This window comes from Eleutherodactylus coqui, chromosome 10 (genome assembly GCF_035609145.1).
Source record: "Eleutherodactylus coqui strain aEleCoq1 chromosome 10, aEleCoq1.hap1, whole genome shotgun sequence".
In the NCBI taxonomy this organism is placed as follows: Eukaryota; Metazoa; Chordata; class Amphibia; order Anura; family Eleutherodactylidae; genus Eleutherodactylus; species Eleutherodactylus coqui.
In genome coordinates, this window is record NC_089846.1 from 143,620,814 (window position 1) to 143,690,568 (window position 69,755).

General features: G+C 47.3%; 1 protein-coding gene across 4 annotated transcripts; it reads left to right on the forward strand.

Moving 5' to 3' along the window:
• Positions 1-23,890: 23,890 nt before the first annotated feature.
• Positions 23,891-50,209, forward strand: LOC136581031 (cytochrome P450 2G1-like). Of its 4 annotated transcripts, none has more exons than XM_066582019.1 (9): positions 23,891-24,117; positions 26,713-26,875; positions 41,260-41,412; positions 43,058-43,218; positions 45,488-45,664; positions 47,762-47,903; positions 48,309-48,496; positions 48,903-49,044; positions 50,008-50,209. In XM_066582019.1, the coding sequence occupies exons 1-9, from the start codon at positions 23,938-23,940 to the stop codon at positions 50,187-50,189; spliced, it is 1,488 nt and encodes a 495-aa protein (XP_066438116.1). In that variant the 5' UTR covers positions 23,891-23,937; the 3' UTR covers positions 50,190-50,209. The 4 variants fall into 4 exon arrangements, with proteins under 4 accessions (XP_066438116.1, XP_066438118.1, XP_066438117.1 ...); XM_066582021.1 differs by having other exon boundaries at positions 48,441-48,496; XM_066582020.1 differs by having other exon boundaries at positions 47,822-47,903.
• Positions 50,210-69,755: the final 19,546 nt, after the last annotated feature.

Sequence of the window (69,755 nt, forward strand, 5' to 3'; positions counted from 1 at the left end):
GCATAGAATTGAATAATCGAGTTGGGACCCATTAGCTTTTCCTTTTTATGACATAATCAATGCTCCTGCCAAATTTCACGTTTCTATGACATTGGGAAGTGAGAGATTTAGATTATATACGTAAAATTTTGACGCCAATTCTTTTGCGCATAGAATTGAACAATCGAGTTGGGACCTATTAACTTTTCCTATTTATGACATAATCAATGCTCGTGCCAAATTTCCCGCTTCTATGACATTGGGAAGTGAGAGATTTAGATTATGTACGTAAAACTTGGACGCCAATTCTTTTGTGCATAGAATTGAACAATCGAGTTTGGACCTATTAACTTTTCCTTTTTATGACATAATCAATGCTCCTGCCAAATTTCACGTTTCTATGACATTGGGAAGTGAGAGATTTAGATTATGTACGTAAAATTTTGACGCCAATTCTTTTGTGCATAGAATTGAACAATCGAGTTTGGACCTATTAACTTTTCCTATTTATGACATAATCAATGCTCGTGCCAAATTTCCCGTTTCTATGACATTGGGAAGTGAGTGATTTAGATTATGTACGTTAAATTTCGACGCCAATTCTTTTGCGCTAGAATTGAATAATCGAGTTGGGACCCAATTTCTTTTCCTATTTTGGAGATAATCTATGCTTGCGCCAAATTTCATGTTTCTACGACATCGGGAAGTTGGAGAACTTTTGGCCAGTCAGTCAGTCAGTCAGTCAGTCAGTCAGTCAGTCAGTCAGTGAGGGCTTTCAGCTTTATATATATATAGATGAGCATAACCAGTAAAACAAATGCATTTCGAGGAAAAACCTCTTCTTCAGTAAATGCTGGGGCATAACACGCTGGATGGCTACGTGCTGTAGGTATCCTACACTTCAGACGCCAGAAGGTACACCTGCAGCCTGGTTCTCTCCCTATAGTTTACATATTGGCCCTGCTGGCATGGCAACTTAAATACTCACCGTAGCCATCCAGCATGTTATGCTGTTATACCTCCAATGCTAAAGAAACCGACTGTTGATGCGACTGATGCTGCTAACTACCGACCCATCCCAAATCTCACCTTCATCTCCAAGTTATTAGAATGCCTGGTTTACTCCCACCTTATAAGCTATATCTCAGAAAACTCTCTTCTTGACCCCCTACAGTCCGGCTTCCACCCTACACTCCACAGAAACTGCCCTTACAAATGTGTCAAACGACCTCCTGACAGCCAAATCGAGGGGTGACTATTCCCTACTGATCCTCCTCGACCTCGCCGCAGCATTTGACAAAGTTGACCACAAACTCCTCCTCAGTATGCTTCGCTCCATCGGCCTAAAGGACACTGCTCTCTCCTGGTTCTATTCCTACCTATCTGACTGCTCATTCAGTGTCTCCTTTGCTGGCTACATCTTCTCTCCTCTTCCCCTTGCTGTTGGGGTGCCCCAGGGCTCGGTTGTCAGCCCCCTCCTCTTCTCCATTTACACAGCCCCTATTGGAAAAACCCTCAGGAAATTTGGTTTTCAGTACCATCTCTGCTGATGACACACAGTTATACACCTCTTCCCATGACATCACAGCAACATTCCTCCAGAATGCCACCGACTGTCTGCTGTCTCTAACACTATGTCCTCTCTACCTAAATCTGAACCTCGCAAAAACTGACCTACTCCTGTTTCCGCCCTTTGCTAAACGACCCTATCCTGACATCTCCGTCTCAGTGTGAGGCATCACCATAACTCCCAGACCGCACGCCCGCTGCCTTGGGGTCATATTTGATACCGATCTTTTCTTTACCCCCTACATCTAATCCCTTGCTCGAATGGATCACCAGCACCGCAGGAACATCACAAAAATCCCCCCCTTTCTCACTGTGGACACGCTAAAAACGCTCACTGTTGCACTCATTTACTCTTGGCTTGATTATTGCAACTCGCTGCTGATTGGCCTGAATTCAGCAGCCAGGCTCATCTTCCTATCCAGCCGCTACACGGATGTCTATGCCCTGTGCCAGTCATTGCACTGGCTGCCTGTCAAATATAGAATTCAATTAAAACTCACTACACTTATCCACAAAGTTCTCCAAAGCACCACACCGTCCTATATTGTTATTCCCACTGTAAAAAAAGACATAGACAAACTGGAGCAAGTTCAGAGAAGAGTTACAAAGATGGTGAGCAGTCTGCAAATCATGTTCTATAAAGACCGGTTAAAGGATCTGGGAATGTTTAGCTTGCAAAAAACAAGGCTGAGAGGAGACTTAATAGCTGCCTACAAATATTTGAAGGGCTGCTACAGTGCAGAGGGATCAGCCCTATTCTCATCTGCACAAGGAAAGACTAGAAGCCATGGGATGAAACCGAAAGGGATGAGACGGATTAGATATTAGAAAAAACTTTCTAAATCACGGGAGGTGGTTAGTGCTCCTTCAATGGTAGTCTTCAAACAAAGGCTGGACAAATATCTGTCTGGGATGATTTAGTGAATCCTGCACTGAGCGGGGGGTTGGACCCGATGACCTTGGAGGTTCCTTCCAACTCTACATTCTATGATTCTATCTCAATCCCCCACCCAGCCGGCACCTTCTGCTCTGCTAACAAAATCAGATTAAGCACCCCTTTAATTCAAATCTCTTATTAGCACCTCCAAGACTTTTACAGAGCAGCACCTGTCCTCTGGAATGCACTACCCCAAACTATCCCTGCAATTTCTGACACACATAATTTCAGGCATGCTCTAAAAATGCATCTCTTCGGGTAGACCATACCATATTTCCTAAACCAAACCACTCTGTACTCCGCTTGATAAGATGATCCCTCTCTTACTGATTGCAATCCCTGCTAGCCATAATCAACCACCCCCTGCAGTCATACCAACTCGGCCACTATATGGCTCAATTTTACCATTGCCTATGTGTATAGCATCCCTCACTCTCCACCTCACTATACCGTGCACAGCTCCAGCCCCTTTACCTTTTGTATCACCCTATTATTTGTAGTATGTAAGCTCATTGGAGCAGGACCATCACCCCAAATGTATAAATCAACGAATTACTAGATGTAACTGTGGTTTTGTTTTTCTTCCACCTATAAGTGTTCCAGAATATGTTGGCGCTATATAAATAAAGATTATTATTTTCCCCGAGCATTTACTGAGGAAAAGGTTTTTCCTTGAAACACGTTTGTTCTTCTGGTTATTCTCCTCATATAATTAAATCTTGTTATTGTACCATCATCACTAGAGATGAGCGAACGTACTCGTTCGACTATTAGCGTGTTCGGGATGCTCGTTACTCGTAACGAGTACCACGCGATGTTCGAGTTACTTTCACTTTCATCTCTGAGACGTTAGCGCGCTTTTCTGGCCAATTGAAAGACAGGGAAGGCATTACAACTTCCCCCTGCGACGTTCAAGCCCTATACCACCCCCCTGCAGTGAGTGGCTGGGGAGATCAGGTGTCACCCGAGTATAAAAATCGGCCCCTCCCACGGCTCGCCTCAGATGCGTTGTGAGATAGCTGAGGGACAGTGCTGTTGGTGCCGGAGCTGCTATAGGGAGAGTGTTAGGAGTTAGTGTAGGCTTCAAGAACCCCAACGGTCCTTCTTAGGGCCACATCTAACCGTGTGCAGTAGTGTGGAGGCTGCTTTTAGCAGTGTTGCACATTTTTTTTTTTTTGGTATATCGGCCGTGCAGAGCATTGCGCCCTGCAGTAATAGTCCAGGGACAGAAGTGGTGGTTAGGCAGGGAGAGTGTTAGGAGTTAGTGTAGGCTTCAAGAACCCCAACGGTCCTTCTTAGGGCCACATCTAACCGTGTGCAGTAGTGTGGAGGCTGCTTTTAGCAGTGTTGCACTTTTTTTTTTTTTTTTGTATATCGGCCGTGCAGAGCGTTGCGCCCTGCAGTAATACTCCAGGGACAGAATTGTGTAGGCAGGGACAGAAGACATATATTATAGATTGAATATACGCAGTGGTTAGAGATGAGCGAGCACCAAAATGCTCGGGTGCTCGTTACTCGAGACGAAATTATCGCGATGCTCGAGGGTTCGTTTCGAGTAACGAACCCCATTGAAGTCAATGGGCGACCCGAGCATTTTTGTATTTCGCCGATGCTCGCTAAGGTTTTCATGTGTGAAAATCTGGGCAATTCAAGAAAGTGATGGGAACGACACAGCAACGGATAGGGCAGGCGAGGGGCTACATGTTGGGCTGCATCTCAAGTTCACAGGTCCCACTATTAAGCCACAATACCGGCAAGAGTGGGCCCCCCCTCCCAACAACTTTTACTTCTGAAAAGCCCTCATTAGCATGGCATACCTTAGCTAAGCACCACACTACCTCCAACAAAGCACAATCACTGCCTGCATGACACTCCGCTGCCACTTCTCCTGGGTTACATGCTGCCCAACCCCCCCCCCCCCCACAGCGCACACCAAAGTGTCCCTGCGCAGCCTTCAGCTGCCCTCATGCCACACCACCCTCATGTCTATTTATAAGTGCGTCTGCCATGAGGAGGAACCGCAGGCACACACTGCAGAGGGTTGGCACGGCAAGGCAGCGACCCTCTTTAAAAGGGGCGGGGCGATAGCCCACAATGCTGTACAGAAGCAATGAGAAATATAATCCTGTGCCACCGCCATCAGGAGCTGCACACGTGGGCATAGCAATGGGGAACCTATGTGCCACACACTATTCATTCTGTCAAGGTGTCTGCATGCCCCAGTCAGACCGGGCTTTTTAATTCACAGACACAGGCAGGTACAACTCCCTATTGTGAAGTCCCTGTGGACCAACAGCATGGGTGGCTCCCTGGAACCCACCGGCGGTACATAAAAATATCCCATTGCAGTGCCCATCACAGCTGAGGTAGTAATGTCATGTTTAATGCAGGTGGGCTTCGGCCCACACTGCATGCCCCAGTCAGACTGGGGTTCCTTAGAAGTGGAAACCAGATGCATTTACAAGTCCCTGTGGACCCACAGCATGGGTGGATGCCAGGAAGCCACCGGCGGTACATAAATATATCCCATTGCATTGCCCAACACAGCTGAGGTAGTAATGTCGTGCTTAATGCAGGTGGGCTTCGGCCCACACTGCATGCCCCAGTCAGACTGGGGTTCTTTAGAAGTGGAAACAGATGCATTTATAATTCCCTGTGGACCCACAGCATGGGTGGGTGCCAGGAAGCCACCGGTGGTACATAAATATATCCCATTGCATTGCCCAACACAGCTGAGGTAGTAATGTCGTGCTTAATACAGGTGGGCTTCGGCCCACACTGCATGCCCCAGTCTGACTGTGGTTCTTTACAAGTGGACAGATGTAGGTTAAACTCCCTGTGGACCCACAGCATGGGTGGGTGCCAGGAAGCCACCGGCGGTACATAAATATATCCCATTGCATTGCCCAACACAGCTGAGGTAGTAATGTCGTGCTTAATGCAGGTGGGCTTCGGCCCACACTGCATGCCCCAGTCAGACTGGGGTTCTTTAGAAGTGGAAACAGATGCATTTATAATTCCCTGTGGACCCACAGCATGGGTGGGTGCCAGGAAGCCACCGGCGGTACATAAAAATATCCCATTGCATTGCCCAACACAGCTGAGGTAGTAATGTCGTGCTTAATGCAGGTGGGCTTTGGCCCACACTGCATGCCCCAGTCAGACTGGGGTTCCTTAGAAGTGGAAACCAGATGCATTTACAAGTCCCTGTGGACCCACAGCATGGGTGGATGCCAGGAAGCCACCGGCGGTACATAAATATATCCCATTGCATTGCCCAACACAACTGAGGTAGTAATGTCGTGCTTAATGCAGGTGGGCTTCGGCCCACACTGCATGCCCCAGTCAGACTGGGGTTCTTTAGAAGTGGAAACAGATGCATTTATAATTCCCTGTGGACCCACAGCATGGGTGGGTGCCAGGAAGCCACCGGCGGTACATAAATATATCCCATTGCATTGCCCAACACAGCTGAGGTAGTAATGTCGTGCTTAATACAGGTGGGCTTCGGCCCACACTGCATGCCCCAGTCTGACTGTGGTTCTTTACAAGTGGACAGATGTAGGTTAAACTCCCTGTGGACCCACAGCATGGGTGGGTGCCAGGAAGCCACCAGCGGTACATAAAAATATCCCATTGCATTGCCCAACACAGCTGAGGTAGTAATGTCGTGCTTAATGCAGGTGGGCTTCGGCCCACACTGCATGCCCCAGTCAGACTGGTAATATGTACCTTAACAGTAACCTCGTTGGTGGTAATGTGGTGGTGACTGCGGACCTGGTAGCGCGGTTTTATGTAGTTGGTTTTCGGAATGTGGCCAGGATTAAGTGGGCCGTGGCAGGGGGATGGTGGTGGTGCTCTCTTGTTGTGTCGTTAAAGGTGAAATTCTTGGACTGCCACCAGACGGACCAATGCAAAGGTATTTGCCAAGAATGTTTTCATTGTTGGAGGAGGAGGGGGATGTTTTGGAGGCAGTATGTGTCCTCTACACGTGTCCGTGGTTATATGCACCTTAACAGTAACAGCGTTGGTGGGAAATGGCCTCGCCGCCATCATGTCTTTGTGAAGCCTCTGTTTCCACACCCCAGTGACATACCATTAGCAGCGGTATAGGCAGAGCCCAGAATTATTAACATTTCAGCGGTAGCATTAGGGACAGGCCCCACTAACATATCACTAGCAGCAGTATAGGGGAAGCGCAGTCTTAGTTCCATTTCAGTAATAGTAGCACTCAAGACAGGCCCGAGTAACATTCCCATTGCAGCAGTTTAGGGAGATAACAGTCTCTTTCACATTTCAGTAGCTGCAGTATAGACAAGGCCCCAGTTACATTTATGTAGCTAAAGTGTAGGCCAACCCCACACACCTTTCTGTACCATGAGTGCAGGCGAAGAACATAGAAATTACTATGATTATACTGTAGGTGAGGGCCCAAAAAAATTGGTGTACCAACAGTAGTAATGTACCTCAGAAAAAATTGGCCATGCCCAACCAAGATGGCAGGTGAAACCCATTAATCGCTTTGGTTAATGTGGCTTAAGTGGTAACTAGGCCTGGAGGCAGCCCAGTTTAACGAAAAATTGGTTCAAGTTAAAGTTTCAACGCTTTTAAGAGCATTGAAACGTATAAAAATTGTTTAGAAAAATTATATGACTGAGCCTTGTGGCCCTAAGAAAAATTACCCGTTCTGCGTGATTACGTGAGGTTTCAGGAGGAGGAGCAGGAGGAGGAGGAGTAATATTATACACAGATTGATGAAGCAGAAATGTCCCCGTTTTGGATGGTGAGCGAGAACGATGCTTCCATCCGCGGGTGCAGCCTACGTATTGCTTAGGTATCGCTGCTGTCCGCTGGTGGAGAAGAGAAGTCTGGGGAAATCCAGGCTTTGTTCATCTTGATGAGTGTTAGCCTGTCGGCACTGTCGGTTGACAGGCGGGTACGCTTATCTGTGATGATTCCCCCAGCCGCACTAAACACCCTCTCTGACAAGACGCTAGCCGCAGGACAAGCAAGCACCTCCAGGGCATACAGCGCGAGTTCAGGCCACGTGTCCAGCTTCGACACCCAGTAGTTGTAGGTGGCAGAGGCGTCACGGAGGACGGTTGTGCGATCGGCTACGTACTCCCTCACCATCCTTTTACAGTGCTCCCGCCGACTCAGCCTTGACTGGGGAGCGATGACACAGTCTTGGTGGGGAGCCATAAAGCTGTCCAGGGCCTTAAAGACTGTTGCACTGCCTGTGCTGTACATGCTGCTCGATCTCCGCACCTCCCCTGCTACCTGGCCCTCGGAACTGCGCCTTCTGCCACTAGCGCTGTCGGATGGGAATTTTACCATCAGCTTGTCCGCCAGGGTCCTGTGGTATAGCAACACTCTCGAACCCCTTTCCTCTTCGGGAATGAAAGTGGAAAGGTTCTCCTTATACCGTGGGTCGAGCAGTGTGTACACCCAGTAATCCGTAGTGGCCAGAATGCGTGTAACGCGAGGGTCACGAGAAAGGCATCCTAACATGAAGTCAGCCATGTGTGCCAGGGTACCTGTACGCAACACATGGCTGTCTTCACTAGGAAGATCACTTTCAGGATCCTCCTCCTCCTCCTCAGGCCATACACGCTGAAAGGATGACAGGCAAGCAGCATGGGTACCGTCAGCAGTGGGCCAAGCTGTTTCTTCCCCCTCCTCCTCATCCTCCTCATGCTCCTCCTGAACGCGCTGAGATATAGACAGGAGGGTGCTCTGACTATCCAGCGACATACTGTCTTCCCCCGCCTCCGTTTCCGAGCGCAAAGCATCTGCCTTTATGCTTTGCAGGGAACTTCTCAAGATGCATAGCAGAGGAATGGTGACGCTAATGATTGCAGCATCGCCGCTCACCACCTGGGTAGACTCCTCAAAGTTTCCAAGGACCTGGCAGATGTCTGCCAACCAGGCCCACTCTTCTGAAAATAATTGAGGAGGCTGACTCCTACTGCGCCGCCTATGTTGGAGTTGGTATTCCACTATAGCTCTACGCTGCTCATAGAGCCTGGCCAACATGTGGAGCGTAGAGTTCCACCGTGTGGGCACGTCGCACAGCAGCCGGTGCACTGGCAGATTAAACCGATGTTGCAGGGTCCGCAGGGTGGCAGCGTGCGTGTGGGATTTGCGGAAATGTGCGCAGAGCCGGCGCACCTTTCCGAGCAGGTCTGACAAGCGTGGGTAGCTTTTCAGAAAGCGCTGAAGCACCAAATTAAAGACGTGGGCCAGGCATGGCACGTGCGTGAGGCTGCCGAGCTGCAGAGCCGCCACCAGGTTACGGCCATTGTCACACACGACCATGCCCGGTTGGAGGCTCAGCAGCGCAAGCCAGCGGTCGGTCTGCTCTGTCAGACCCTGCAGCAGTTCGTGGGCCGTGTGCCTCTTATCTCCTAAGCTGAGTAGTTTCAGCACGGCCTGCTGACGCTTGCCCACCGCTGTGCTGCCACGCCGCGCGACACCGACTGCTGGCGACGTGCTGCTGCTGCTGACACATCTTGATTGCAAGACAGAGGTTGCGTTGGAGGAGGAGGAGGAGGAGGAGGGTGCTTTAGTGGAGGAAGCATACACCGCCGCAGATACCACCATCGAGCTGGGGCCCGCAATTCTGGGGGTGGGTAGGACGTGAGCGGTCCCAGGCTCTGACTCTGTCCCAGCCTCCACTAAATTCACCCAATGTGCCGTCAGGGAGATGTAGTGGCCCTGCCCGCCTGTGCTTGTCCACGTGTCCGTTGTTAAGTGGACCTTGGCAGTAACCGCATTGGTGAGGGCGCGTACAATGTTGCGGGAGACGTGGTCGTGCAGGGCTGGGACGGCACATCGGGAAAAGTAGTGGCGACTGGGAACTGAGTAGCGCGGGGCCGCCGCCGCCATCATACTTTTGAAGGACTCCATTTCCACAACCCTATACGGCAGCATCTCAAGGCTGATAAATTTGGCTATGTGGACGGTTAACGCTTGAGCGTGCGGGTGCGTGGCGGCGTACTTGCGCTTGCGCTCCAACACTTGCGCTAGCGACGGCTGGACGGTGCGCTGAGAGACATTGGTGGATGGGGCAGAGGACAGCGGAGGTGAGGGTGTGGGTGCAGGCCAGGAGACGGTAGTGCCTGTGTCCTGAGAGGGGGGTTGGATCTCAGTGGCAGGTTGGGGCACAGGGGGAGAGGCAGCGGTGCAAACCGGAGGCGGTGAATGGCCTTCGTCCCACCTTGTGGGGTGCTTGGCCATCATATGTCTGCGCATGCTGGTGGTGGTGAGGCTGTTGGTGGTGGCTCCCCGGCTGATCTTGGCGCAACAAAGGTTGCACACCACTGTTCGTCGGTCGTCAGGCGTCTCTGTGAAAAACTGCCAGACCTTAGAGCACCTTGGCCTCTGCAGGGTGGCATGGCGCGAGGGTGTGCTTTGGGAAACAGTTGGTGGATTATTCGGTCTGGCCCTGCCTCTACCCCTGGCCACCGCACTGCCTCTTGCAACCTGCCCTGCTGCTGCCCTTGCCTCCCCCTCTGAAGACCTGTCCTGAGTAGGCGTTGCAAACAAGGTGGGGTCAGTCACCTCATCGTCCTGCTGCTCTTCCTCAGAATCCTCTGTGCGCTCCTCCCTCGGACTTACTGCCCTTACTACTACCTCACCGATAGACAACTGTGTCTCATCGTCATCGTCCTCCTCACCCACTGAAAGGTCTTGAGACAGTTGCCGGAAGTCCCCAGCCTCATCCCCCGGACCCCGGGAACTTTCCAATGGTTGGGCATCAGTGACGATAAACTCCTCTGGTGGAAGAGGAACCACTGCTGCCCAATCTGAGCAGGGGCCCGAGAACCGTTCCTGGGAGTCTTCCCGCTCCTGAGCATGTGTCATTGTAGTGGAGTGAGGAGGCTGGGAGGAAGGAGGAGCAGCAGACAGAGGATTCGGATTTGCAGCAGTGGACGGCGCAGAACTGTGGGTGGACGATAGGTTGCTCGAAGCACTTTCTGCCATCCACGACAGGACCTGCTCACACTGCTCATTTTCTAATAAAGGTCTCCCGCTTGGACCCATTAATTGTGCGATGAATGTGGGGACGCCAGAAACGTGCTTCTCTCCTAATCGCGCAGCAGTCGGCTGCGATACACCTGGATCAGGAGTTCGGCCTGTGCCCACACCCTCACTTGGCCCTCCGCGTCCTCGGCCGCGTCCACATCCTCTAGGCCTACCCCTACCCCTCAGCATGCTGTATTGCCAGTGATTTGATTTCCCAGGCAGGAAATAAATTGGCGCAAGCCTGCAGGCCAAATAGAATTTTTTCCCTTTTTTTTTAAAGGAAAGGCCCACTGCGTATATTCAATCAATAATAAATGTGTTGTGGCCCTGCAAATGTGTCACAGAACTGCAGTGTTGCAGAGTTATTAACTACAGCAGAGCGGTGATTTCCCAGGCAAGAAATAAATTGGTGCAAGCCTGCAGGCCAAATAGAATTTTTTCCCTTTTTTTTAAAGGAAAGGCCCACTGCGTATATTCAATCAATAATAAATGTGTTGTGGCCCTGCAAATGTGTCACAGAACTGCAGTGTTGCGGAGTTATTAACTACAGCAGAGTGGTGATTTCCCAGGCAGGAAATAAATTGGCGCAAGCCTGCTGCTAAACTTAGCTGGCTGCGTATGATTTTTTTTACGTTCTCCACCCAGCACACACGTACCCAGAACGCTGTGGACTGTCAGAGGCAGGCCAAATAGAATTTTTTCCCTTTTTTTAAAGGAAAGGCCCACTGCGTATATTCAATCAATAATAAATGTGTTGTGGCCCTGCAAATGTGTCACAGAACTGCAGTGTTGCAGAGTTATTAACTACAGCAGAGTGGTGATTTCCCAGGCAGGAAATAAACTGGCGCAAGCCTGCAGGCCAAATAGAATTTTTTCCCTTTTTTTTTAAAGGAAAGGCCCACTGCGTATATTCAATCAATAATAAATGTGTTGTGGCCCTGCAATGTGTCACAGAACTGCAGTGTTGCAGAGTTATTAACTACAGCAGAGCGGTGATTTCCCAGGCAGGAAATAAATTGGCGCAAGCCTGCAGGCCAAATATAATTTTTTCCCTTTTTTTTAAAGGAAAGGCCCACTGCGTATATTCAATCAATAATAAATGTGTTGTGGCCCTGCAAATGTGTCACAGAACTGCAGTGTTGCAGAGTTATTAACTACAGCAGAGCGGTGATTTCCCAGGCAGGAAATAAATTGGCGCAAGCCTGCTGTTAAACTTAGCTGGGTGCGTATGATTTTTTTTACGTTCTCCACCCAGCACACACGTACCCAGAACGCTGAGGACTGTCAGAGGCAGGCCAAATAGAATTTTTTCCCTTCTTTTTAAAGGAAAGGCCCACTGCGTATATTCAATCAATAATAAATGTGTTGTGGCCCCGCAAATGTGTCACAGAACTGCAGTGTTGCAGAGTTATTAACTACAGCAGAGCGGTGATTTCCCAGGCAGGAAATAAATTGGCGCAAGCCTGCAGGCCAAATAGAATTTTTTCCCTTTTTTTTAAAGGAAAGGCCCACTGCGTATATTCAATCGATAATAAATGTCTTCTGGCCCTGCCTACACAATTCTGTCCCTGGAGTATTACTGCAGGGCGCAATGCTCTGCACGGCCGATTTGGAAAAAAAAAAATGTGCAACACTGCTAACAGCAGCCTCCACACTACTGCACACGGTTAGATGTGGCCCTAAGAAGGACCGTTGGGGTTCTTGAAGCCTACACTAACTCCTAACGCTCTCCCTACAGCAGCTCCGGCACCAGCAGCACTGTCCCTCAGCTATCTCACAAGGCATCTGAGGCGAGCCGCGGGAGGGGCCGACTTTTATACTCGGGTGACATCTGATCTCCCCAGCCACTCTCAGCAGGGGGGTGGTATAGGGCTGGAACATCACAGGGGGAAGTTGTAATGCCTTCCCTGTCTTTCAATTGGCCAGAAAAGCGCGCTAACGTCTCAGAGAGGAAACTGAAAGTAACCCGAACATCGCGTGGTACTCGTTACGAGTAACGAGCATCCCGAACACGCTAATATTCGCCCGAGCATCAAGCTCGGACGAATACGTTCGCTCATCTCTAGCAGTGGTCCTTTTGAAAAAAATCTTGAAAAAAAATCTATTTGGCCTGCCTGTCACTGTGCTCAGTGTTCTGGGTCCGTGTCTGCTGGGGGTAGTAATTCTCCAAATAAATACGCAGCCAGCTAAGTGTTACAGCAGGCTTGCGCCAAATTATTTCCTGGCTCTGAAATCACCGATCTGTTGCAGTTAATAACAGTGCAACACTGCAGTTCCATGACACAGTTCAGGGACAGAATTGTGTAGGCAGGGACAGAAGACATATACTATTGATTGAATATACGCAGTGGTCCTTTTGAAAAAAATCTTGAAAAAAAATATATTTGGCCTGCCTGTCACTGTGCTCAGTGTTCTGGGTCTCTGCTGGGGGTAGCAGTTCTCCAAATTCATACGCAGCCAGCTAAGTGTTACAGCAGGCTTGCGGCAAATTATTTCCTGGGGTTCCGTAAACGAAGTCAGCCTCCAACCACAGGCCAATAAGCGACACATTTAATTACAGCGTTCTGTTTCTGCACTACTGCTAATACACCATGCTGAGGGGTAGGGGTAGGCCTATAAGACGTGGACGCGGGCGAGGACGTGGAGGCCCAAGTCAGGGTGTGGGCACAGGCCGAGCCAGTGTGGTGGCCAGGGGTAGAGGCAGGGCCAGACCGAATAATCCACCAACTGGTTCCCAAAGCGCCCCCTCGCGCCATGCCACCCTGCAGAGGTCAAGGTGCTCTACGGTGTGGCAGTTTTTCACAGAGACGCCTGACGACCGATGAACAGTGGTGTGCAACCTTTGTCACGCCAAGATCAGCTGGGGAGGCACCACCACCAGCATGCGCAGGCATATGATGTCCAAGCACCCCACAAGGTGGGACTATGCCCGTTCACCGCCTCCGGTTTGCACCACTGCCTCTCCCCCTGTGCCCCAACCTGCCACTAGGATCCAACCCCCCTCTGAGGACACAGGCAGTACCGTCTCCACACCCTCACCTCCGCTGTCCTCGGCCCCATCCAGCAATGTCTCTCAGCGTGGCGTCCAGACGTCGCTAGCGCCACAGTTTGAGCGCAAGCGCAAGTACCGCGCCACGCACCCGCACGCTCAAGTGTTAAACGTGCACATTGCAAAATTGATCAGCCTAGAGATGCTGCCGTATAGGCTTGTGGAAACGGAGGCTTTCAAAAGCATGATGGCGGCGGCGGCCCCGCGCTACTCGGTTCCCAGTCGCCACTACTTTTACCAATGTGCCGTCCCAGCCCTGCACGACCATGTCTCTCGCAACATTGTACGCGCCCTCACCAACGCGGTTACTGCCAAGGTCCACTTAACAACAGACACGTGGACAAGCAAAGGCGGGCAGGGCCACTATATCTCCCTGACGGCACATTGGGTGAATTTAGTGGAGGCTGGGACAGAGCCAGAGCCTGGGACCGCTCACGTCCTACCCACCCCCCGAATTGCGTGCCCCAGCTCGATGGTGGTATCTGCGGGGGTGTATGCTTCCTCCATTAAACCCTCCTCCTCCTCCTCCTACGCAACCTCTGTCTCGCAATCAAGATGTGTCAGCAGCAGCAGCACGTCGCCAGCAGTCGGTGTCACGCGCCGTGGCAGCACAGCGGTGGGCAAGCGTCAGCAGGCCGTGCTGAAACTACTCAGCTTAGGAGAGAAGAGCCACACGGCCCACGAACTGCTGCAGGGTCTGACAGAGCAGACCGCCCGCTGGCTTGCGCCGCTGAGCCTCCAATCGGGCATGGTCGTGTGTGACAACGGCCGTAACCTGGTGGCGGCTCTGCAGCTCGGCAGCCTCACGGAAGTGCCAAGCTTGGCCCATGTCTTTAATTTGGTGGTTCAGCGCTTTCTGAAAAGCTACCCCCACTTGTCATACCTGCTCGGAAAGGTGCGCCAGCTCTGCACACTTCCGCAAATCCCACACGCACGCTGCCACCCTGCGGACCCTGCAACATTGGTTTAATCTGCCAGTGCACCGACTGCTGTGCGACGTGCCCACACAGTGGAACTCTACGCTCCACATGTTGGCCAGACTCTATGAGCAGCGTAGAGCTATAGTGCAATACCAACTCCAACTTGCGCGCCGCAGTGGGAGTCAGCCTCCTCAATTATTTACAGAAGAGTGGGCCTGGTTGGCAGCCATCTGCCAGGTCCTTGGAAAATTTGAGGAGTCTACCCAGATGGTGAGCGGGGATGCTGCAATCATTAGCGTCACCATTCCTCTGCTATGCCTCTTGAGAAGTTCCCTGCAAAGCATAAAGGCAGACGCTTTGGAATCAGAAACGGAGGCGGGGGAAGACAGTATGTCGCTGGATAGTCAGAGCAACCTCATGTCTATATCTCAGCGCGTTGAGGAGGAGCATGAGGAGGAAGGGGAAGAGACAGCTTGGCCCACTGCTGAGGGTACAGATGCAGCTTGCCTGTCATCCTTTCAGCGTGTATGGCCAGAGGAGGAGGAGGAGGAGGAGGAGGAGGGGGAGGAGCATGAGGAGGAGGGGGAAGAGACAGTTTGGCCCACTGCTGAGAGTACAGATGCAGCTTGCCTGTCATCCTTTCAGCGTGTATGGCCAGAGGAGGAGGAGGAGGAGGAGGATCCTGAAAGTGATCTTCCGAGTGAGGACAGCCATGTGTTGCGTACAGGTACCCTGGCACACATGGCTGACTTCATGTTAGGATGCCTTTCTCGTGACCCTCGCGTTACACGCATTCTGGCCACTACGGATTACTGGGTGTACACACTGCTCGATCCACGGTATAAGGAGAGCCTTTGCACTCTCATTCCCGAAGAGGAAAGGGGTTCGAGAATGATGCTATACCACAGGGCGCTGGTGGACAAACTGATGGTAAACTTCCCATCCGACAGCGCTAGTGGCCGAAGGCGCATTTCCGCGGCCCAGGTAGCAGGGGAGGCGCAGAGATCAGGCAGCATGTACAGCGCAGGCAGGGGAACACTCTCTAAGGCCTTTGACAGCTTTATGGCTCCCAAGCAAGACTGTGTCACCGGTCCCCAGTCAAGGCTGAGTTGGCGGGAGCACTGTAAAAGGATGGTGAGGGAGTACGTAGCCGATTGCAGCACCGTCCTCGGTGACGCCTCTGCCCCCTACAACTACTGGGTGTTGAAGCTGGACACATGGCCTGAACTCGCGCTGTATGCCCTGGAGGTGCTTGCTTGTCCTGCGGCTAGCATCTTGTCAGAGAGTGTGTTTAGTGTGGCTGGGGGAATCATCACGGATAAGCGTACCCACCTGTCAACCGACAGTGCCGACAGGCTTACACTCATCAAGATGAACAAAGCCTGGATTTCACCAGACTTCTCTTCTCCACCAGTGGACAGCAGCGGTACCTAAACAATACGTAGGCTGCACCCGCGGATGGAAGCATCGTTCTCTATCACCATCAAAAACGGGGACCTTTTAGCTTCATCAATCTGTGTATAATATTCACCCTCCTCCTCCTGCTCCTGCTCCTGAAACCTCACGTTATCACGCCGAACGGGCAATTTTTCTTTGGGCCACAAGGCTCAGTCATATAATTTTTCTAAACAATTTTTAGACGTTTCAATGCTCATTAAAGCGTTGAAACTTTCACCTCAACCAATTTTTATTTTAACTGGGCTGCCTCCAGGCCTAGTTACCAATGAAGCCACATTAACCAAAGCCATTAATGGGTTTCACCTGCCCTCTCGGTTGGGCAATTTTTCTGATGTACATTAGTACTGTTGGTACACCAATTTTTGTGGGCCCTCGCCTACAGTGTAATCCAATAAATTTTTGGCCCACCTGCATTACAGCTGACATAACATCAGCTGTGATGGGCACTGCAATGGGATATATTTATGTACCGCCGGTGGGTTCCAGGGAGCCACCCATGCTGTGGGTCCACAGGGAGTTGTAACTACATGTGTCCACTTCTAAAGAACCCCAGTCTGACTGGGGCATGCAGTGTGGGCCGAAGCCCACCTGCATTAAACATGACATTACTACCTCAGCTGTGTTGGGCAATGCAATGGGATATTTTTATGTACCGCCGGTGGGTTCCAGGGAGCCACCCATGCTGTGGGTGCACACGGAATTCCCATTGCGGAGTTGTACATGCCTGTGACTATTTATAAAAAACCGCGGTCTGACTGGGGCATGCAGATACCTTGACAGAATGAATAGTGTGTGGCACATAGGTTCCCCATTGCTATGCCCACGTGTGCAGCTCCAGATGGAGGTGGCACAGGATTGGATTGCTCATTGCTTCTGTACAGCATTGTGGACTATCGCCCCACCCCTTTTAAAGAGGGTCGCTGCCTTGCCGTGCCAACCCTCTGCAGTGTGTGCCTGCGGTTCCTCTGGCAGACGCACTTATAAATAGACATGAGTGTGGCGTGGCATGAGGGCAGCTGAAGGCTGCGCAGGGACACTTTGGTGTGCGCTGTGGACACTGGGTCGTGCAGGGGGGGGTTGGGCAGCATGTAACCCAGGAGAAGTGGCAGCGGAGTGTCATGCAGGCAGTGATTGTGCTTTGTTGGAGGTAGTGTGGTGCTTAGCTAAGGTATGCATTGCTAATGAGGGCTTTTCAGAAGTAAAAGTTGTTGGGGGGGGGCCCACTCTTGCCGCTATTGTGGCTTAATAGTGGGACCTGTGAACTTGAGATGCAGCCCATGCAGCCCCTCGCCTGCCCTATCCGTTGCTGTGTCGTTCCCATCACTTTCTTGAATTGCCCAGATTTTCACAAATGAAAACCTTAGCGAGCATCGGCGATATACAAAAATGCTCGGGTCGCCCATTGACTTCAATGGGGTTCGTTATTCGAAACGAACCCTCGAGCATCGCGAACAGTTTGTCTCGAGTAACGAGCACCCGAGCATTTTGGTGCTCGCTCATCTCTAATCATCACCATTTGTTGCGTCCTAAGCCATTATTCTTGTTTCCTGAAACCTCCAGAAATTGCATTGATATAACTGTCCATATTTAGACATTTACTACATAATAAAAATCCCTAACTAGCTTGTGGGAAATGAGCAGCAATTCTGAGGTTGGGCACCAAAGACAAACTGGAGCAAAGGAAGCCCACCCAATCTATCCTAACCCTATCTGGATGAGTAAGCCCATATAAGCAACTGAAGTACTTCTCAAAATCCAGTAGTGACCCTTCTCTTTCTACTGTATGTCACAGGGAGTTCCTTTAATAAATTCCTAGTTGCATACATTTCCCAGGGGAGCATGCATGACTTTTTAAGTCTCCTCACACCTACTAGGTGCTCTTCCTGAGAAGAAATATCACACCTTCTGACCCACGCTATAGGCCTCTCATTCAGCCAGTCAGCAACTATACATTGATGAGAGGCAAACCCCTGAAACAGTCTGACTGTGACTTTTACTTCTGGAGAAGACTCTGGCTTTGGCTCATTGTCAGTTATATAACACCTGATTACCGTGTTTCCCCGAAAATAAGACAGTGTCTTATATTAATTTTTGTTCAAAAAGGTTTAACTTTTTTACATGTATAGCTGCCTGGACACTATTTAAATTGACTTTTTTTAAATTAACTGTTAGCAGGGCTTAATTTTGGAGTAGGGCTTATATTTCAAGCATCCTCAAAAATTCTGCAAAATCATGCTATGTCTTATTTTCAGGGTATGTCTTATTTTCAGGGAAACAGGGTAGTAATTATTAGGAAATTATAGCACCAGTGTTTCTGGTGGCACAATGCGCCACACAGGTCTGCTACATGCACATCACACACACAGCTCTGCTACATGTACGTTACACTCATACATCTCTGTTACATGCACACACAGCTCTACTACATGTACATCACATACAGCTTTGCTACATGCACATCACACACACAGCTCTGCTACATGCACGTCATACATACACAGCTCTGGTATATGCATGTCACACACAGCTCAGCTACGTGCATGTCACACACACAGCTCTAGTACATGCACATTACATACAGCTCTGCTGCAAACATTTTTCAGCCCATACAACAGGGATAACAATCAGCACAGCAGAGTCCTACCTCACCTCTAAGTGTCATTAATATTCCATAGAAGCTGAGGCCACGGGGGATTGTAGGGGATGTAGACTACCCATAATCTGCACAGAGATAAAGGACCTGTGATGATGTCACCATCATGTGATCAGTGGCAGAGCATGAAACTCACTCATGGATGGACAGGTTAGCATTTTGATAAAAGGTAAAACATTGACTTGCAGGAATGTTGCTTTCTAATAGGTGGCGCTGTAGAGGGTTTGTGCCATCTTACCATTTGCATATATGGGCAGTGTCATGAGAGAGCTTTCATAGACTTCTGTTTAACAGGCCAGTGACGGATGGCATATATTGGTATTCATCCCCTATAGGCCATAATGGTCTCTGTAAATGGATATTTTTTTACAGGACACCACAGGATGGAGTACTGTAGTCTACTGTCACGGGTGGTGGTGCGACGACAGGTTCAGGGCAGCGCAGCAGCTGACAGATGGAGGCCAGATATTTTTTTAAGTAAACTTTACTGAACTGAAACTGGAATATTATTTCCGCTCCATAGAAGAGCTCTGTACTTGAGCGTTGTATAATAACTTGAACAATGTTACACTTTTCAATTACAATGTTAGCTTTTTTGCAGAGGCAAGGCACTCCAAACGGAACTGAATTATTACATCTTCATCAGCATATCACATACTAAACTTTTTCAGGTCTGTGGCATCACACTACTCTCGCAGGCTTTTGCACGTGATACAGACAGTCTCGCATTTACACGTAAATTTAAAGCTCCACCTATTCACAGACTCCACCTACTGTAAGTGCCTCAAGCCAATGGTCACGGTCACCTGTCAAAGTCTGCAAAGTCCATAAAGTGTGCGCACAGTGAGTCAGCCATTTGAGGACAGCTGTCCTCTTCTCCAAATCATGGCTTGTTCTTGTTCTCCATGACACCTTGATCATCAGGTTCCTTCCAGTGTTCACAATATCTGCCCCTTCTCAGTGTCACCGTAGATCCTCAGTTCATCAGGCCTTCTATTGTCCATGTTACTATGTAACATGGACACCGGAAGACTTAAAAGCCCTCTTCTGGTGCTGTCCCCTCAAAGGCCCCAGGGCTGTCTATGCAGAGTGCCTATTAAGCGCACGGCTTGATAGGAGCTCTGCATAGGCAGCCCTAAAGGCCCTTCAGAAGGCTAAAATGGCTTTTATTCCCCGTTAACTGGATATCTTCAAGCATTCAGTTGGCAATTATAATTGCTGTTGGCAGCCAGGAGAATATTTGTAAAGGCTTAGTATATTCTAATATTGTACTCGATAGTTGAGATGAAACTTCTTAACGGAGGCTCCAGATTTGTCCCCGAAGCAATCATCACGGACCTTTCCCCGCTTCTGCTCATGTACCCATTGGCAAAATGATGGATGCATACGCAGAAGCCGGGGAGGGCCCGAGAAATTTTAAATTTCTTTGCTTCCGGCTACCAAAGGAGCTGGGAGGATCGAGCAGTGACTGGGGTCACCGGTCACATGATTTGCATTATCCAATGGTATAAAAACGTAGCATCTACCATATTCAGATAACTACCTATAATGCCTACATAACTTACAAAGGTTCCAGGGAAAGCTTACCTTCCTGCAGTTCCAGGAGCAGCTTGTTGAGCCCCCAAAGGTCTGGCCAGGGCCAAATCACAGGTCAAGAAGGGAAAGGATGGGAGCTGGGAATATTCTAGGGGTGGGGGAAGGAAGGGGTTTTCTACTCTCCTGGGGCTGCCACCCCAAGGGGCATGGGAGCTACAAGCTTTTTTCTAGGAAAATAAATTTATTGGAAGGATCGTAGGTTTCATGCCCATTGCAGAGAGGACGTAATTTATCCATGGTGTCCAGATTCTAAGAAATATATTGTTTTTGTCTTCTGTTATCGATGTCAATTTCTCGTTGACTAAGTACCAATTCATTTGGTGCTTAACTTCAGAAAAGTCTAAATAGACTTTTCGCCAGGAGTGAGCAATAGTTTGTTTTGTGAGTAAAAAGAGAACCCAGATCAGTTTTCTGGAGTTGGGAGTTATATTTGCGATCTTTTTGTTGAACAGAGCCTCCCATGGACTTTTACCCAGGTTGTAGTAGGTTACTGAATACATTAGGGAATGTGTCCTAATCCAGAGTCTTTTAACCCCTTCCCGCTCCATGACGTACCGGTACGTCATGGGAGCCTGGTATTTCGCGCAAAATGACGTACCGGTACGCCATCGGGATAGCGCGAGATCATGACTGACCTCGCGCTATCCCGCAGCAGGAGCCGGCTGTCGGTCACAGCCGGCGTCCCGCTGCAACAGCGGGGGGGGGGCATCGGAGATGCGCCCCCCGCTGTTAACCCCTTCCCTGCCGCGATCTAAGTAGATCGCGGAAGGGAAAGAGTTCACAGAGGGAGCGCGGCTCCCTCTGTGTCTCCGGCCGGCTCTCGCGATGTCATCGCGAGAGCTCGGCCTGTCACCATGGCAACAGGACGCCAGACACTGGCATCCTGTATTGTCTATGCCTATGATCGCTGTATAAGCGATAAGGCATGGCAGAGCAGTAGCTCTGCCATGCCTTATGACAGCGATCATAGGCACAGTGCTGCAAGTCCCTTAGAGGGACTCAAATACTGTAAAAAAAAGAAAAGAAAAATGTAAAAAAAATGTTAAAAATCCCCTTTTTTATGCTTTTTCTAATATTAGCATAAAAAGGTAAAAAAAAAAGTAAAACCCCACATATTGGGTATTGACGCGTCCGTAACGACGTGTACAAAAAGTTGAACATGCTTTTTATTTTGTACAACAAAAAGCGTTAAAAAAAAACGCTAAAAAAGAGGCAAAATGCAATAAAAGTGATCAAAAAAGCCATACATTCCCCAAAATGGTACCAATAAAAACTACAGCTCGTCTCACAAAAAATAAGCCCTTATAGAGCTCCGTATATAGAAAAATAAAAAAGTTACAGGACTTTGAATGCAGCTATAGAGAAAAAAAAGATTTCCAAAAAAAAGGGGGTTTTATTGCAAAAAAGTGTAAAAACCTAAAAAAAATAAGAATTTTGGTCTCGTTGTAACCGTACCGACCGGCAGAAAAAATTTTGTGTGTCATTTATGCTGCATGATTAAAGCTGTAAAAAAAAAAAAAAAAATCTATGTCAGAATTGATGCGTTTTCTCTCCCGGTTATCATAAAAAAAATAATAAAAGTTTTCCGATATTGTCTATGTACCCAAAAGTGGCATCGATAAAAACTACAGCTCGCCACGCAAAAAACAAGCCCTTATACGGCCGCATCGACGGAAAAATAAAAAAGTTATGGCTTTTGGAAAAAGGAGATGGAAAAATACCAAAAATCGCTTGGTCCTCAACGCCAAAATAGGCCATGTCATTAAGGGGTTAACCGTAGGGCAGGACCACCATATGTGGAGCATATCTCCAGGGGAAGAACAACCCCTGGAAGCAATCTTTTGAGTAACCAGGGATTAGAATTGCTTTTTTTTCCATCTCACTCTGCTTAGAAGTTTGTAAAGGTTCTCTTAGTACATTATATGAGAAGGGAGAAAGCATAGAGCGTAATGTGCATTGGGATACCAGACTTCAGGTTTGCTATCATATATACTGCTACTGTATTTCTTGGCTAGTTGATATAATGTAATTCTTTCTTCAGCTATTTTTGTTAAACTTTATAGGACAGGCTGTTTTCTCTCTAAGCACTATTACACTTGTACATTAATATTGTTATTCATATGAGAGGTTTCTTTACTACTTCTAAGGGCTCCCATACACTTGCGTTTGCATTTTTTGGTAACGCGATTGTCAATGGGACTTTCTAATGTTAAAAACGCAAAGCAACTTGCCTTTTTGGTGCATTGCGTTGCGTTTTTAACATTAGAAAGTCCCATTGACAATCGCGTTACCAAAAAACGCAAACGCAAGTGTATGGGAGCCCTTATGTGTCTTTTGGTAGGCATTTATCTGTTATTTGTACTTTGATCATTTATGCATACATTTAGTTTTTATTATGGCTTCATACCTTCCTGGTTATTTTTAAAATAGTTTGATAATAAAGATTGTCTTGTTATTTTATGATTGGCTGGGCTGTGATTCTTGTTTAGGTGTAGTGTGTCTTTTGTTTCACAGCTATTTACTGTTGGTCTAATTAGGTGTCTCATCAGGCAACAGGCAAAACCCAGAAACCCATGCAGGGACTATATTTGTCTTAGAGCTCCTTCACACAATTGTATAAATGTTCCTCTCCAACAGACAGAGAAGAACATTTATACTATCTTAGAAGGAAATTTTTAAACCAGGGCTACCATCCCAGCTCAACTGATGACCAAATCGTCAGGGCCACCAGGATACCCAGGAAACAACTACTCCGATGCACAGAGAAGGAAGGAAACGGTCGTGTACCTCTAGTTGTGACCCACAATCTGCAGCTAGAGATGCTAAGGAAAACTGCAAAGGAACTCCACCATACCCTACACAAGGAACACAGTCTGAAAACCATATTCCCAGACCCTCCACTTCTGTGTTACAGGCAACCTCCAAATTTGATGAACCTTATAATCAGGAGTGCATTGCCCTCTGACACAAAAAAGGAACTTATCCCTGTACTGTAAGGATCTGTAAGACCTGCTCACATATACTGACTGCGGACAGGATACGGATCCCCAACATACAACGTCCAATGTTGTTTACCTGATCCGGTGCAGTAAATGTCCCTTTGGGGGCCTTTATGTTGGAGAAACAGGACAAAAACTGAAAGCGAGGATGAGATTTTATTGCCATACAATTAAACAGAGGAAGACAGAATTACCTGTGGCCAAGCACTTTTGACACGTTCCATGGAGGATTGAATTATTGCCGAGGTTTTATGGGTAAATGGCAGGTATAAGACATCTATAACACAGATATGACTGCTGGCCTGGTGACCCTTCCCCCAACAGTAATTCAGGGACCACAAACTTTCACTCCCTTATCAGTGCCTAGTTAAAAATATTTGTCTGTTGCAGTATTCCTTTTAAGTGCAAACCAATCACATCCATGTCTGTGACTTGTCATCAGTATGTGTGTCATAAGTGTGTATAAATATGCATGCCTCTTCGGATCTATTCCATTTTAGCCTGACAAACCCGAGAGGTTCGCAGGCTCGCTATAACGTCATGTATTTTTGTTAGCCATTAAAAGGTATCATATCTCCAAGATTACGTGGTTTCTCTTGCTGGGAACAATCACATTTGAATTCTAATTAAACAGTGCATAAAGCAAAATGAGACAACACCCACCCCACCCATAATCCTAATTTTAACTCTACATAAAGACAACAAAACTCTCTCCAAGCACAAAGAACTCAAGGCTATCAGTAGACGGGATGGTTTTCTCAGGTGATGTTGCTCTCTTCCTTACAGCGGTGGTGTCTTGTCTCATCTTACTCATAAGTTTTAAGCATTTCTGGAGAAAAGGGAACTTACCGCCTGGACCTACCCCTCTGCCAATATTAGGGAACTACATACAGCTAAGCAAAGGAGACATTGTGAAATCTTTGCTGCAAGTAAGTCTTCAACAAGCTACTCTATGCTCAATTTGTAATTGTTAGTAACTAGAGAGGAGCGAGCGTACTCGGAAAAGCACTACTCGCTCGAGTAATTTGCTTTATCCGAGTATCGCTGTGCTCGTCCCTGAAGATTCGGGTGCCACTGCGGCTGACAGGTGAGTCGCAGCGGGGAGCGGGGGAGAGCGGGCGGGAGAGAGGGAGAGAAAGATCTCCCCTCCGTTCCTCCCCGCTCTCCCTTGCAGCTCCCCGCTCCGTGCCGGCACCCGAATCTTCAGGGACGAGCACAGCGATACTCGGATAAAGCAAATTACTCGAGCGAGTAGTGCTTTTCCGAAGTAGGCTCGCTCATCTCTATTAGTAACTAAAGTCATATATTCCTCACATACACTCATTATTGTATCAGTAGCAGGCACAAATGATATTTTCTGCTGATATCACTGAATCACAAATTGGAGAACAGGGCAATGTGTCAAGTACTGTTATTTTGTTGAAGGGCATTGGGTTGGAAGCATTTTGTATGGCCCTTTAACACGGGCAGATAATTTGCCTTTGCCAATGAGCATTGTTTATGTCCGTGCTTGTTCCCTCTGTGTACACAGCAGGTTATCTGCTCTCGAAGGACAATGGATCATTAATAATTATTTGTTCCCTCTATTGCTATCATTGGCTGAATATCTTGTTTTCAAGAGTAGATTTGCATCCAACCAGCAAGCATTTTTATGCTCCCTAAACAAGATGATCAGCTGTCAAATGGGTGCTTGCTTGTCACTTGCTTTTACAATGCTCAATAATTGGGGAAGCAAATCTTAGCATGAATGCTCTTGACCAATTTTTGGGTTGTAGTAAAAGTCCATTTAAACATGGTGTCCTTTTAACCTGGTAGCAAAATAGCACCTCTGCCACACTGGAAAAAAATTGATTCTTTGACCAGCAAGAAACAGTTTTTGTTACTATGAAAATAAAATGTTGATGAACAAAAATAGTGTTGAGCGAACGTTTGAAAAGTTCGGTTTGGTCGGTTCTCTAAATTTAGGCAAAAAGTTCAGTGTAGCCCAAATTAGTTCAAACTGAACCAGAACCTTTCTGAAACCCTTAAAACAGGTTTATAAGGCTTCTTTCACATAAGCGCATGCCGGCCATTTTTTTTTTTACAGCCGAACGATATATGCTACGTTGGGAGTGAAAAATCTGGTGAACGGGCGTTGTGCGCCCGTCAAACCTTTGTGCGTCCATTCATATGGCCTGGTGAGGCCAGCGCAAACGCGCCAAGCTCACCAGGCCATCGCTCATTTCCCCTCCCTCTCCATCGCAAGCTCACCTCTCGTTCTTCCCCACTCGTTCTGTGCAATGGGAGGGGGTGGAGCTAAGTTATGGTCCGCTCCGCCTCCTCCCATTAATGGCTATGGACAAGGGGCGGGGAGGAATGAGAGGTGAGCCTGCACGGGGGAAGGAGAACATAGGAGCCCATGCATCAGCCGACGTATTTAGGCCAAAAAGATAGTTTCAGGACTATCTTTTGGGGCTGACTTAAAAACGCCCAGCACTATAGTGGCTTGGCCAGGCGTTTTTACGTCTCTGAAATACGCCCATGTAATCTGATGCATTGAAATCCGTTTTCAAGGCCGGCCGATATGCGCTTATGTGAAAGAAGCCTCAGACTGTCTAAGTCATCCTCCAGAGGAGGAGAAGAAGAAACATAAAATGCAAACTCCATGCAGATGTTGTACTTAGTCAGATTTGAACCTAGGACTCGAGCACTGCAAGGCAACAGTGCTAACGAGAAAGGAGAAGAAGATAATTTTTAGTGGGTTTTCGCCGAAACAAACCTCCTTTTAGCAAAGTTTGACCTGAAACAACAGTGTTTATTTTTCGCTTAACACTAAACAAGAACTATACTTACATGTAAGTGCAGGACAATAAAGTCTTCTATGGGACTGTCCTACAAACTGATCAGAAAAGAGGTGGATTTATGCTAACCTGTGTCATGGAGATGTTTCTAATAGTTTTAGGCTCCCTGTCCACGGCAGTGTATTCGCCGGTGGAGAATCACGCCGGCCGACGCTTCCCTTAGAATTGCTATGGAAAGTGCCGGCACCTGTCCACGAGCGGAGAATCATTGCGATTCTCCGCTCGTGGCGGGCAATTCGCAGCATGCTGCGAATTGCCCCGATTCTTCGTGGTCAGCCTATCTATTAGATAGGGCTGACTGGTGGAGATTCGGCGGCGGCTCCTGCTCCTGGGCAACGACTCCCACGGCGGAGCTTCGCCGCGGTATACCGCATCGCCCGTGGACAGCCGGGCTTAGTTGTTTGTACAGATAGAGCAAGGGAGTTTGCAAATGACAAGCGTTTTGTGATACAATGTTGACCTTAAGGTGCAAACATAGTTTCCTACAGAGCCACCATTACACAAATGAGATCTGCCCCTTACTATGATTAACATATGACAGCACTGTAATTGTGCTATTCACTAGCAATGTACTAACATTATAACACAGTATAGTTTTTATCCGTGGTTAATAGATGTCTTTGTAGAAAGGGAGAAGACAAGGTTGTTACTTTGATGTAACATATATTTTTAATTTCTGTCCAGCTTAGTAAGAAATATGGAGAGGTGTTCACTGTTTACCTGGGTTCCCGACCAGTCATTGTTGTCACAGGATACAAATCTGTGAAAGAAGTGTATGTGGACAGAGGAGATGATTTCTTGGCTCGAGGTGACTTGCCTTCCTTTGATTTTCTCTACAAAAACTATGGTGAGCAATTTATCTTTCCTTTAGTAACCTAATGGTGGATGTATACAACAAAGGAACTCTTTGCAGAGCTCCATAGATATCTTCATATGGGACAGAAATGCTGCAGATTTGTTTCACGCAGAAAATCCATAGATATACAGCCATGTGGAAGAAATGTAACTATCCTCATCCACAAGGTGCAGAAAAAAGGGGATTCTGCAGTGGATTTGATATTTAATTCCACAGCATGTAAATTGTTTGATTTTTACCTTTTGCAATGCAAATATGCAACAAAATCTGCAGCTTTGCGGCTGCTTGAGACGAGGGTATTTTAGCATGTTTATTTATGTGGAAAAATTTCACGTGCAAAAAGCAGATAATAGAACCCATTGCTTTCTTGCGGACGCAAAAACATAGGTCCTGCTCTGTTGTCTTCCTATGTGAACTAACGGTGACTGCGCAAATACTCACACTATTGTTCAGAGTCACTCACGCAAAGTAGCCTTGTTCACTTCAGAAGAAGAGTTGCACAGGAGCAATCGTAGTTTGGGATAAGCTTGTCTGAAGCCACCCTTAGAGCCTAAACACACAGGCGCATACACAAGTACACTGGCCGCTACGAAGCTTATTTGCGCATGAACCAGTGATTTTTCTTTTTTACATTATTCAAACTCCACGCTATTGTGAGAGTAAAAAAAAAGCCAAAAGATGGGGCTGAACTTATCCGCAAAACCTGAGGTAATCATGGTCGTGTGTTTAAGTCCTAAATTACATTGTGGATTTTGTCCTCGGCATGTGGATGGGATTTCTAAAATCTCGTCCATAATGCTGGTACTATAAATGGTGTGGATTTTCCTCAGCTAATTACACTGCTGAAAGTCTACAGCACTCCCAAACCATGTGGACATGCCCTAGGGCAGTGATGGCCAACTTTTTAGAGACCCAGTGCCCAAACTGCAACCCAAAACCCACTTATTTACCGCAAAGTGCCAACACGTCGGGGGGCGGGGCTTATCACGACGTATGATTTTACCTCTGTCGTTCTAAAAAGGACACGGCAGCTTCAAAATAGATAGTGAGCAGATTTTAACTGCTTTTTGGATGCGGAAATACAGCAGAATGTCCTCAGCAGTAAATACTGTGGAAAATTCTGCAGCATTTCTGCATCCAAAAAGCAGTCAAAATCTGCACGCTGTCTATTTTGAAACAGCCCTGCCCATTTCTGCCGCATGTAAACATACCCCAGCGGTATTAGTGACCCTCCCCACAGCGATAATAGTAACCCCCAACAATAATAGGGACATCCCACAGCGGCCCCCAGTATAATAGTGACCCCCCCAGAGCAGCCCTCCAGCAGTAATATTAGTGACACCCCCAGAGCGGCCCCCCAGCAGTAATAATAGTGACACCCACCCATCGGCCACCCAGCAGTAATAATTGTGACATCCCCCAGCGGTCCCCCACCAGTAATAATGACCCCCAGGCATTCCACAGCAGTAATGATGCCCCCCCAGGGGTCCCACAGCGGTTCCCCCAGCAATATTAATGCCATCCCCCCCAGTCGTCCCCCCAACAGTAATAATGCCCCCCCAGCAGTCCCCAAGCAGTAATAATGCCCCCCCCCCAGCGATTCCCCCAGCAGTATTAATGCCATCCCCCCAGTCGTCCCCCCAACAGTAATAATGCCCCCCCAGCAGTCCCCAAGCAGTAATAATGCCCCCCCCCCAGCGATTCCCCCAGCAGTAATAATGCCCCCCCAGGGGTCCCACAGCCGAAATAATGCCCCCTCCGCCACCCAACCCCCCAGCGGTTCCCCCAGCAATAATAATACCCCCCAGGGGTCCCCCAGCAGTAATAATGCCCCCCCTCCCAGCGGTTCCCCCCAGCAATAATAATGCCCCCTCCCCCAGAGCAGTCCCTCCAGTGGTAATAATGCCCCTCTCCTCCCCAGCGGTCCCCCAGCAGTCATAATGCCCCCCCCCCAGTGGTCCCCCAACAGTAATAATGCCCCCAGCGGTCCCCCAGCAGTAATAATGTCCCCCTCTCCCCCAGCGGTTTCCCAGCAGTAATAATGCCCCCCTTTCCCCCAGCGGCTCCCCCAGCAGTAATAATGCCCTTTCCCCATCCTCACATACTTACCCCTCCTCCTCGTGGAAGCGCTGCTCTTCTTCTGTCTGAATGCTGGTGCACACTGACGTCAGTGTGCTGCCGGATGCCTCCTCCCCCTGCCCTCGCGGAAGGAGACGTCAGGGAACGGGGGAGGAGGATCTCGGCTGCACACTGACGTGCAGTGCTAAGTGAATGCCGGCAGGGGAGCCGTGGCCCCTGCAGGCATTCACTAATGTGGTGAGTGGCCGATGGCCAGCAGGGAGGGCTCTGCGTGCCGCCTCTGGCACGTGTGCCATAGGTTCGCCACCACTGCCCTAGGACTACACGGTAACTTTACTTGCACAATATCAAGTGTCTCAGTGGTTGTGTGACGGCCGAGTGGAGGCAAGCTGTTGTGGAGGAGACCACGGGGTTCCCAAGGTGGTTGTCACAGGTGGCACTGTGATCTCTTCCCAACAATGGAGGCAAAGGGGCAGAGATCAGTCAGGCACAGCTGCAAATAGAACAGGCAAATGCAAAATGATTGTAATTAATCCTAATGGTGTTATCACAAGATGCCAGTACCTCTTTTTCAACATATGCAGTGCAATTGTAATGGCAAAGTGGTGTGAGATCTGCAGCCATAAATTTAACAGTTTTGGAATTTTGCGACTATCATCTTGCTTTAAGGTTGGCTTCATGCGCCCGAGAAAATCGTGCGAGACATGATGCGATGCGGGAAACAAATCGCCACATGTTCTATCTGTCTGCGAGATCTCGCATTGCAGCCTCATTGTCTACCACGGGGCTGGCAGCAGCAGTAAAGATGGGAGAACTCTATGATCCCTGCATCCACCAAGTGATATGAGACTGTTTTCACATGAAAAAACCCTGCATCCATGGGGCTTTCACATGGTGGAGAGCGTGATACGAGGGGGATTCACGGCCCCATATCGAAATGCAACTTGCATTGTGACACTAATCTTCATGTCGTGCAACTAAAGTCACTATGTAGTCTTTGACTTATTTACTAATTTAGTGGGCTGCAAAGTATACGCAAATATATGATCATAAACCAAACTACTTGTCGGCAGGAGCCCTAATGCATTAATTTCTGGTTGGTTGAAGGCTATTTTCTATTGCTGTTGTTCATCAGGGTATAATCAGATGTGGCAAAAAGGTGCATGGATTTCTGCAAGCTGTATTTAGTTGTCTGAAACATATCTGGTTTGTCATGGCCAGATCGGATTCTGACTACGAAATCTCACAGCGGAATCAGACCTGGCGTCCCCAAGAGACCCATACTCACCTGTCTGGATCTTCCTCGAGTGTCTTGCCCGCTGCAAGTGTCTCGCCTGGCTATCCGGTGCACTTGCGCAGTGTAGCGCATGACGCGCTGGCAATGGAAGCCACCCGTGCGATTTTCCGCATAAAACAGAGCATGCTGCGATTCTCCCCCACGAGTGGAAAATCGCGGTTCATTTCCGCTCGTTGGCAGGGGATAATCTTTTAACACAGCATGTCTATGGACGGATATTGCTGTGCAATTCGCGGTGTGCGTCTGGCTGCGAATTTCGCAGTGATAATCCATCCATAGTAGAGATGAGCGAACGCGTTCGTCCGAGCTTGATATTCGTGCGAATATTAGGGTGTTCGGGATGTTCGTTATTCGTGACGAACACCATGCGGTGTTCTGGTTACTTTCACTTCCTTCCCTGAGACGTTAGCGCGCTTTTCTGGCCAATTGAAAGACAGGGAAGGCATTACAACTTCCCCCTGCAACGTTTAAGCCCTATACCACCCCCCTGCTGTGAGTGGCTGGCGAGATCAGGTGTTCGCCTAATATAAAAGTCGGCCCCTCCCGCGGCTCGCCTCAGATGTGGTGCGAGTTAGATGAGGGACAGTGCTGTTTGTACCGGAGCTGCTGTAGGGAAAGAATTGGTAGTTAGTGTAGGCTTCAAGACCCCCAAAGGTCCTTATTAGGGCCACTGATAGCTGTGTGTTGGCTGCTGTTAGCAGTGGGATTTTTTTTTCTTCTCAAAATCGGCTCTGCAGAGCGTTGCACCTGGCATTAGGGACAGAAGTGCTGCATAGGCAGGGAGAGTGTTAGGAGTGAGTGTAGCCTTCAAGAACCTCAACGGTCCTTTCTAGGGCCATATTTATCCGTGTGCAGTACTGTCCAGGCTGCTTTTAGCTGTGCTGCATTTTTTTTGGGCTTCTCAAAATCGCCTCTGCAGAGCATTCCACCCTCCATTGATACTGCAGGGAAAGAATTGTATAGGCAGGGCCACAACACAGTTATTATTCATAGAATATACGCAGTGCTGCCTGTTGGTGGGAAAAAACTGAAAACAAATCTATTTGTCCAGCCTCTGTTCGTCCTTACGGGCGGTGGAGACGTGTGAGCTGCGTGAAAAACATTGCTAAATCATACGCAGCCAGCTACGCTTTACTGCTGGGTTCGCCATTTGCTTTCCTTAATTGGGAAAAAAAATACCTGCTCTCCAAGAGTTATAATAACTCTGCTACCCTCACGTTCTGTGACACATAAGCAGGGACACAGCACAGTTATTAAACTTCTCAGGTTCATTGAATATACGCAGTGCTGCCTGTTGGTGGGAAAAAACTGAAAACAAATCTATTTGTCCAGCCTCTGTCCGTCCTTACGGGCGGTGGAGACGTGTGAGCTGCGTGAAAAACATTGCTAAATCATACGCAGCCAGCTACGCTTTACTGCTGGGTTCGCCATTTGCTTTCCTTAATTGGGAAAAAAAATACCTGCTCTCCAAGAGTTATAATAACTCTGCTACCCTCACGTTCTGTGACACATAAGCAGGGACACAGCACAGTTATTAAACTTCTCAGGTTCATTGAATATACGCAGTGCTGCCTGTTGGTGGGAAAAAACTGAAAACAAATCTATTTGTCCAGCCTGTGTCCGTCCTTACGCCTGTGGAGACGTGTGAGCTGCGTGAAAAACATTGCTAAATCATACGCACCCAGCTACGCTTTACTGCTGGGTTCGCCATTTGCTTTCCTTAATTGGGAAAAAAAATACCTGCTCTGCCACAGTTAATAACTCTGCTACCCTCACGTTCTGTGACACATAAGCAGGGACACAGCACAGTTATTAAACTTAGATAATTCATTCACTAGAGGCAGTGGGGCCTTTCGTTTTCCAAAAAGGGCAAAAATTATATTTGGCCTGCAGTCTTGCGCCAATTTATTTCCTGCCTGTGAAATCAAATCACTGGTAATACAGCATGCTGAGGGGTAGGGGTAGGCCTAGAGGACGTGGACGCGGCCGAGGACGCGGAGGGCCAAGTCAGGGTGTGGGCACAGGCCAAGCTCCTGATCCAGGTGTGTCGCAGCCGACTGCTGCGCGATTAGGAGAGAGGCACGTTTCTGGCGTCCCCACATTCATCGCCCAATTAATGGGTCCACGCGGGAGACGGTTATTAGAAAATGAGCAGTGTGAGCAGGTCCTGTCCTGGATGGCAGAAAGTGCTTCGAGCAACCTATCGTCTACTCGCAGTTCTGCGCCGTCCACTGCTGCCAATCCGAATCCTCTGTCTGCTGCTCCTCCTTCCTCCCAGCCTCCTCACTCCACTACAATGACACCTGCTCAGGAGCGGGAACACTCCCAGGAACTGTTCTCGGGCCCCTGCTTAGATTGGGCAGCAGCGGTTCCTCTCCCACCAGAGGAGTTTATCGTCACTGATGCCCAACCATTCGAAAGTTCCCGGGGTCCGAGGGAAGAGGCTGGGGACTTCCGCCAACTGTCTCAACAACTTTCTGTGGGTGAGGAGGACGATGACGATCAGACACAGTTGTCTTGCAGTGAGGTAGTAGTAAGGGCAGTAAGTCCCAGGGAGCAGCGCACAGAGGATTCGGAGGAAGAGCAGCAGGACGATGAGGTGACTGACCCCACCTGGTGTGCAACGCTTACTCAGGAGGACAGGTCTTCAGAGGGGGAGTCAAGGGCATCAGCAGGGCAGGTTGCAAGAGGCAGTGCAGTGGCCAGGGGTAGAGGCAGGGCCAGACCGAATAATCCACCAAGTGTTTCCCAAAGCGCCCCCTCGCGCCATGCCACCCTGCGGAGGCCGAGGTGCTCTAAGGTCTGGCAGTTTTTCACAGAGACGCCTGACGACCGACGAACAGTGGTGTGCAACCTTTGTCGCGCAAAGCTCAGCCGGGGAGCCAACACCAACAGCCTCACCACCACCACCATGCGCAGACATATGATGGCCAAGCACCCCGCAAGGTGGGACAAAGGCCGTTCACCGCCTCCGGTTTGCACCCCTGCCTCTCCCCCTGTGCCCCAACCTGCCACTGAGATGCAACCCCCCTCTCAGGACACAGGCACTACCGCCTCATGGCCTGCACCCACACCCTCATCTCCGCTGTCCTCGGCCCCATCCAGCAGTGTAGTTCAGCGCACCGTTCAGCCGTCGCTTGCGCAAGTGTTCGAGCGCAAGCGCAAGTACGCCGCCACGCACCCGCACGCTCAAACGTTAACCGTCCGCATCGCAAAATTCATCAGCCTTGAGATGCTGCCGTATAGGGTTGTGGAAACGGAGTCCTTCAAAAGTATCATGGAGGCGGCGGCCCCGCGCTACTCAGTTCCCAGTCGCCACTACTTTTCCCGATGTGCCGTCCCAGCCCTGCACGACCACGTCTCCCGCAACATTGTGCGCGCCCTCACCAACGCGGTTACTGCCACGGTCCACTTAACTACGGACACGTGGACAAGCACAGGCGGGCAGGGCCACTACATCTCCCTGACGGCACATTGGGTGAATTTAGTGGAGGCTGGGACAGAGTCAGAGCCTGGGACCGCTCACGTCCTACCCACCCCCAGAATTGCGGGCCCCAGCTCGGTGCTGGTATCTGCGGAGGTGTATGCTTCCTCCACTAAAGCACCCTCCTCCTCCTCCTCCTCCTCTGTCTCACAATCAAGATGTGTTAGCAGCAGCATGTCGCCAGCAGTCGGTGTCGCGCGGTGTGGCAGCACAGCGGTGGGCAAGCGTCAGCAGGCCGTGCTGAAACTACTCAGCTTAGGCGATAAGAGGCACACGGCCCACGAACTGCTGCAGGGTCTGACACAGCAGACCGACCGCTGGCTTGCGCCGCTGAGCCTCCAACCGGGCATGGTCGTGTGTGACAACGGCCGTAACCTGGTGGCGGCTCTGCAGCTCGGCAGCCTCACGCACGTGCCATGCCTGGCCCACGTCTTTAATTTGGTGGTTCAGCGGTTTCTGAAAAGCTACCCACGCTTGTCAGACCTGCTCGTAAAGGCGCGCCGGCTCTGCGCACATTTCCGCAAGTCCCACACGGACGCTGCCACCCTGCGCACCCTGCAACATCACTTTAAGCTGCCAGTGCACCGACTGCTGTGCGACGTGCCCACACGGTGGAACTCTACGCTCCACATGTTGGCCAGGCTCTATGAACAGCGTAGAGCTATAGTCGAATACCAACTCCAACATGGGCGGCGCAGTGGGAGTCAGCCTCCTCAATTCCTTTCAGAAGAGTGGGCCTGGTTGGCAGACATCTGCCATGTCCTTGGTAATTTTGAGGAGTCTACCCAGGTGGTGAGCGGCGATGCTACAATCATTAGCGTCACCATTCCTCTGCTATGCATCTTGAGAAATTCCCTGCAAACCATAAAGGCAGCTGCTTTGCGCTCGGAAACGGGGGCGGGGGAAGACAGTATGCCGCTGGATAGTCAGGGCACCCTCCTGTCTATTTCTCAGCGCGTACAGGAGGAGGAGGAGGAGCATGAGGAGGATGAGGAGGAGGGGGAAGAGACAGCTTGGCCCGCTGCTGACGGTACACCGGCTGATTGCCTGTCATCCTTTCAGCGTGTATGGCCTGAGGAGGAGGAGGAGGAGGAGGATCCTGAAAGTGATCTTCCTAGTGAAGACAGCCATGTGTTGCGTACAGGTACCCTGGCACACATGGCTGACTTCATGTTAGGATGCCTTTCTCGTGACCCTCGCGTTGCACGCATTCTGGCCACTACGGATTACTGGGTGTACACACTGCTCGATCCACGGTATAAGGAGAACCTGCCCACTCTGATTCCCGAAGAGGAAAGGGGTTCGAGAGTGTTGCTATACCACAGGACCCTTGCGGACAAGCTGATGGTAAAATTCCCAGCCGACAGCGCTAGTGGCAGAAGGCGCAGTTCCGAGGGCCATGTTGCAGGGGATGTGCGTAGATCGAGCAGCATGTACATCCCAGGCAGTGCAACAGTCTTTAAGGGCCTGGCCAGCTTTATGGCTCCCCACCAAGACTGTGTCACCGCTCCCCAGTCACGGCTGAGTCGGCGGGAGCACTGCAAAAGGATGGTGAGGGAGTACGTAGCGGATCGCACGACCATCCTTGGTGACGCCTCTGCCCCCTACAACTACTGGGTGTCGAAGCTGGACACGTGGCCTGAACTAGCCCTGTATGCCCTTGAGGTGCTTGCTTGTCCTGCGGCTAGCGTGTTGTCGGAGAGGGTGTTTAGTGCGGCTGGGGGAATCATCACAGATAAGCGTAGCCGCTTGTCAACCGACAGTGCCGACAGGCTAACACTCATCAAGATGAACAAAGGCTGGATTTCGCCAGACTTCTGTTCTCCACCAGCGGACAGCAGCGATACGTAAGCAATACGTAGGCTGCACCCGCGGATGGAAGCTACGTTCTCTCTCACCATCCAAAACGGGGACATTTCTGCTTCATCAATCTGTGTCTAATATTCCTCCTCCTCCTCCTCCTGCTCCTCCTCCTGAAACCTCACGTAATCACGCTGAACGGGCAATTTTTCTTAGGGCCACAAGGCTCACTCAAATAATTTTTCGGAACAATTTTTATAAGTTTCAATGCGCTTAAAAGCATTGGAACTTTAACTTGAACCAATTTTTCGTTACACTGGGCTGCCTCCAGGCCTAGTTACCACTTAAGCCACATTAACCAAAGCGATTAATGGGTTTCACCTGCCCTCTTGGCTGGCCATGGCCAATTTTTGGGATGTACATTAGTACTGTTGATACAGCAATTTTTGTGGGCCCTCGCCTACAGTGTAATCAAATTAATTTTTAGCCCACCTGCATTACAGCTGACGTTACCTCAGCTGTGTTGGGCAATGCAATGGGATATTTTTGTGTACCGCCGGTGGGTTCCAGGGAGCCACCCATGCTGTAGGTGCACACTGAGTTTTTAATACTTCTGTACACTTCTAAAGAACCCGTCTGACTGGGGCATGCAGTGTGGGCCGAAGCCCACCTGTATTACGCACGACATTACTACCTCAGCTGTGTTGGGCAATGCAATGGGATATTTCTATGTACCGCCGGTGGCTTCCTGGCACCCACCCAGGCAGTGGGTCCACAGGGAGTTAAACCTACATGTGTCCACTTGTAAAGAACCCCAGTCTGACTGGGGCATGCAGTGTGGGCCGAAGCCCACCTGCATTACGCACGACATTACTACCTCAGCTGTGTTGGGCAATGCAATGGGATATTTCTATGTACCGCCGGTGGCTTCCTGGCACCCACCCATGCTGTAGGTGCACACGGAGTTTTTACTACATCTGTACACTTATAAAGAACCCCAGTCAGACTGGGGCATGCAGTGTGGGCCGAAGCCCACCTGCATTAAGCACGACATTACTACCTCAGCTGTGTTGGGCAATGCAATGGGATATTTCTATGTACCGCCGGTGGCTTCCTGGCACCCACCCAGGCAGTGGGTCCACAGGGAGTTAAACCTACATGTGTCCACTTGTAAAGAACCCCAGTCTGACTGGGGCATGCAGTGTGGGCCGAAGCCCACCTGCATTACGCACGACATTACTACCTCAGCTGTGTTGGGCAATGCAATGGGATATTTCTATGTACCGCCGGTGGCTTCCTGGCACCCACCCATGCTGTAGGTGCACACGGAGTTTTTACTACATCTGTACACTTATAAAGAACCCCAGTCAGACTGGGGCATGCAGTGTGGGCCGAAGCCCACCTGCATTAAGCACGACATTACTACCTCAGCTGTGTTGGGCAATGCAATGGGATATTTCTGTGTACCGCCAGTGGGTTCCAGGGAGCCACCCATGCTGTGGGTCGACAGGGACTTCACAATAGGGAGTTGTACCTGCCTGTGTCTATGAATTAAAAAGCCCGGTCTGACTGGGGCATGCAGACACCTTGACAGAATGAATAGTGTGTGGCACATAGGTTCCCCATTGCTATGCCCACGTGTGCAGCTCCTGATGGCGGTGGCACAGGATTCTATTTCTCATTGCTTCTGTACAGCATTGTGGGCTATCGCTCCGCCACTTTTAAAGAGGGTCGCTGCCTAGCCGTGCCAACCTCTGCAGTGTGTGCCTGCGGTCCCTCGTCATGGCAGACGCAATTCTAAATAGACATGAGCGTGGTGTGGCATGAGGGCAGCTGAAGGCTGCGCAGGGACACTTTGGTGTGCGCTGTGGGGGGGAGGGGGGGCGGTTGGGCAGCATGTAACCCAGGAGAAGTGTCAGTGGAGTGTCATGCAGGCAGTGATTGTGCTTTGTTGGAGGTAGTGTGGTGCTTAGCAAAGGTATGCCATGCTAATGAGGGCTTTTCAGAAGTAGAAGTTGTTGGGAGGGGGGGGGGGCCACTCTTGCCGGTATTGTGGCTTAATAGTGGGACCTGGGAACTTGAGATGCAGCCCAACATGTAGCCCCTCGCCTGCCCTATCCGTCACTGTGTCATTCCCATCACTTTCCTGAATTGCCCAGATTTTCACACATGAAAACCTTAGCGAGCATCGGCGAAATACAAAAATGTTCTGGTCGCCCATTGACTTCAATGGGGTTCGTTGTTCGAAACGAACCCTCGAGCATCACGGGAAGTTCGTTACGAATAACGAACACCCGAACATTTTGGTGTTCGCTCATCTCTAATCCATAGTTATTGGGCCTAAAGCAACCAAATGTTTGCATACATAGGGCTTTTTAGGAAATTCTAATTCGGTATAAAGGGGTATAAAGTCCTCTTCTCAGGAGCCTTATGCATTAGCTAAGGCTGCATGCACACGGGAGGTTGGATTCCGCATTTGGAAGCCTGTAATGGCATCTGTGCGTACCTGCTTTTGTTCTTCTCTTCTGTGCTGCAGATGGTCTACTAGGTGAGCCATCAGACATGCGCAGTACAGATTTTTTTTAAAACTCCTGCATTTCCTGCGCAATCCGTGGCCCGTCCAAAATGTCAATTGCGGAAGGGCCGCAGGTCGGATAGCTTCCATTGACTTCAATGGAAGCCGTCTGTGCGGGAACCGCAGTAAAATGGAGCATGCTGCAATTTTTTTATTTTTTTTTCTGCAAGTGGAAACTGCAAATGGTTTCTTCTCATGTCCATGAAGAATCATTTTTGCATAGCATCCTATGGGCAGTATTTGCTGCGGAATCCGGTGGTTTATTTTATGGGTTGCACCAGTTTCTATTGCCATGCCGCCTCCAAGGGTCCTTCTGATGGATAGGCCATTACTTTTCTCAGGGACTTCCTGCTGGCCACCTGCAACTGTGAACCTGCAGACCACTATGTGGCCAGCACAGTTCAAATTCATTTTTGCAAGAGAATCTGCCTCTTTAAGTGAATTGTTAACATAACAATACAATAAACTTGTATTTTTTCACAGTTAACCATATTCCCTTCTTCAGAACACCATTTCAGTCACACTTACTCCTTGGTGACACTTATATCATCTATACGTCATCTACAATATGAAGCCACTGCCTCCCAAGAACATATAGTCTCTCTTAGACTTATCAACACCATGGCTCTCTCAAGTGATTTCTGTAAGGTCTCATTTCTCATTCTTTGCACTGGTCCCAACACTATCTTGCCACATTCAAAATACCAGTTACACATTACTTATACTGTCCCCAACTCCCCTCTCTTTGACCCACTCTCACAGCCCTCCGACTTGCTCCTCAGTGACTGGCTTGGGCCTAGACCTCTGTTCTTACTGCAAGTATATTTACTTCTTGCCATGCACCTTGCTATACGCATACGCACTCACTTGGTGCTAAACACACATTTTTTGGGCTGCACCTCAGCCCCATCTGCCATGGTTGTGGCGCAATGCCCTTCACCAACACATCAGTGCAAGGCACCACTGCATTGTCCCCTACTGACTGAAACCTCCTCCTCTTGCAGAACTGCATCCAAAAACCTCATTCCGAGTTTAATTAGCTTTTAACCCCTTAAGGACCAAGCACGGTAAATATATGCTGCTTGGTCCTGGGCTTTAATCCCAGTCGATAGCAAAAGTTAGTAAAAACTAAGAACCCAGAGAAAAAGGGAGAAGTAGTTTTTAACTGCTTCTGCTTTCTCTTTTCCCTGGTACATAGCGCTCAATGAGTGCTATCTACTAATAAGTGAAAGTAGAAGTGTTTCTTCCACTATGCGACCCTGGCGGCCAGGTCTTCTTTTGCCACTGATCTGTCCAAGCATTATAGATTTTTGCAAGCGACTCTGCTCGTATTACATGGCCAAAATCCGTGAGTCTGAGCCTGGTCATCTTGCCCTCCAGTGATATATCGGGTCTTATACAATTTAGGACGTCTCTGTTTGTTACTCTCGCTGTCCCGGGCATACGCAGCAGCTTTCGCCAGCAGCACAGCTCAAATGCATCAATCCTCCTATCAGCTTTTTTTCCCAGTCCAGCTTTCACATCCATACATGGCTATGCGGAAAACAGTGGTTTGCACTATCCTGCATTTAGTTGCTATAACAATATCCCTAATTTTCCAGATTTTGCCCATGTTTAGCATTGCGCGTCACCCCCAATGCTATCCTATGTTTTATCTCTGTCATTGATTCTCTAGCCTCGTCAATTTTTGAGCCAAGATGAATTTTTGTATGCATTCCATTATCTCATTGTCGTTTGTTTTTTTTTTATTATTTGAATTTGGCCATTTTTTAGTCTTCTTTAAATTCAGGTAGAGGCTCATTTTTTCACTTTTAGTTTTAGGTCGCCTGCAGACGGCCGGGTCGGATCCGGCTGCGAGAATTCGTGCAGCGGGACCCGACCCCAGCCCCTGCAGAGACCAGCGCCGCACTCACCTGCTCCTGCGGCTCCGGCTCTTTGATGTTCCGGCATGCGTAGACCAGAGCCGGCGGCCGAGGAGTGACATTTCTGTGTGAGGCTCTGCGAGCCCCGCACAGAAATAGAGCATGCCGCGATTTGTTTTCTGCGCGTGATTTCGTGCAGACAAATTGCGGCCGTCTGCCTAGGATTGCGTTTTCTAACGCAATCCTATGGCAGCTTCCACGGGCGGAAATTCTGCGAGAAATCCTGCCATGGAATTTCCGCCCATGTGCAGGGGGCCTTAATCTTGCATTTAGCTGCTTCAAACCAGCTTCTATTTCTGCAAGCACAACATTCCCTGGTGTGTTGATGTAAACTGTGTACTGTCTGCTTGGATTGTTTACCATCTAGGTCTTGTTAGGTCTTCAGGTTCCAGCGTGGGGCTGTCCCTATTTGGATGATTGTCCCACTTGCAGGCAGGATTCATGGAGTAAGCTGTCTTGTGAGAGTAGGGACCCACGAGACAACAAAGACCCTTGTCAGAGACTCATGGGCTTAAGTGTCTTGGCCAAAATATGAACCAATACCTTGTACCATATCTATTCCATCTGTTTATGCATGCAGGTATGCTAGGTGAGTGTCTTGGGAGTTTGTCAGTCATTGGTTTATGTGTGTCGATCAGTCTAGTTTGCAGTTAACTATCTCTTGGTGTTTCATGTGTACATTTGCTTGAAGCTTTCAGGTTCCAGAGCCAGGGCGTCCAGGTTGGACGTGACAGGCCCCTTCTGAAAAGAAACTGTGTCTCATGTTCCTCATCCAGAAATCGTGAGCCAGGCACTGCAGGGGGAGCAGAGTGCAGAATATCTGCATAGGCCTTAAAGCAGAGAGTCAGCAGCAGTGTCCTACTTTCTCTCTTTGTCACTTCCCCAACTAGCCTTAGGCCAAGCCCACCCAAACTAAAACAAGGTTGGAGATCTTGCCTCATGACAGAAATTTTGTTAATTCACTTCCATCCCCAGTTCTTGGTAAATCTTGGTTATTCTAAGGTCTTTACTAATTTGATGAGGATCACCAATAGTCCTTCAGATAGCACATGTACTAGCAGACAACTGTACAGGGAGCTAACTGCTTACAGATTTACACAGCTTTTTATATCACACTTGCCCTTTGACTAGTATACATTTACAATTTCCACACCAGTTAATATTTGTCTGCTTGCCTAAATATGTGAAAAATGTTTTCAATATATTTTCTCCTTTCAGGGGTTGCTTTCACAAGTAACATAGACAGATGGAAGGAGCTTCGTAAATTTTCTCTTTCCACAATGCGGAATTTTGGTATGGGAAAACGGAATATGGAGAATCTGATTCAAGAAGAGACTCTGTGTCTAGTGACAGAATTTAAGAAAACAAAAGGTTGTTGCAGACCATAATCGGCTCTCTACTATGTGATTTCCTAAATTAAATATGTTTTTGTAAAAAAAAAAATCACATTATTAAACAAAAATATAAATCATGTACTTATATACACACCACGTGTACAGTGAGTAAAATTTCTGTTATGTCTGTACAGATTACCTTTAGGAGACCCTAACACATGCCACAACAAACTATTGTCTGGGTTATCCTTTCTAGCTTTGTAGTATTCATTGTTACATAAAAAGGTACTGCTTTTCCTTGTGAATATCCAGCTAAGCATAAGGAATTTTTAAGGTGATACTCCTTGGGGGGCTTTCCTCCAGAAAGAAGAAAGATCTCTTCACGTGACTACCCAGTAAATCATTCTGCAATCCTTTTAAATGGGTTGTCTCATCATAGATGTCCCCCCTCCCTTCAGAATGCAGCCTTTGCATGCCTGGCTTCCTAGAGATACCGGTTAGTCAAGCAAGCTAAGTCAGGGAGAAGCTGCAACTCTTTCTCTCGTTCGATTCACAGTAAAACATAGCTGTTTTGTAATGAGGGAGCCTGAAGAGATTTCATTCTAACCAAGCTTTAAAGGGGTTGTCCCGAGGCAGCAAGTGGGTCTATACACTTCTGCATGGCCATAATAATGCACTTTGTAATGTACATTGTGCATTAATTATGAGCCATACAGAAGTTATAAAAAGTTTTATACTTACCTGCTCCGTTGCTGGCGTCCTCGTCTCCATGGTGCCGACTAATTTTCGCCCTCCGATGGCCAAATTAGCCGCGCTTGCGCAGTCCGGGTCTTCTCCTCTTCTCTATGGGGCTCCGTGTAGCTCCGCCCCGTCACGTGCCGATTCCAGCCAATCAGGAGGCTGGAATCGGCAATGGACCGCACAGAAGCCCTGCGGTCCATGAAGACAGAGGATCCCGGCGGCCATCTTCAGCAGGTGAGTATGAAGACGCCGGACCGCCGGGATTCAGGTAAGCGCTGTGCGGGTGGGTTTTTTAACCCCTGCATCGGGGTTGTCTCGCGCCGAACGGGGGGGGAATTTAAAAAAAAAAAAAACCCGTTTCGGCGCGGGACATCTCCTTTAAGTATTCATCGCCCAACAGGCTCTCTTTTCTCTTTAAAGGGTTGGACAATTGACATACAAGATAGCCTCCTATGGGTATCACCAGTGGAATGGTTGTATTCCTTCTTCCTTGGAACATTTCCTTGAAAACTTCTTACCTTTTGATGCATCTCCCCAAGGAGAATTAAAACTTTTCATGAGATTTCATACCTACAAACATATGTAAGACAAGCATTTAATATAAATTCTGCCCTGCCAGGAGCTTCATATGCTGAAATTATTTGCACATATAAGCTGCCAGGGAAGACCCAGGCATCATTCAGGTGACTGTAATGCAGTTATGATTTCTGGCCCAAAGTCAGAATGACCTAAATGCACAGAATTAGAGACCATCGCCAGGCCAGAAATTGTGTGTGTTCCTAAGTCTCAGGGTTTTACTTTTTTGATAGGTTAGCAACTACTATCTTTTTGAAAAGTGGTTTGCAATGGATTACTTTAAAACCGTTGAGTGACAAAAAGGTATATATTATATAAATATTAGAACTTTTCATGCATTTCATCTTTCTCTTTCTATGTTCTAGAATCATTGGTGGACCCTCGAGAGTACATAAGTAAAGCTAGCTGTAACACTATTTTCGTTATCATGTTTGGAAATCGTTGTGACTACGAGGATTCAGAGCTCCTTAACTTAATATACTTGATGCATGCAGCATTCACCATCGCCAGCTCAGGATGGGGCCAGGTTAGAACTGAAAAATGCCTGATTCCTTCCAGATATAGTAAAATGTTGACATTTTGGAAATAATACTTTGTCTAGCATTTTGGCAAATGCTTAGAGAAAATTAACAAAATATTAAAATAAACAACTGTCACATGACCAATCCAATGTCATAGCGTCAGAAGGAAACCTACCCGTCATATCAGGGGGCTTGTTTATAACAGTTTCCTAACCCGGCTCTTTGCTGTCAGTCAGCATTACAGATGAAGGGGGCTCTGCGATGATGATCGGGGTTAATGATGTATGTTGCCTCCACACCAGGTTATACTGATTACCCTTCATTTTGTATTTATGTACCGCGCAAGGGTGGACTTGAAAGCAGGTCATATGTTTTTCCCTCCCACAGGATGATGGAGCTGGAACTATTGACATATACAACTCTGATTGGTGCTTGAAGGCGAGCCTCTCTATGGGCAGGCACTAACCTGGGCTTTATAAAACCATTCTGTGACTAGGGCTGGTTATTAGTCCCCAGTCTACCTTCAAGGCTGGAGGTTCCGCTAAACCTGTTTTGTTTATTTTACTTTTGTTGGTGGTTTGGGGTTCCTGATACTCTGAGCATCTATATTAAGTTCAGGGAAATAATTCTTGGAAACTCAGGTCATTTGACCAGATCACTACAGGGTCTAGTTAGAGACATTGTTCTCTTTTATAAGGCACTACTAGGTCTTAGGCTTAGTTTGTGCTACATATTGCTCTTTTCTGTAAAGGCACTGCTAGGTCTCAGGCATACTTTGTGCAAGTACATCCTTTCTGTCCTATCTGGGATAGCAGACTATCTAGGGACCAGGCTATTGAACAGTGGACACACTGCAGGTGGACTCAGTTCTAGCATTATAGCTACCTATAGAGTGTTTTTCATATTTAGTCCTCATCCATCTATGCTAGCACCACCTCTGATTGAGATTCAAAACAACTGATAGGGGAGGGGGGGGGGGGGGGGTTCTATTAAGCTTCCTGATGAAGCTAAAGACTCAACTGAAATGTGTTGAACCATACAAACTAGAACTGAACCATACTAATTAGAACTGAACTGTATGAATCAGAATCATTTTTATTGGTACTTTTATTGATGAACCACATAAACTAGAATCGATTTATGTTCTAGTGACAAGAAGGGACTTGCAGTACAGCACTATCAGCCCTTTGGTAGGATAGTGGTTAAAGGGGTTGTCCCGCGCCGAAACGGGTTTTTTTTTTTCCACCCCCCCCCCCCCCCCCGGTCGGCGCGAGACAACCCCGATGCAGGGAGGTAAAGAAAGCTTACCGGAGCGCTTACCTTAATCCCCGCGCTCCGGTGACTTCAATACTTACCGCTGAAGATGGCCGCCGGGATCCTCTGTCTCCGTGGACCGCAGCTCTTCTGTGCGGTCCATTGCCGATTCCAGCCTCCTGATTGGCTGGAATCGGCACGTGACGGGGCGGAGCTACACGGAGCCTGCATTCTGCACGAGCGGCTCCATAGAAGACAGGAGAAGACCCGGACTGCGCAAGCGCGGCTAATTTGGCCATCGGAGGGCGAAAATTAGTCGGCACCATGGAGACGAGGACGCCAGCAACGGAGCAGGTAAGTATAAAACTTTTTATAACTTCTGTATGGCTCATAATTAATGCACAATGTACATTACAAAGTGCATTAATATGGCCATACAGAAGTGTATAGACCCACTTGCTGCCGCGGGACAACCCCTTTAATATTAGCTTTCCACTAGCATCATTCCAGCACAGTCACCCTTGTCTCAAAACAGGGTGGGGAGATTTATATTCCACTAGGGGTCTCAATATACAATCTTGAAGACCTCTATAAATGAACCCTTTGCTAGGATAGGTGGTTAATAATTAACCACATCTCTGGAAGTGTAGACCTACAAGACATCTGGATGGTGTTTGTATTTGGGTGTTGTGTAATATCCTTAGCATAACTGAGGGACATATCCCCTGGTTCATGCTTTATTGGGGGATATCATTGAAACCCATCTTTTCATCATATCCTGTGTTGGGGTGGTGGAGTCCTATGTGTTTTTGTTTTGTCTTGTTGTAGCCCAGTCTCCTTATTTTTGCTTTATATTGAGTAATAATAAAAGTTAAGTTTTAAGGAATTAATCCAGCGATAAAGTTGTCTGCCTCAGTGAAATTATATATCATATGATACTGACGGTTTTGTCATTTGGGTCAAGAGGGGTGTTGTCACTAATACTGCTACGCTCTAAACCTCTACTTCATTTTGCTTTAGTTGTATGACATGTTTCCTCGGTTCATGAGGTTTATCCCTGGGAGACATCAAAAGATCTTCATCTATATGAAAAAGCTCCTACAGTACGTGGAAAAAAGAGTTGAAATGAACAAGAAAACATTGGATGAACATAACCCAAGGGACTACATTGATGCTTTTCTTATTAAAATGGAGAAGGTAAATAAAAAGGAGGGGTCTCACGGCGCCCTGTACAGTGGCACTACTGTATGTGTTTGAAATATGTTCAGTGTTTAAAAGGTAAAATACCTCTGTACTTTGATATACGATGTAGTGTGGCACCTCTGTGTGCCCAATATTAGACTGCAAGCAGCACCTAAACAGACCATAGAATTACTCTTGTAATATGACACGTAATAACATCCACACAACTAAACATAGACAACACAAAATCGGTTTGAGTGCATGAGTTTTATTTGTTATAAATAACAATTACTTTAAGGATAATTGGAATTCAAACAAATATAAGCCAAATATCCAGTCTATTGCAGGAAAAACAATATACAACAAAAAGTAGCCCGCCTCTGATCCCGACACTGCACTTTTTGGAGGAGGCCAGAGCCCTATCATTTTACCATAGCAGTATAAGAAATGAAAGCTGCACTATGATTGATTTGCAACACGTCAGACTGGAGCGAGGTGGGCAGCAAAGATGGTGGTCACGGTTGCTCCACTGCCTTCCCTCACCAGGCGGAAGGGTGTTGTGCAGCTGAAAAAAATAACTTAGTTTTTGTTTTTTGTGGTGCTACCCACAGAGTCGGGTAGGGTAAATTAGTAATTTGTCAAGTTCGTCATGCCACTCTGTATACACATCAAAACCTATGCCAGACAACATAATAATAAAAAGGGGAAAACAAAATTAAATTTCTCCTTTCTCTTGAAGTGTGGTGTGGTGGGAAGGGACTCCAGGAGGCAGGATGAACGATGCAATCAAGAAATGTGCTTTTCTTGTCAGGAATATTTTCAGTACTTAATTCACATTAGCATTACTTTATCATGAGGTTTAAATCACTTAAGTGATTCAGTTACATCAATTTGAACGAGTGCAGGTATGAAGTACAGAAACCGTATCTGAACACTGATGGGCTCTTTAATAGCAAGCAAGCATGGGAATCCTTTCTGTCCTCTATGCTTTGCCCTCCTGCTTTTCTCTCTTTCTCTTTTCTTCTGTTCTTTCAGGTATGAAGGTCTACTATCAGTTAGATTCAGTTACTTTAGTCTGTTTCTTATTTTTTAGTTCTGTCTCTTTCTTTATCTTGCTAAAAAGTCCTGTTTTATCTTATTTCTGTTTTCTTCTCCAGACTTTTTATAACTTGGGTACTCAGACCTTTTCTCCTTCCCACCACACTGGCTTCTTCTTCTATCCTCACTCCTCAGCTGTTCTAGGCTCTCACCTAACACTCCATTCTTCTCTTCTGGACTCTGCCCTCTCAAACTCCTTCCCTCTCTTTTATATGAACTCACTATTAACCAACCCGTGTAGAGGACCTTTCTACCAATTACAGCTTGCCTATCTCTTGACTAGCTTACCCATACCTCTAACTTAGGTTTTTGTTTCTCAGACAAAGTGTGGTAAACTAATAATTAAATTGAACAATCTTAAAATAACACAGATATCAATGAAGCATCCACATTGTTATTATGGAGTGTAAACTCCTGTAGACTACAGTTTGCTATGGGCAACAAAGACAGATTTCTGCACTCTCTGTGACTTCTGAATTACACCAGAGCCCAGTAACATGACTTCTCTTAAACCTATCAATTCAGCCAATCAGTATGCGGTACAGGTTCTTTCAGTCCATAACAGCAGAAATCAGTGAACAAAGTCATGTGACATCTCTCTGACGGTCCTGGCAAGAAAATAAATAAAGTACAAACGTAATACTCATATATACGGTCATTTACCCCCTGACAGTTGGTCTTTCTAGATTTCAAGCTCCATGAGCAACTGCTGCCTCTGTATCCTCTATAGCTATGCTCCATATACTCATAGAAACAGCAGAACATGGTAAAGTTCTGAAACATTGAACTATACACCATCCCCATAGTGCTAGAAAGCTGGACTTCCAGCACACTGCTAGTGAGAACCCATCACTTTTTAAGCCTGAAGGACTCTGTCCAAATCATTGCTTCATGTGATGAAATGTTGATGTATGTAAATTTTCAAGCAATTCTTATATCAAATCTAAAGTGCAGTCCCTTTTCTCTTTTACCCAAATAATGCATATTTAATAATGTTTTCTCTTTAATTCACAGACAAGTAATAATCCCAAAAGTGAATTCCACCTCACCAATTTGGTGAACACTGTTTTGCAGATTATATTTGCTGGAGTGGAGACCATCAGCACAACCCTGACCTATTCTCTACTTCTTCTAATGAAATACCCAGATGTCCTTGGTAGGTAAAAATCTTTCCAATAACCTGAAACCATTAAACTTTACTTAAAAGAATATAGCATATTAAAAATGCTAGTGCACAGAGACCGGTCAACGCTTCACCAGTACCTCACTATGGACTCTTTATGCTTCTATTGTATTAGTTCATAGGTGTAATATGTGTTCAGTATATATTTAGCTTGCAATGAAGATCAATCCCTAAGATATAGATCCCAGTGGCAATTGATCAAATCCTAAGTCAGCTCCACAAGGATGGTCTTCTGCTAGACCACTGACTCCCATTATTTTGTCAGAGCCTGGGCCAGTAAATATGTCTCATTTTGGTTTCTAATGCACTGTGTCTCACAGCCACCATAAGAAATAACATTTGGAATCTTGTTATACATTCTCGTGTAATTACTACTAGCCAAAATCAACAAGGAGATTGACAAAGTGATTGGTCGGGAACGATGTCCAAAGATTCAAGACCAGAACCAGATGCCATTCACTGATGCTGTTATTCATGAAATACAACGTTTCATAGATATACTTCCAATAGGTGTGCCACGGAAAACAGCAAAAGACATTACGTACAGAGGATACTCCATACCCATGGTAGGTATCCTAAAACGTTTGGCTGTAAAGACTTGGAAATGGATTATGAGATGTCCTACTTATGTCAATGGTGGATGACTTCTACTTGAGGATTAATCTTGTAGGCACTAGACAAGATGTAGTTATTATTCTCCGAATTCAGAGAACATAAGAAACTGAAGCGCGATCACATAAAAATTACAGGGAAGCCTAATATGGGTCCTATTGTAAACAATGGACAATCTGTGTAATCTGGATTTGTCAGATCCTTCAGAGACACTTTGTTGTCACTCTCCACTTTAGCTAATTGATGAAGGTCCTTAAAGTGGGACTCTTCTCACCTTACTCTAAATATCCTGATGGGGTATTTAAAAATGGGCCTCCTAAGGCAGACAACCCCTTTAAGCTACATTGTATTGTATTCCAGAACACCAATGTGTTTCCAATATTGTCCTCTGTGCTGAAAGACCCCAACTGCTTCCTGCACCCAAATGAATTCAACCCCAAGAATTTCCTGGATGAAAATGGTGAATTTAAAAAGAATGACGCCTTCATCCCTCTGGCTGCAGGTATATGTAGTTTTTAAAACCAACATGGTGCTAAAAGATGGACATTAGGAAATCTGTAATCACTGTTTTACATACCCTGCTTAAATAACAATGTCACAGACATTCGCACAGTTATTTTGTTGGAAATAGTATTTCAAGCTGTAAAATCTAGGGTTTTACTTTTCTCGTGCCCTATGCAAATTAAGGTGAATCGGTCTGGTGGACGGGTCAGACCATCTATGCTGAGTTGCCTGAACCAATTCTGATGCCTATCTTACCTCCCCAAACAAACCAGTGAAATGGAGACTTTCTCCATATCATTGCCGCCATGGTCTAAATCTTTCGCATGTGCCGTCACCTCTGGAACAGATGCATGCGCAGCTCATCTGTTCCTATTGTGGGCAAGCTCAACAAATCATACTGCGCATGTACTGGTCCTGGAGGTCATGAAGCTTTGTAGGATTTAGATCACGACAGTGATGACATGGACAAGGTGTTGCGTCATTGGCACAGAGAGGGGCATGTTTAGGTAAGTATGCAACCCATCAGGGTCGGTCCGGTCAACTCACCACAGACAGTCTAGCTCACCCACTGAACCGATCGCCCCTAATTTACATGCAGTGCAGGAAAAATACAACTCTGGATTTTACAGGTATGCTTGAAATACTATTTTCAACAAAGTAACTTTGTAAATGACTGACATTGTGTAAAACATGTACATGGTTTACTATGTAGAAAACTGGCGACAGGTTCCCTTTAAACTTTATCATAACTGCTATTGGAGGCTTCTTCACCTTGTAGCAGAAGTAAGCTTTATGCTGGTTTATTATAGATGCTAAGTTGTATTAGACTGTGTTCGCATCTGCGTCTTATGACGGAACTGAAGAGTGCCAAATGGGAGGTTCCAGCACAGATGTGAAAGCAGCCTTATAAAGTTGTGACTGATGCACTTCAGTGACACGATTTATTTTAATTCTACTGCAGGTAAAAGGACTTGCTTGGGAGAAGGCCTCTCTCGAATGGAGCTGTTTATTTTCTTAATTACCATATTGCAAAAGTTTAAGTTGAAGCCACCCATTCCTCCGGAGGATTTGAACATCACGCCAGATATATCTGGGCTTGGAAATTTTCCAAAACCTTACACAGTGGCTTTTATCCCTCAATAAATAGTAATTTGTACATGTTACATCACAGTGTGCTTTCAAATTATTTGTGTAGACATGAGCTTTCCAACCGTGTAAGTCTGTATTGAATTTAAGATTACTGTACTTATTTATGTGATTATAGAAGAGTAATGTGACATTCCTGGAGCCCAATGCAGGACCCTCCAGATATCAGTCATTCTTTATAGTTATTTCCTATGAGGCAGCAGGACTCAGGGTCTGTATACTAGGTTGCCCCTTATTTTTCAAATTTGTAAAAGTTTAGCTCCAACCCCCTTATCTCCAATCAACAAAAAAATGATCTGTACAAAATTTTAGCTCAATTGGACAGCTGCGGGGCAACCCTCATCCTTTTTGACAATTTCGCCCGGGAATTCATTTTTTAAGATAAAAAAAAAATTTTTTGTTATTTTATTTATAATCACTTGCAAGTACTAGTAATGGAAATTAATGCAAGTTTTGATTAATTTAATAAACATTGCTATTGCTAAATTAGGCCGGCGCTACAATTGATTTAACGTACACTTATGCTATGAGTGAATTACATTATGAGTTTTGCACAATAACGCTGCATGCAGTAATTTTCATACATTAAAGTAATGTTGGTATTAATGGCAGCGTTACTTTTAACATAGTTCCCTAATGTATAACACTTCGCACAACCTTGGTCTGTGTTATACAAAGAGAAAGTTATCGGGCTTTGTCATTAAACTTAATAGAAGGATGATCCTGGTTACAAAAGTGGAATGAAAAACTTGAGAAGACAGTTATTGTGAATGACATTGCAGAAAGAGACCTCAAACTCAGTCAGGATTACAATAACAATCTCACAAAAATGAAACTGTGAAACTATTTGGCCAAACATACACGGACAGGTCGGATTGCACATGTAGATTCTGACCAAAATGCCTTGACAGTGACACCTGCGTACCTGTCCTGTTTACTTGGTTAAACAAAGAAATTCTGGTTTTGGTGCTTTGCCAATGAGTCCTTGTGGTGCTTCACAAATATGTTCAGTGAGTCAAACACTCAAACGATAGCATATGGTTTTTGAAAGGATTAGGGTCAGGGAAAGGGTTAAGATTAGGGTTAGTGCGAGGATAAGGATTAGGGTCAGGGATATAGATAGGATTATCTTAAAGTAAGAGTTGAGTTTAAAGGGAAGGTCAAATGTAATGCGTTTTTGGTGGTTTTGCAATGACTCCTTATGGGGCTTTACAAATGTGTGCAGTGACTCATCTACCAAAACAGAAAAAACAGGGTTAGTGGGTACAACGAAGAAAATGGGGTTTTGGTGCTTTGGCGATGAATCCATCATGGTGCTTCAAAAATATGTGCAGTGAGTCATACACTCAAACTATAGCATAGGGTTTTTGAAAGAATTAGGGTCATGGAATGGGTTAAGATTAGAGATGAGTGAGCACTAGAGATGAGTGAGCACCAAACTGCTCGGGTGCTCGTTATTCGAGTTGAACTTTTTGTAATGCTCAAGAGCTCATTTTGAGTAACAAACCCCATTGAAGTCAATGGGGGACTCAAGTATTTTTGTATGGGACCGATGCTCCGCATGGGGGAGGTTATGTGAAACACCTGAAAACATCAGAAAGTCATGCAAACACCACAGAAACGGATAGGGAACCAAAGGGGCAGCATGAATGGGTGCATCTGAGGCTCCCAGGTCGCACCATGAGGCCAAAGTGGTAGCAAGAGCTTGGCGGTCACCCCCCTAACAATTTACTTGGGACAGACCCTCATTAGCAAGGCACACGCGCTGGCACATCTTAGCTAAGCACGACACTAGCTGCAACCAAGGACAATCACTGGCTGCAGGTGACACCGCAGCCTCTTCTCCTGGATTACATGCTGGCATTGCTGTCCAACCCCCGCACGACCCTGCGTCCACAGCGCACACAAAATTTTCCCTGCGCAGCGTTCAGCTGGCCTCATGCCACATGCTTGCTTCATAGCCACACCACCCTCATGTCTATTTATAAGTGTGTCTGTGATGAGGAGGAACCGGACACACTGCAGAGGGTTGGCAGGGCCTCGCAGCAACCCGCTTTGAAAGTGAGAATTGATGATAAATTGCCATACAATCATCATTCCAATCTCGTGCCACCTTCGTTACAAAATTGTCAGGAGCCGCAAACGTGGGCCTAAAGGGGACTTTGGTGCCAGCACTTCTACACATCTCCACAATGCAGCAGCGCATACAAACACCAAAGATTGGTTTGAAGCAGGAGGTGTCGCAAAAGTAGCCACCACAGGTATATAGTGACCCTGTGAAAGTCTCATTAAATCAGTTACGCTTCCTGTGAATGCTCCAATCCAGTATCTCGGATAACTGTGGTAATTTGTAGCACAAAAGATAATACATGTCGCCCAGCGCTGATCTCCAGACCCCAAGAAGGAGGAGGAGGTGGCATAATAAGCCCGAGAAACCATGACCAAGGTAGGACTCGCAATACTCTGTGTGGGAAGCACGTCAGCGAGCCCAGGGTCAGGCTCGGTCCCATCCTCCACCTTGTGTGACCCAAGGTGCCATGAATTACATAGCAATGGGAAATCCATGTGTCCCCACACAATTCATTTTGTGTAGGTGTCAGATAGCTAAACAACGCAATGGGAAAGCCTTCTGCGCCCTACCCAAGTCAGTCAGTGTATTTGTGCCAGACAGGTAAAACACCGCAATGGGAAGTCTTTGTGCACCCACAGCATAGGTGAGCCCATTAAACTCAAAAACAGTATTACACATGAAGAAATCAGAGTGCCCACACAAAGCAGAATTTCAATCTGCCCAGGTGCTCGGCCCACACTTCTGCACAAGTCATTCAGTGTTTTTGTGCAAGACAGCTGAACACCACTATGGGAAACCTTTGTGCACCCACAGTAGAGGCAGACCCCTGACACATTTTTCTGTAGCAAGAGTATAGGCGAACCCCTGAAACCTTTCTGTAGCAAGAGAAAAGGCGAACACCTCAAACCTTTTAGTAGCAAGTGTATAGGCGAACCCCTCCAACCTTTTAGTAGCAAGTGTATAGGCGAACCCCTCCAACCTTTTAGTAGCAAGTGTATAGGCGAACCCCTCCAACCTTTTAGTAGCAAGTGTATAGGCGAACACCTCAAACCTTTTAGTAGCAAGTGTATAGGCGAACCCCTCAAATCTTTCTGTAGCAAGTGTATAGGCGGACCCCCAAACCTCTTAGTAGCAAGTGTATAGGCAGACCCCTCCAACCTTTTAGTAGCAAGTGTATAGGCGAACCCCTCAAACCATTCAGTAGCAAGTGTATAGGTGGACCCCCCAAACCTCTTAGTAGCAAGTGTATAGGCGGACCCCTCCAACCTTTTAGTAGCAAGAGTATAGGCGGACCCCTCCAACCTTTTAGTAGCAAGAGTATAGGCGGACCCCTCCAACCTTTTAGTAGCAAGAGTATAGGCGGACCCCTCCAACCTTTTTAGTAGCAAGAGTATAGGTGGACCCCTCCAACCTTGTAGTAGCAAGAGTATAGGTGGACCCCTCCAACCTTGTAGTAGCAAGTGTATAGGTGGACCCCTCCAACCTTTTAGTAGCAAGTGTATAGGCGGACCCCTCTAACCCTTTAGTAGCAAGTGTATAGGCGAATCCCTGAAACATTTCTGTTGCAAGAGTATAGGTGAACCCCTCAAACATTGGTGTACCAAGAGTATAGGTGAACACCTGAAAAAATTTGTTTGTCAAGAGTATAGGCGAGGGCCTAAAAATTGGTGTACCAAGAGTACAAAAGTGTACCCCTGAAAAATTGCTTAACCCCGAGGGCAGGTGAAAGCCATAGACATTTTTTAAAGATACAGCTTGTTGTTGTATTATTTGTAACAGAGCCTGGAGGCAGCCCTCCGAAAACATTGGTTTTAACAGAGCCTTTTGGCCTGCAGAAAAATTGGCGGTTCAGCGTAATGACATGCTGTTTTAAGAGAGAGAGTAAGTTCCGAAAGGGATAGACCAAGCTACTTTTCCCCTTTTTTGGGGCTAGAGAGAGGATGCATATTTCTCCTATTGCAGCTAAAATAATCATTAGGATCCGCTGCATTCCACCGGTGGAGAAGAGAAGTCTGGGGAATTCCAGCCTTTGTGCATCTTTAGGAGTGTAAGCATGTTGGCGCTGGCAGTTGACAGGCGGGTATGCTTATCCTTGATGATCCCCCAGCTGCACTAAACACCCTCTCTGACAAGACGCTAGCGGCACGGCAGGCCAGCACCTCCAGGGTGTACAGCGCAAGTTCGTGCCACGTGTCCAGCTTTGACACCCAATAGTTGTATGGAGCAGAGGCATCACGGAGGACGGTGGTACGATCGGCTATGTACTGCCTCACCATCTTTTTACATTGCTCCCTCCGACTTTACTGGGGAGTGGTCACACAGTCTTTCTGGGGAGCCATAAAACTGGCAAAGGCCTTGGAGAGTGTTCCCCTGCCCGTGCTGGACATGCTGCCTGATCCTCACGCCTCCCCTGCTACTTGGCACGCTGAACTGCGTCTTCTGCCGCTAGTGCTGTCAGACGGGAACTTTAGCATCACTTTTTCCACCAGGTCCCTGTGGTAAGGTTAGCACGAAGTGCGTACAACACACCTTCCAAAAGCATGGTGGCATGGAGCTATGGAAACCTCCACATCACCGCCATAATGCAGCTCTACTTCACTGATAACTTGTACGGAGCCGGAATAATTGCACAATATTTTTTATTTCGAGGCTTTGTTTTGCCTTTTTTCATATTCTTCGCCTAATTTACTTTTTCCAAAACGTGAACACCCAGAATATCTATATTATTGCACTCAAACATTATGCGTGAATGATTCTTTCCGTTATTTTGGTGCCAGTTCCTAATGTACTCATATATGGCATCAGCACATTTTTATCTGCATTATTCCACTTTTTTGTGCATTTCAGCATCCGGTCCGGTCTATCATTTGTATTAATGCTGATGGTCACTCCCAGGTTTGGCTTTGCCCCCCCCCCAAAAATTAGCAATAATGACTCAATGTTTACGAACAGCATGTATATTTTATCTCCAACCAAACAGGAAAAGAATTTATTTTATAAGCTTACTAGCTGACCCGTCGCGCGTTGCTGCGAAGACAGACATTCATACATACATACATACATTCGTTTTTATATATCTAGATAACAACTAGAGATGAGCCAGCGTACTCGGAAAAGCACTACTCGCTCGAGTAATTTGCTTTATCCGAGTATCGCTGTGCTCGTCCCTGAAGATTCGGGTGCCGCTGCAGCTGACAGGTGAGTCGCAGCGAGGAGCAGGGGAGAGCGGGCAGGAGAGAGGGAGAGAAAGATCTCCCCTCCGTTCCTCCCCGCTCTCCCCTGCAGCTCCCCGCTCCGTGCCGGCACCCGAATCTTCAGGGAGGGGCACAGCGATACTCGGATAAAGCAAATTACTCGAGTGAGTAGTGCTTTTCCGAGTACGCTCGCTCATCTCTAATAACAACCAATCACAGCGCAGCTTTCAAGTTACCTCAGCGGTATAATATATAACAACCAATCGCAGCTCAGCTTTCATGTAACCTCAGTAGTATAAGAAGTAGCAACCAATCAAAGCACCGCTTTCATGTTACCTCAGCAGTATAAGAAATAGCAACCAATCACAACACAGCTTTCATTTTATCTCAGCATTCTCAATATCCAGCAATTGTATTGCGAAACGTTCGGCGGATGCATCATTTTGTAGTTGAACACGCTTGCTCGTAATGCCTTTTTCTTTTGTGCTTGAGATGGAAATCAAACAATCTTTGTCTGGGCGGCATAACTGTTGACGATGCTCGCACGCGCGCCAACTATCATAGGATAGATGTACTATGCCAGTAATCTTCCCAGGAGTGTACTCAACAACTTTCCAAAGTTTCATGGCGAATAAATGAATGGTGTAGTAATGCATAAAGGACAGACAGACCTACTTTCATTTTTATATATATATAGATGACATCAGGTAGTGAGAGAATTAGATTCCGTATGTAAAACTTGGATGCTAATTCTTTTGCACTTAGAATTGAATAATTGAGTTGGGACCCATTAGCTTTTCCTATTTATGACATAATCAATGCTCGTGCCAAATTTCAAGTTTTTATGACATTGGGAAGTGAGAAAATTAGATTCCGTACGTAAAATTTGGATGCTAATTCTTTGGCGCTTAGAATTCAATAATCGAGTTGGGACCCATTAACTTTTCCTTTGTTTGACATAATCAATGCTCGTGCCAAATTTAAAGTTTCTATGACATTGGGAAGCGAGAAAATTAGATGCCGTACGTAAAATTTGGACGCTAATTCTTTTGCGCTTAGAATCGTATAATCGAGTTGGGACCCATTAGCGTTTCCTATTTATGATAATCAATGCTCGTGCCAAATTTCATGTTTCTATGACATCGGGAAGTGAGAGAATTAGTGGCAATGATGGAAATCGAACGATCTACGTGGGGGGGGGGGGGTAACTGTCGACGACGCTCGCACGCGCGCCATTTATCATAGGATAGTTGTACTATGCCTATAATCTTCCCAGGAGTGTACTCAACAACTTCCCAAAGCTTCATGGCGATCGGATGAATGGTGTAGTAGCGCAAACAGACACACACGCATACATTCAATTTTATATATATAGATAACAACCAATCACAGCGCAGCTTTCATGTTACCTCAGCAGTATAATATATAGTAACCAATCACAGCACAGCTTTCATGTTACCTCAGCATTCTCAATATCCAGCAATTGTCTTGCAAAACGTTCGGCGGATGCATCATTTTGTAGTTGAACATGCTTGCCTTTTGCTTTCGTGCTTGCAATGGAAATCAAACGATCTCGGTCTGGGGGGCATAACTGTCAACGATGCTCGCACGTGTGCCACCTATTGTAGGATAGATGTACTATGCCAGGAATCTTCCCAGGAGTGTACTCAACAACTTCCCAAATTTTCATGGCGATTGGATGAATGGTGTAGTAATGCATAAAGGACAGACAGACAGACATTCATTTTTATATATATAGATGACATCAGGAAGTGAGAGGATTAGATCCGTACGTAAAATTTGGACGCTAATTCTTTTGCGCATAGAATTGAATAATCGAGTTGGGACCCATTAGCTTTTCCTATTTATGACTAGCTGATATACCCGGCTTCGCCCGAGTTAATTTGGTACTGTCGTTTATCTGGTGTTCACACGGAAAATCTTATGAAGTTGTGGTTACTTTAAAGATACCGGAAAAACATATGTTCACCATTTTGCATAGTTCTCTGCGTTACCCAGGAAATACCACGTGGAGGTAACCATGCAACATTTCCTTTTATATAAAATGACATCAGAAAGTGAGAGAATTAGATTTCATACGTAAAATTTGGACGCTAATTCTTTTGCACTTAGAATTGAATAATCGAGTTGGGACCCATTAACTTTTCCGACTTATGACATAATCAATGCTAGTGCCAAATTTCAAGCTTCTATGACATCGGGAAGTGAGGCAATTAGATTTCGTACGTAAAATGTGGACGCTAATTCTTTTGCGCTTAGAATTGAACAATCAAGGTGGGACCCATTAACTTTTCCTATTTATGACATAATCAATGCCCGTTCCAAATTTCATGTTTCTATGACACCAAGAAGTGCGAGAATTAGATTCCATACGTAAAATTTGGACGCTAGTTCTTTTGCGCTAGAATTGAATAATCGAGTTGGGACCCATTAACTTTTGCTATTTATGACATATTCAATGCTTATGGCAAATTTCATGCTTCTATGACTTTGAGAAGTGAGAGATTTAAATTATGTACGTACAATTTCGACGCTAATTCTTCTGCGCATAGAATTGAATAATCGAGTTGGGACCCATTAGCTTTTCCTATTTATGACATAATCAATGCTCGTGCCAAATTTCACGTTTCTATGACACCGGAAAGTGAGAAAATTACATTCCGTACGTAAAATTTGGACGCTAATTCTTTTGCGCATAGAATTGAACAATCAAAATGGGACCCAATAGCTTTTCCTACTTATGACATAATCAATGCTCGTGCCAAATTTCACGTTTCTATGACACCAGAAAGTGAGAAAAATACATCCCGTACGTAAAATTTGGACGCTAATTCTTTTGCGCATAGAATTGAATAATTGAGTCGGGACCCATTAGCTTTTCCTATTTATGACATAATAAATGCTCGTGCCAAAGGCTACCCGGGCAATTCAGGACTCGCAGAACTTCAGGCGTGCTCTAAAAACGCACCTCTTCAGGGAGGCATACCGCATTCCCTAAACAAACCCCTCTGTACTCCGCCTGATAACATGCTCCCTGACCTATTGACTGCAATCCCTGCTAGCCATAATAATACCGATTCTGCCGTCACACGGCCAAATGTCTGACCATTGTCTATGTGTATAGCATCCCCCACTCTCCACCTCCCCATACTGCGCACATCTCCAGCCCTTTACCTTCTATATCTACCCATTACTTGTAGTATGTAAGCTCTGTGGAGCAGGACCCTCACCCCTATTGTTTTCATCAACTGATTACTATGTAACTGCGATTCTGTAATTTTTGTCTTTCTGTTTTCCCCCTGTCTATGCAAACGCTGCGGAATATGTTGGCGCTATACAAATAAGGATTATTATTATCATGCAGCTCTATGTAACTCACAACGTTCGTGGAGGCAAAATTGTGCAAACACATAAATAGTTATATACACACATAGTGTCCTATTTTTTTTTTCATGTGTCGTTCATTTATGGGTCACTCACACGGACATATTTGCACCATGTATTAGCCCACATGTCCACAGTCATGTTGGTAAAATGATAGGGGTTTGTAAATAGCGGATCTGCCGGCAGCTGCTGCGAGTGTACTGCATATGCCGCGTATCACAGCACAGTGTGACCCTTTTTTCATAGTTGGGATGCATATGAAACGCTGCCACAATGTATTGCGTATGGACAGTGCCGCATACATTGCCTATACAAATGTACAGGGTCACGCCGCGTGGGATGCAGAAAAGTAGAGCATGCTGCGATCTATTTGTCATGCATATCTGCATGTAGGATCTACACGTACATGTACATAGATCAATGGAAGTCCCTGGAGTTTCATTGACTCCATTCACCGCGTCTCACGTGGACATGTAACGCATGCGTAATACACAGTGAAAAACGCCTGTGGACATCAGCCCTTATGTAAGCATATTTTGCGTGATTAATACAATTAGCATAAACCCTATTTATGTGTATTGGGGTAGTCAGACTTCTGTGGATACAAATTGCAGCATGTCCTATTTTGGCACATATTACTATCCAAGGTTTCCTATTAAAGTCCGAGGGGTCACATGCACGATACGTGAATATTCCCGAAGGCAGGCCTTCTTTCTAGTGTAATAACACAGTAAATATGCAAAAAAAAGCTGGCAGCGCCAAATATACCCAGTCTGTGACCGTGAAAACGCTGCATATTTCACGGAACTAAACCGCAGCCGCCAATGTAAATGACCCTCAGATTCCGCAGAGCCCCGCAGTCAGAATATGCTTTGGGCATCTTATATTTAAAGGGGTTGTCCCGCGCCGAAACGGGTTTTTTTTTTTTTTTAACCCCCCCCCCGTTCGGCGCGAGACAACCCCGATGCAGGGGTTAAAAAAACCACCCGCACAGCGCTTACCTGAATCCCGGCGGTCCGGCGTCTTCATACTCACCTGCTGAAGATGGCCGCCGGGATCCTCTGTCTTCATGGACCGCAGGGCTTCTGTGCGGTCCATTGCCGATTCCAGCCTCCTGATTGGCTGGAATCGGCACGTGACGGGGCGGAGCTACACGGAGCCCCATTCAGAAAAGAAGAAGACCCGGACTGCGCAAGCGCGGCTAATTTGGCCATCGGAGGGCGAAAATTAGTCGGCACCATGGAGACGAGGACGCCAGCAACGGAGCAGGTAAGTATAAAACTTTTTATAACTTCTGTATGGCTCATAATTAATGCACAATGTACATTACAAAGTGCATTATTATGGCCATGCAGAAGTGTATAGACCCACTTGCTGCCGCGGGACAACCCCTTTAAGCACCAGCACAGCTTTCAGTGCATTTTAAATTTATTATACTATTTTGTCAGCATCAGCTCCATTCCTTTTATTTGCAGGTTTGTCTTTTTGCCAGCACTCTTCAAACACAATCGCCCTGCTGTTCTGTCTCCTCACTATCATCACAAGTATTAGTATTATGGCTGCATTGTCTATATTCAGACAACCCCCCACCCATTGAGCAAATATGGAGCTCACTAGCTCCACTTCCAGTCACTGTGGAAGTGAAAACACATTTCCTGCCGGCTGCGACTAGATTGGAGTGGCTCCTGGCTGCTCCTCTGTTTAGACTGCACTCTAGCCCCTTCACTGATTTGCTGACTAGAATGTAATGGCTGGTGGTAGGATCTCCCAGAAGCCACTGCATTCTAGTCAGCTCAGAAGTGTAGTTGCTAAAAAGAGCCCCAACCAGCAGCCACAACACGCTAGACGCAGCCATCCAATCAGTGAGTGAGGGGCGGGGCTAGTGATGGGCAGCGCTGGGGAGGACATAGCAGCTCTAAACTCCGTGTCCATGTCTTCCGGCCTTCGGTTCCTGCACGTAGAGCGGCACATCCAGCAGGTGAGGCCATTATATCTCTACTGAATATTAGTGTCTATTACAGCTACTTTAACCAGGGCATTGTGGGTAACGGGGGTTGTAGGTAATGGGGGGCACCTGCCGCTGCTAGAGCCATTGTGAGCAACGGGGTTTTTAGCCACCACCAGTGAATTGTGGGTAATAATGGGTGGCTCCTATCACCACAGGGGACATTTTGGGTAATTGTGGGGGCTCCTGTCATCGCCGGGGTATTGTAGGTAATGATGGGTGGCTCCTATCACCACAAGGGCATTGTCTGTAATGGAGACTCCTCTCCCTGCTGGGGCATTGTGGGTTATGGAGGGGCTTCTGGTACCACTGGGACAAAATGCTGACACAATGGATCTCCCAGCCTTCCTAGAACCCTCTAGAGTGATATGAGAAAAGTAGGCTGACTTGCCATTTAGGGCACTAGGAAAGCTGAGTGACTCATTGGCTATCGCTTAGGTTTCCCAGGTTCTTAAACTGCAAACCTGGAGTTACGGAAGAATATTGGAAAGGGAAGTAGCTTTGCATTCAGGATACAGGGAAAGGTGAGTGACTATAAAAGTGAACAGGTGACTCGGTGGCTGAGATCAAACTTTCCTAGGCTCCTGAACAACAACTCTGACTAGTTCTGGAATGATATTGCAAAGGAGGCAGATTTGCAATTCAGGACACTAGGAAAGCTGTGTGACAAAACATGTTGGTAACTTGACCATTATCTAGCATGCTTTTTTGAACCCCCTAACACTGACATGAACAGAGCCCAGCTCGGTAGTCGTCACCCCACTTTCCTAGGCTCCTGAAAACAAAATGGTGTAGATATGTAATAATGTTGGGCAAGAAAGGCCGGTGTGTTGAGCAGAAGACTAGGAAAGCTGGATGGCAAGTTGTGGTGGCAGCCATATTCAATTCGCTAAGCTACAAAAATATTGGATTAGTCATTTTGGTGACTAGACGGAAGATGATGATTGGGATTTGTGTCTGGGAGGTGAGGAGAAACTTCCGGAATACTCATTGGGTGTCTCATCTGAAGTTTTTGCATCTATGGTTGATAAGATTTGGGTTCTCACAAAACCTATTATTACAGTGTGTGTACAACCTTCCACGAGAGCGCGCACTTTACTGTTTCCCTCGCTGCTGCCTACGCTCAGCGCTGCTGCCTACGCTCAGCGCCGCTCAGCGCTGCTGCCCACGCTCAGCGCCGCTGCATACAGGTGCATGCGATCAGCGCCGCTGCATACAGGTGCATGCGATCAGCGCCGCTGCATACAGGTGCATGCGATCAGCGCCGCTGCATACAGGTGCATGCGATCACTGCTGCTGCCCGCAGGCACACACGTTCAATGCTGCTTCATGCAGGTGCACACGTTAATCTCTGGTACAGATAGCGATGCACACTCAGCTCTGCTACATGCAGGTATATAGTGGTCTATAGCTCAGTGACTGTAGTCTCTCTCTGTAGTAGATGCAATCTGTAGAGTATAGCAGAGATACAGGATATTACTTCAGAATACACCAAATATACTGGGGGCCCCACAGTAACATATACTATACTAAGTGCTGTTATATACCGACATGTAATATGCACTACGCGCTGCGGAATAAGTTGCCGCTATACGAATAAAGATTATTATTAGTATGTTGCCATGTCCCTAAGACGTGGAAGACCAAGCCGTGGGCGACGAACACTTCAAAACGATTCCTTGGCTTGATAGTTCTTAAAACATTTACAACCATTTTCCCAAGCTTTTTATGTTCAAGTAGTATGGTCAGTCTGTACTGTAAATCACACCAACACAATCCATAGCGGAGTCCTCCACACACTCAGACCATACAGGGGACATTGGGGAGCGTTTACTCCAGAATGACTTTTGGGCATCGGTACTCAAGAAGGATGCATCAGAGCTTGAGCAGGTACAAAGGTGGGCAACTAAATTAATAATTGGAATGGGCGGACTACAATACCCAGAGAGGCTGTCAAGATTGGAGTTATTTACTGCAGAAACAAAAACAATGAGACAGCAGTGGGGTGACAAAAAGAGAACCCCTCTGTATAAATACTCATTGTAAAAAAAGGAGTTGTTGGAATCAGATGAAACTTTCTCTGTGTGATTGTAAGAGCGCCTACCCACTGGCGATATTTTCTATCTTGCGCTGCGAGAGCAAGTGAAAACACTCGCCTCGCAGCGCAAGAAAGACGCCGGAATGAGACCGGGATATGGCCAGTCTTTTCAATTGGGCCAGCGGCAGCAGCGCTAGCCCCATTGAAAAGATATGGAGAATACCGCGGACGTCTGCCACAGCTGTGTCAGCTGTGGCAGGAGTTTCCTTCATCCCCACAGGGATGAAGGAATCTTCTGTCACAGCTGTGACAGAAGTGCAGCATGCTATCCCATTGCTTTTAATGGGGTCGGCGGTGCTGCAGGACCCATTGAAAGCAGTGGTTTTTGGCAAACCCTGCAGTATGATTTTCGGGGAAGGGCTTGAAATATAAGCCCTTCCCTGAAAATCATCAATAAGTGGTTAAAAAAGTGAAAAAAAAAAGTACTCCCCTCTCCGCTGCTCACACGCGTCCTCCGGCTGGCTCCCTTACACTGCTAACCAGCACTTTCAGCAGGCGGGGATTTAAAAATCTCCGCCTCCTGAAAGGGCTATGCTGATTGCCTGAGTGCTCAGCCAATTACAGATGGTGCTTAGTGCTATTCATGAATGAATAACTATCTTAGGTATTCATGAATGAATAGCTAAGCACTATCTGTAATTGGCTGAGCGCTCAGCCAATAGTTAAGCAGTAGCTGCTATTGGCTGAGTGCTCAGCCAATCAGCACAGCTATTTCAGGAGGCGGAGATTTTTAAATCCCCGCCTGCTGAAAGTGCTGGATAGCAGTGTCGGGGAGCCAGCCGGAGGACGTGTGTGAGCGGCGGAGAGGTGAGTACTTTTTTTTTCACTTTTTTAACCACTTATTGATGATTTTCAGGGAAGGGCTTATATTTCAAGCCCTTCCCCGAAAAATCATACTGCAGGGTTTGCCAAAAACCACTGCTTTCAATGGGACCGGCAGCAGTGCAGATCCCATTGAAAGCAATAGGATAGCATGCTGCACTTCTGCCACAGCTGTAGCAGAGGATTCCTTTATCCCCGCGGTGATGAAGGAAACTCCTGCCACAGCTGTCACAGAAGTCTGTGGTATTCTCCATATCTTTTTAGTGTGGCTAGCGCTGCTGCCGCTGGCCCCATTGAAAAGACTGGCGATATCCCGGTGTCATCCCGTGTTTTTTTTTCTCGCACTGCGAGGTGAGAGTTTTCACTTGCTCTCGCAGCGCAATGGAGAAAAAAAACGCCAGTGGGTGTCCGCCCTAACATTGATATAAATAGGTGACTTACAATATCAGAGCAAAAGAATTATTTATTGTGGAGAACTGACCCTTTGTAGAGAGGCTTTAGTACCCTGTTGTATTGCCTCTAACTTGGATATAAGATGTGATACCAGCAGGCATGGAGGCTCTAGTACCCTGTTGTATTGCGTCTAGTTTAGATACAAGCTGTGATACGGCCGGACATGGAGGCTCTAGTACCCTATTGTATCACCTCTACCTTGGATACAAGATTTGATATAAATAGGCATAAAGGTTCTAGTACCCTGCTGTACCCCCTCTAGTTTGGATACAAGCTGTGATACGGGTGGGCACAGAGGCTCTAGTACCCTGCTGTATCACCTCTAGTTTGAATACGAGATGTGATACAGTTGGGCATAGAGGTATACAGGTTCCGTTTGGTATCCTGCGACAGTTCACTCTCTATTTGCTGTTACTGAGCCTCTAGATCATCCAAACTCATTGACTGTCGAAGTTGGCGTCCCAGATGGTCCTATATATTAATCTGGTGCTTGGGCAGTCAGGGAAGTATGACAATGTTGTGGAGACTTCGCATTTCTCCTTGAGAAATGCAAAGTCCTACATCTGGGCAAGAAAAATGAAAAACAGCACATACAGAATGGGAGTAATTGGGCTAAGCAGCAGCACATGTGAAAAAGATTTGGGTATACTAATAGATCGTAGACTGAACATGAGTCAACAATGTGATGCAGCAGCCAAAAAGGAAAAGACAATTCTGGAATGTATTAGGAGAAGCAGAGTCTAGATCACGTAAGGTAATTATTCCGCTCTACTCCTCCGTGGTGAGATCTCATCTGGAATACTGTGTTCAGTTCTGGGCACCAGAAAGAAATAGACTATCTCGAGCAGTGGTGGCGAACCTACGGCACGTGGGGCCCTCCCTGCTGGCACATGACGCCATCGGTCGCTCACCACTTGTGAATACCGGCAGGGGCCGCGGCTTCCATGTTGGCATTCACTCAGCGCCACTGATCCCGGCGCACACTGTGACGTCAGTGTGCAGCCGGAATCCTCCTCCCCTGACGTCTCCTACTACTTGCTTCCACGAGAGCATGGGGAGTAGGCGTCTGGTAGCACACTGACATCACAGCATGTGCCAGGGATACATATTAACTTTTTCTTCCCCACTTCTGCCATAATCATCAATTCCAGCAACCTGATTAGTTGTTTGGTGAATCAGTCAACCCGAACAACCAATCAGGTTGCTGGAATTGCTGATTAGGGCAGACGTGGGGAAGCAAAAGTTAATATGCTCAGTGTCAGCAGCAACACCGGGCAGAGGAGGAGCAGAGCTTCCACGAGGAGGAGGGGGTAAGTATATGGGTCTCGGGGAAGGGGGTTGGGGATGTCACTATAATACAGGGGGCCGCTGTGGGGTGTCGCTATTACACTGGGGGCCGCTGTGGGGTGTCGCTATTACACTGGGGGCCGCTCTGGGGTGTCGCTATTACACTGGGGGCCGCTCTGGGGTGTCGCTGTTACACTGGGGGCCGCTCTGGGGTGTCGCTACTACACTGGGGGCCACTCTGGGGTGTCGCTACTACACTGGGGGCCACTCTGGGGTGTCGCTACTACACTGGGGGCCGCTCTGGGGTGTCGCTACTACACTGGGGGCCGCTCTGGGGTGTCGCTACTACACTGGGGATCGCTACTACACTGGGGGCCGCTGTGGGGTGTCGCTACTACACTGGGGGCCGCTGTGGGGTGTCGCTACTACACTGGGGGCCGCTGTAGGGGGGGTCCCTATCGTACTGGGGGCCGCTGTAGGGGGGGTCCCTATCGTACTGGGGGCCGCTGTAGGGGGGGTCCCTATCGTACTAGGGGCCGCTGTAGGGGGGGTCCCTATCGTACTGGGGCCGCTGTAGGGGGGGTCCCTATCGTACTGGCGGCCGCTGTAGGAAGGGGTCCCTATCGTACTGGCGGCCGCTGTAGGAAGGGGTCCCTATCGTACTGGCGGCCGCTGTAGGAAGGGGTCCCTATCGTACTGGCGGCCGCTGTAGGAAGGGGTCCCTATCGTACTGGCGGCCGCTGTAGGAAGGGGTCCCTATCGTACTGGCGGCCGCTGTAGGAAGGGGTCCCTATCGTACTGGCGGCCGCTGTAGGAAGGGGTCCCTATCGTACTGGCGGCCGCTGTAGGAAGGGGTCCCTATCGTACTGGCGGCCGCTGTAGGAAGGGGTCCCTATCGTACTGGCGGCCGCTGTGGGGAAGGTCACTGTTATCGCTGGGGGGGTGTCACTATTACCGCTGGGGTATGTTTACTTGTGGCAGAAATGGGCAGGGACGCTTCAAAATAGACAGCGTGCAGATTTTGACTGGTTTTTGGATGCGGAAATGCTGCAGAATTTTCGGCAGACCTTTCCGCTGAGGACATTCTGCAGTGTTTCCGCATCCAAAAAGTAGTCAAAATCCGCACGCTGTCTATTTTTAGAACGACGGAGGTAAAATCATGCGTCGTGATAAGCCCCGCCTCCTGGCTTGATGGCACTTTGCCATAAATATGTGGGTTTTGGGTTAGAGTTTGGGCACTTGGTCTTTAAAATGTTCGCCATCACTGATCTAGAGCAAGTTCAGAGAAGAGTTACCAAGATGTTGAGCGGTCTGCAAATCATGTCCTATGAGGAACGGGTAAAGGATCTGGGATTGTTAAGGGCGAGCACCCACTGGCGTTTTTTTACCTGCGTTTTGCGTTTTGCGTTTTTCCTGCACAGGCATAGAGATAACGTGTTCCTGTCCACTGGCGTTTTTTTTTGCGTTGCGTTTGCGTTTTTAACATAGGAACTGTCAGTTGCATATGTGTCCTTATTTTTCTCCATTGAAATTAATGGAAAAGCCGCGAAAACGCCGCGAAAACGCCGCGAAAAGCGCGGGAAACGCGGCGAAAACGCTGCGTTTTTTCCCCGCGGAAAACGCAAACGCCAGTGGGTGCTCGCCCTTAGCTTGCAAAAAAAGAAGGCTGAGAGGAGACTTAATAGCGGTCTACAAATACCTGAAGGGCTGTCACAGTGCAGGAGGATCAGCCCTATTCTAATCTGCACAAGGAAAGACTAGAAGCAATGGGATGAAACTGAAAGGGAGGAGACCCTGATTACATATTAGACAGTGAGGGGGATCAGTGAGTGAAACAGGTTGCCACGGGAGGTGGGGAGTTCTCTTTCAATGGAAGTGTTCAAACAGAGGCTGGGCAGACATCTGTCTGGGATGATTTAGTGATCCTGCACTGAGCAGGGTGTTGGACCAGATGACCCTGGAGGTCCCTTCCAACTCTACCATTCTTTGATTCTGAGGCATTCCAATGACCCCCTTGTGTGTGTGGCCGAGCATTATTTTGCTGGAAAATATACAGGAGATCTATAATGTATACCACCTATACATAACTAATTATGTACAGAAGATATGAGGTCTCTGCAGCCCTATCTTTGATTTCAATGGGGCCGCCAGCAGCATGGTACCACGTGCTAGGTGCATGCTGTGTGGTGTGATATCGCTGCATTCAAAATAATGGCAGGATTGCCACTTCTCTGGAGTGATGCAAGACGTTTTTTGATACAAAAATGCCTCGCATCCGCGCCAAATTTGCATATTCGCGTGCGTGATATTGGGCTGTGATTCATGGCCCATGTGATATTAGCCTGAGGTGCTACAAACAATTTTTCATGTTGTCCAGGAAATATGTCATGTTTGGAAAGCTTATTGCCAAGGGGCTAGATCATGTATACAAATTGATTTTACAGATTTATGCAGCACAGTTTAGGTATGGGCCCCTGAACCTTTAGTTACGCCCCTGTATCCAGCCATTGTATTTATGATTTGTTGTCTCTTTTCCTCTACTTTTTCTCAGCCTAATTTTTTTTTACAGGTACCATCAGCACTTTTGGCCACCATATCTCTTCAGTCCCGAGCGTGATGGTAAGCTGTTTTTATCACTTCCATCTTTCCCATGTCCAGACCTATGTTGTGTGATATCAGAGATGCACTTTTGCATGTGTGTACACACACGCCAGCATGTGTGCATATGTATGTGTGTGCACATATATTTACATTTAGTTTGCTTGTCAGCATTAGAGCAAAAATTCCCTCCCACCCCCCTTTCAAGTAAGTGTTCACATATGGATACATAGATGAATATACATTTATGTAAATATGCATATACCTGTATATTTTTCCTACTAGTGTAGGCATCGGTGGATGGCTAATGGTTGTACGTAAAATATGATTTCCTGTTAGTAGACTTAACTTGGATGCTTTTGCAGATTTTATATATTTCCATAAACTCCAAATGCCCCATTTGTTTCTTTTATGCACAATTTTTTTAATGCGTTATAGTAATTCGCTAAATAACATCATTTGACTAAAATTAAGTTTGTTGGTGAGTTAATATTTAAATAGAAATAATCAGCATAGTAGACTTAGGGCTCCCACCCACTTGCATGAGCGAGTTGCGATTTTTTTAGCGCTGCGATAGAGCGCTAAAACTTTCTAGTTTGGAACGAATGAGTTGTAATGTGGCTTTGCGCACTTGTGTTTTTTTCTCTCAGCGCGGTTGCGTTTTTTATCGCTTTCGACTGCCCTATATTAGTCCTATTTTTCCCTCGCCCATGCAAGTCAATGGTTGGCGTAAAATCGCATAGCACATTGCAGAATCGCATGTGCGACTGCGTTGCGATGCTGCGATTTTTCTCTCAGGCAGGGAGGAGGGGGAGGGCAGGCTTTTTCTGCTCAGCAGTGCTGGGGAAGGGCACGGCAGTCAGTGTCAAAAACGCTGCAATTAAAAAAAACACAGGACAGCCACAATACATAGAGCTTTGCGATGCGAGTTTAGTGGGGGAAAATCGCAGTGCAATCGCACAAAAACGCAAGTTGCCAACTGCGATATCAAGAACGCACTATTGCCCTCGCAAGTGGGTGGGAGCCCTTAGGAAAATACTACTGTACTGTCCTATGTTTTGTTATCAAATTTTAAGAAATTGCTAATTGTATCATCATTTATTTTATACTTGATATGCATGTCGTTTTATCAATTGTGCATCGCTTATTCGTGTATTAACCCTCTCCAATCCAATGTCGGGCCTGCCCTGACATCGTAATTTCACTCCACAGCTCCGATGTCGGGGCAGGCCCGACACGGCAGTGCAGGAGTGCATCTGCACCTGATCATCAGACACATTGGGTGCAGATACACTCCTGCACTGGTCCTCATCGAGGACCCCCGAGGAGAAGGCAGGAAGGGGTTTTAACCCTTTCTGCCTTCTCCTTTACACATTACATAGCGCTCAATTAGCGCTATGTAATGCACGGAGATTCCGGCCGGCAATCATGTGACCGCCGGTGTCACCTGACCCCCAGCGGTCACATGAACGCCGAGCCGGGAGCCTGCACAGTGGGGGGACCTGCTTACCTGTCTGGCGTCTTCCGCATTCTCCCTTCTGTCTCCCGGCTCAGCGATCATGTGACCGCTGGGTGCCACCTGACCCCATCGGTCACATGATCGCCGAGACGGGAGGCAGAGGGAGAATAC

Coding starts and splice junctions, on each gene's coding strand:
- LOC136581031 (XM_066582019.1), top strand. CDS start 23,938: ATGGTTTTCTCAGGTGATGTTGCTCTCTTCCTTACAGCGGTGGTGTCT. Junction 45,665..47,761: donor TTCTTATTAAAATGGAGAAG/GTAAATAAAAAG, acceptor TTTAATTCACAG/ACAAGTAATAATCCCAAAAG. Junction 47,904..48,308: donor GAAATACCCAGATGTCCTTG/GTAGGTAAAAAT, acceptor AATTACTACTAG/CCAAAATCAACAAGGAGATT.